General features: G+C 57.7%; 4 protein-coding genes and 4 pseudogenes across 4 annotated transcripts; 7 read left to right on the forward strand and 1 right to left on the reverse strand.

Annotated features, from left to right (window-relative positions):
- Positions 1–2,396: 2,396 nt before the first annotated feature.
- On the reverse strand, positions 2,397–3,373 carry LOC139000739 (UAP56-interacting factor pseudogene; annotated as a pseudogene).
- Positions 3,374–19,521: 16,148 nt separating this feature from the next.
- Positions 19,522–29,888, forward strand: LOC139000731 (uncharacterized). The gene is made up of 5 exons (XM_070402806.1): positions 19,522–19,742; positions 22,581–23,139; positions 25,465–26,001; positions 28,330–28,866; positions 29,856–29,888. Exons 1-5 carry the CDS (start codon positions 19,522–19,524, stop codon positions 29,886–29,888), a joined length of 1,887 nt encoding a protein of 628 aa, XP_070258907.1.
- A 969-nt stretch (positions 29,889–30,857) lies between these two features.
- On the forward strand, positions 30,858–33,304 carry LOC139000732 (aly/REF export factor 2-like). The gene is made up of 3 exons (XM_070402807.1): positions 30,858–30,921; positions 31,114–31,724; positions 33,224–33,304. The coding sequence occupies exons 1-3, from the start codon at positions 30,858–30,860 to the stop codon at positions 33,302–33,304; spliced, it is 756 nt and encodes a 251-aa protein (XP_070258908.1).
- Positions 33,305–34,061: 757 nt separating this feature from the next.
- Positions 34,062–35,620, forward strand: LOC139000734 (THO complex subunit 4 pseudogene; annotated as a pseudogene).
- Positions 35,621–35,995: 375 nt separating this feature from the next.
- On the forward strand, positions 35,996–37,251 carry LOC139000735 (THO complex subunit 4 pseudogene; annotated as a pseudogene).
- A 2,215-nt stretch (positions 37,252–39,466) lies between these two features.
- Positions 39,467–40,336, forward strand: LOC139000742 (THO complex subunit 4 pseudogene; annotated as a pseudogene).
- A 2,013-nt stretch (positions 40,337–42,349) lies between these two features.
- LOC139000736 (aly/REF export factor 2-like) lies at positions 42,350–46,009 on the forward strand (the record flags this gene model as incomplete). The annotated part of the gene is made up of 4 exons (XM_070402809.1): positions 42,350–42,413; positions 42,613–43,223; positions 43,881–43,890; positions 45,468–46,009. Coding segments are annotated over exons 1-4 (1,227 nt in total), but the record flags the coding sequence as incomplete, so codon positions are not given.
- Positions 46,010–48,021: 2,012 nt separating this feature from the next.
- Positions 48,022–60,168, forward strand: LOC139000737 (uncharacterized; the record flags this gene model as incomplete). The annotated part of the gene is made up of 6 exons (XM_070402810.1): positions 48,022–48,085; positions 48,284–48,894; positions 49,633–49,642; positions 51,239–51,780; positions 54,202–54,272; positions 59,979–60,168. Coding segments are annotated over exons 1-6 (1,488 nt in total), but the record flags the coding sequence as incomplete, so codon positions are not given.
- Between the last annotated feature and the right edge of the window lie 783 nt (positions 60,169–60,951).

Consider the following 60,951-nt stretch of genomic DNA (forward strand, 5'->3'; position numbering starts at 1 on the left):
CAAAAATTCATCTGGAATAAAAAATGACCCCGAATAGCTGCAGCGATCCTGAGAAAGAACAAAGTAGGTGGGATCTCAATACCAGATATCAAGCTGTATTACAAAGCCACTGTTCTCAAAACTGCCTGGTACTGGCACAAGAACAGACATATAGATCAGTGGAATAGAATAGAGAGCCCAGAAATCAGCCCCAACCAATACGCTCAATTAATATTTGACAAAGGAGGCAAGAACATACAATGGAGTCAAGATAGTCTCTTCAATAAATGGTATTGGGAAAATTGGACAGATACATGCAAGAAAATGAAACTAGACCACCAACTTACACCATACACAAGAATAAACTCAAAATGGATAAAGGACTTAAATATATGACGGGAAACCTTAAAAATACTAGAAGAATCCAAAGGCAACAAAATCTCAGACATATGCCGAAGCAAGTTCTTCATGGATACAGATCCTAGGGTATTGGAAACTAAAGCGAAATGAGACTACATCAAAATAAAAAGTTTCTGCACAGCAAAAGAAACCATCAACAAAACAACAAGAAAGCCCACTACATGGGAGAACATATTTGCCAACATTATATCTGATAAGGGCCTAATCGCCAACATTTATAGGGAACTCATACAACTTAACAAAAGGAAGATAAACAATCCAATCAAAAAATGGGCAAAGGACCTAAATAGACACCTTTTAATAGAGGACATTCAGAAAGACAAGAGACATATGAAAACATGCTCAAAGTCACTAATCATCCGAGAGATGCAAATCAAAACAACAATGAGGTACCATCTCACACCTGTCAGAATGGCTATCATCAACAAATCAACAAACGACAAGTGCTGGAGAGGATGTGGAGAAAAAGGAACACTTGTGCACTGCTCGTCGGAATGCAGACTGGTGCAGCCACTATGGAAGACAGTATGGAGTTTCCTCAAAAAACTGGAAATGGAACTCCCATTTGACCCTGTGATCCCACTTCTAGGAATATATCCCAAGAAACCAGAAACACCAATCAGAAAGGATATATGCACCCCGATGTTCATAGCAGCACAATTCACCATAGCTAAGATCTGGAAACAGCCTAAGTGCCCATCAGTAGATGAATGGATTAGAAAACTGTGGTACATCTACATGATGGAATACTATGCTGCTGTAAAGAAGAATGAACTCTTACTATTTGCAACAGCATGGATGGAACTGGAGAGCATTATGCTAAGTGACATAAGCCAGTCAATGAAGGAAAAAATACCACATGATCTCACTCATTCATGGATAATAGAGTCCATTATAAACTTTTGAACAATAATAGATACAGAGGCAGAGTTGCCTCGAATAGACTGTTAAACTACAGCCGGAAGGCCGAGGAGAGTGGGGGGGGCAGGAGGGGAGGGTAAGAGATCAACCAAAGGACTTGTATGCATGCATATAAGCAAAACCAATGGACATAAGACACTGGCGGGTAGGGGAGGCCAGGGGATTGTCAAGGGCAGGGGAAAAAATGAGACGTATGTAATACTCTTTGTAATAATTTAAGCAATAAAAAAAAATTTAAAAAAAGACTACACTAAATCCAAACAGTATACCTATGATCTGGGTTTTAAAGTTTTTCACCTCAGTAACCTGACTTCAACCTGCTACTTCCTCTCATGCTTTCTTCATTTACTTACAAAAATTGTCAGATTTTTACATTGGACCTTCTCCTCCAAGGCTCTATTAAGCATATTTTTAAACATGCATTTATTGCCTTCAAAGAGCAACATTTTAAACTGAGACTTATGCTAGAGTCACCTTTCTTGTTAAAATTTCAACTTTAAAGATTTATAACTCTGGAGCATTAGCCTAACACTATCTGAAAAATGAACCAATTTCCAGATCTTCCCATAAATCTTAAAACCCAAATTCTAAGTTTTTAAATATCTCTAATGAAAGAAGTCAACTGCACTTATTACATCAACACTATTAAAGGATAAGGGACAGCAACAAAAGGACCTACTTATATTTCTGAAGACCAAGATTTACCATGGCAAAGTACTAAAAGTGGGCAAAGGAGATGAGATCCTAAATACCACTATCATAAAAATAATTTTTGTCTTTCTGTCTTTCTGCTGTATGAGGAACCAAAAAGTCAACTAGAGAATTGTTCTATTTGGCTCAACCAAGAAATCTTTAACGACAGGTAGGCATATTCCCTGTTATTCTTTCAGGGCATTATTTATACATATTTAAAAAAACTTCAAAAATAAAAAGAGTATTTAGCCTTGTGAATATTTTGAAATAAAGTTTCTTAAATTTCTTCGATAAATATATCCCAAGAAACCAGAAACACCAATCAGAAACTCTTCAAGTAATTCAACTTTTTTAACAGAGTCATTACTCAAAAGTCCCTTTAACATGGGTTCTATCCCACAGTTACAAAGCAGCTTCCTCCTTTGTTGAATGTGAGAGTGGCTCTTTGTTCCTTCAGGATTCCAAATCGCTCATTCAAAGTCATCCCTGTCTGTTTTCCCACACTATTTATATCAAATTGCAGGGGAACACCTTTAGGGACTTTCTTTACATCAGATTGCTCCCATTTTGCCAAGAATGAAGGTACAGCAGTAGGAGTTAATCATGGTTTCTGAGTTACTGGGCACTGCACTGTTCCAGGGTTATCAATGGATACAGTTAAAATTCCTCCATTTGTGGTGGAAGTCTGCCATTGAGGAGTTCTCTTTGCTACTACATCATCTGGCAGTTGTTCTGTGTTCAACTGGGCCTGAACCTTCAGGTCTCTTCTGAAAAGAAAAGTTGCCTGACGAGTGTCTTTCTGATGACTTAATTTATTTTCACTCCTGGTATAATTGGTTGGGATGTTATTTTTTTCTCTTTAGCTGGTTAGGTCTCTTAAGAACTGCAACTGGTTTTCTCTGCACTTCATTTTGTCTCAGAAAGTTTGCCTTCCTTTTTAACGCTGGAAAATATCTCTCTATATTCTTGTCACTTAGAGGCGGTCGGTCGATTCATAGGACTAATTCCTTTTCGAATTTGTTGTTTTCCTAGCTGCAAGGCCAGTGACAACTCCATAAGGAGGTCTCTTCCCAGGCATCATTCTTCCTCTATGGCTCAAATTATTCTTACCAAAACCAGAACTCTGCTGGATTCCCCATCGTACTCTCATCCTGAATTGTCGGGCACCACTTTGCTGGAGTCTTCTAGTTAGTCATGGAAAATTCTGCTTCTTTCCTTCCTTTCAATTCAATTTGATGATATCGTCCAGAGACATATCAATTTTGTCGAGGTTTTCATTAGTGCGGTGTTTCGGCGGTGGTGGCGGCGGCGGCAGCGGGATCCTAGTGGCTCCCACTAGCCGGGTACCAAACCGGTTCATGGCTGGAGGCGTCCTGCAGATTCAGTCAGTCCACAAGGCCAGAGACCTAGGCCTACCACCTTCCACTTACGCTCACAGACCAGCTGCACCAAAGGAGCGCGCACACTTGCTAGCAGAACCCTCCCCTCCCACCCGTGGCTGCGCGCAGGGGGCCTGTATTAGTTTTGAAGGAAGTGTGGAGAGACAAGGACCAGAGGCAGCTGCTATTGCCTGCAGCCTTTCTTCCTCTTATTTCTGATAAAAACTAAATTTCCTAACACAAGTGTGAAGTAGAGTTGCAGCACCACTGCTCCTGCACTTTAGGGATATTATGAAGTAAAATAAGGGTGATTTGTTGGTCTAACAACCAAGACAGCTACTGAATGCCTAACAGGAAGGGGATTAACACAGCATGGGTATGCTGGACAAAGGGATGATTTCATCATGCTACTCAGAACAGCATGCAACCTGCACCCCAGTCCGAGGTTTCATGTTCCAGGGGCCCAGAAGGAAGCCCTTGTTAGGTGCACCTGGTGAGCAGGGTCACTATAGGGGCACATCACAGACTCCATGTCATGAAAATGCCATGAAATAAAACTCCCTGGAGCTAAAGTACTTGGTGTCAAGATGGATGGTCCTGGGTTGTCCTAACTCCCTCAGTGTCTCTGTGAGCTCAGCCCGGATCAGGGCAACTCTCTCCTGGTCCACAGTCTCTTGGGTCCTGTAACACTCCAGGGGGACAGGGTATAGCTGGAGCTCTAAACTGTGCAGCCAGGCTGTGTGGCACATCAGCTTCTTTATGGTGGCCACAGAGAGGTGGTTCTCAGAGATGGTGAAGCCCCTGAGCTGGTGACAGTGGCTCAGGACAGGCAGGATGGCCTTGACTTGGGAGTCCACCATCCCACAGTTATCCAGGCACAGGTCCTGGAGGGTGGGTGTCACTGCCTCTGCACTCACTGGTGCAGAGAAAAAGACTCGAAAGGCTATATCATGAGTCTAGGTGTACTGATTATTAGCATATTATGAATGCTAAAGTATCTTATCTTTTGTACAATGAATATATATAGCATTGGAAATAAGAAAACAAACAACAATGATCTCACTTACATGTAGAATTTATAAAGAGCTGAATTCATGGAAACATGGAGCAGAATGGTGGTTGCCAGAGATTGGGCCTGGAGGAAATGGGGTGATGCTGGTCAAGAGGTACAAACTTGCAGTTACAAGATAAGTAAGGTCTGAGGTTCTAACATACAGCATGGTGGCCGCAGTTAACAATATTAAATTGTATACCTGAAAGTTGCTAAGATAGTAAATCTTAAGTGCTCCCACTACAACAACAAAAAAGTAACTATACATGTATCGACACATCATGTGCACACCTTAGATTTACACAGCAGTTGCATGTCAATTACTAGCATATATCTCAATAAAGTTAGCAGGTGGAGAGAGAGAATAAAAACAAACAATTATGATTATTTGATTTTTAAAACATTTTTTTCATTCTGAAAAAGTGGGGGAAGAGGTTACCTCTACAGGGGATTGAGAGCTTGATCACTGTGAACCAAGTAAACAGAAAATGCAAACAATACTCTAAGCCTCAGACCAGAAACTTTGCTTTGCTTCTTCACCTAATTACTCTCAGCCCCCAAGGATTTAAAACAATATGCCAGGACATCAATGGTGTACAAATATTTTCTAGATTCAACATATAAAATCAAATGAAAAATTGCATAAATCCTTAAATCATTTTCAAGCTCATTGGTATCAATCTGATACCCTTACCTTCACCCCCATCCCCACCCCCTGGGGCAATTGTCAGTCTTCCTTGCTCTCAGAGACTCTTCTATGCAAAAGTTTGGGAAGCCCTAAGGCAAAGTGCACCATCTGATTCCCACCCAGGAGCCCCCTCGCCGCTTTGAAAGAGCAGCAACCTCATTAATAATATCACTTTTACTGTTAGTTTTTTTTTAAGTCAAATTTTTCTTCATCTACTCTATCTTCTAAAATTCTTTACAAAACAGGTGGCAGCAAACATCTTGCCAGGGAAACCCAAAAGCCACAGGAGCATCCTTGGCTCTGCTTTCCTTGCTGGTGGGGCAGGGGAAGGGACGGGGGCAGGGGGCCGGTGGAGAGAGAACTGTCTGGCCTGGCGCCCTGGGCTCTGAGGGCTATCTCTGGGCTGCCGCACATTTCTGCAGGACAGCAGATTGCTCTGCACAAGGTGCTAATTCAGCCATTCCATAGGTATTTACTGAGTGAAGCCTGAGAAAGGCCTCTTAGGGGACAGTGTGATCATTCACAAGCCAATGATCAGGGCTAACGGATCAGATGTGGACAATCCATCTTTCATTAGACCTCAAACCACCTCTAGGATACAGTAGCTGGGCCCTTGCCGCACCCACTCAGAGCAGCTGGGCCAGATCAGGCAGGGGCTGTGGAACAGGGGTGCTGTCTGGGAGAGGCTAAGGCAGTCCCGGATCCACACCAGAATCACTGAAACCCTTGCACCTGACTTTGAGCTAACACCTCTAAATGCTTCCAACGGTGTCCGGTGTTATGCCCAGAGTTCGGGGTCCCCAAGAATCAACCACCAGGGAGCCTCCTCTGATGCAAAAGCAGAGAGTCTTTATTCAAACTAGTTTGCCACCCCTCCCCGCACCCTGTCAGCCACATTTGCCGATGCAGCGGCAAGTGGCCGAGAGAGCCCCGATTCCCAGGAGAACAAAGGTTATATAGGGCTAGTCATTTGGGTGGGCTTAGGTAAGTGACGTGGGTTACAGAGACTGGTCACTTTGGTCAGGGTCTTTCAGCAGGGTCTTACAGCACAGTGGTCAGGAAGTGACCAACACATTCTAAGGTTTGAGTCATACCTCACTACGCCCTGATTGGTCAACAGCGACGCATAGAGAACAATTTATGGTATAGCTTTGTTAGGACCTTGGCTGCATTCCTTAGCTTCATTGGTCCACTCAGGCAGTGGTTGGGGGAGTTAGGACATTTCTGGCATTCCTCTGGTCACTCCTTGGGGGGGGCGGTCAGGCTGAAGACTCAGCTCTACAAGTATGGGGATAGTCAGTTCTGCTTTGTTCTTTCACTGGCACCTACTGAGAACTCAATCGTCAGTTTTGCTGGTACTATTCCAGCTTGCCCTTCCTCAAGGAGCATCAAAACAGTGGAAAGAACACAGGTGTTAGATTCAGAGAGACCGGATTTGAGTCCCAGCTATGCCACTTACTAGCCATGTGACTAAGGGACGTGATCATTCCGAGCCTTGGTTTCACATTTGTAAAATGGGGTCAAGGGCAGTATCCCGTCCTCACACGAGGCTTTGAGAGAATTAAGGACGCATTTTATGCAAAGAGAAGTGTCTGGCCCGTAAATGCTCCATAACAGATAGTCAGTACTGCTACTAGTTTGCTTCACCCCTTCCCCACCCCTCTTGAAGGGTCCTGGAATCTGAACTCACATGGAAGTCACAGTAGAGCAGAAAAACTACAGGGGTGAGGGAATGAGGGGAGTGTTGGCGAGGGGGAGGGGGAGATAGGTAAGGGAAGGCTGAAGAACTTCCAGCAAAGTCCCCAGTTCCTTTCAGGCACCTTCCTCTGGCTGCTCCATCCAACTGACAGCTGGGGACACTATTCCCTAGTTGGGGAGGCTGCCAAGACAGGGACAGGAAGCTGGACAGCGGTTTGAATCCATCCAATTTTCCCGTGTTTGTCTGTCTGTCTGAACCCCACTGGGCTTCCTCTGCATGTCCCTGCCAGGCTGAGGGGGTCAGGAGGCTGACAGTATGACTCACAGCTGTTCTTATCTGGGCTTCCATCCCCACCCAGAGCCCAAAGGCCTGGAGGGAGGCCGCTGGTCACCACCTAACATTCAATGAAAATGAAGACTTTTGACTAACCTAGGGGATTTATAAAGGGAAGAGGGAGAAAAGGGAAGAGGGGGTTGGCAGGTTGGGTGCAGAGAGAGGCCCACTTCCTACATGCTGGAGGAGCCGATGACTTAGCGCCGCAGCAGTTGGCTTTCCACTTTAGAGAATGACAGCTAGCACTCCTGTCATTTATAACTCACCGTGGGACAGGTCTGCGTGTAGGAAGAGAATTCCAAAAACAAATCTGCTTATTTTCCAAGTACAAATCATCAGCCGCAAATCCCCTTCCCAACATCCCACCAGTGTGGCCAGTGATCCTAGCACGCTGCCTAAGTCACCTGAGCAATCTGGGGCCTTCCCTCTGTAGCCAGGTCCCGCCAGCAGCCAGCCCTGACCCGGGCTCAGGCCTCAAAAGCCCCAGGAAACCCCAGCGCCCAGCGGAGCCCCCGCCGACCCAGGCATCTTGGCTTCCTGGAGCCTCCGCCCACTGGGCAGCAGAGCTGGCCCTTAAGTAGGTGGGGAATTGACCAAGGAAGCTTGCCGGTTGCCAAAATGCAGTTCACGTGTTAGAATTCATAAGACTAAAAAGCACCATTCAACCCCAACGCCTTCATTGAACCGAGAAGGAAACAGAGACTCCGAGAAGGAGCGAAAGTTGCCCGAGGTAACACAGTGAGTGGGCAAAAAAGTACAGACTAGCACCCGGAGCGCTCCGAGTGGCAGCCCGACAGGGAGCGCGTCCCGCAGCCTTCAGAATCCTCTAAGCCGTGGCCAAAGCCAGGTGTGCAACACTCAACCCCGGTTACCTTCCCCACCAACAGGGGAGCAGGAGCCTCCTCTTCCCTGCCGGGCACTGGCGGCTCTGGTCTGCTCTGCTGTGGCAGGGGCGGAGGGCAGTGCTGGGGCTCCTGGGAGCACCCGCCAATGGAGCAGATCCTGCTCCCTCCGCTCTCGCCTCCCAAGGGCCCCAGCACCCTTCCTGCCATTTGCCACCCTTTTCAGCCTCTTATCAGTTTGCTGCTCCTTCTGAGCCCTCAGGGTCCTCCTGGCCGGCCTTCTCCAGGGCACATGAACCCCGAAAAAGCTTTTTTTTTTTTCTGCGCAGAGTGCAGCGCTGTTATGTTGTGACAACTGTGCGTTAAGGGACTTGGAGCAGGAGAGTGGGGAACACTCCACTCATTTGGGGTCAGCCACCCAGCAGGGACAACGGCGCTGAGTGGTGTAGAGCCTGGTGACCCCAACAAGATGCTTCACCTGCTCTGGGCACCAGTTTGCTCACGAGTAAATAGATAACAAATAACTCCCAGGTTGTTGAGAGGATTCAATGAGGTGATGCTTTACATTTCTAATAAACACTGGGATCAATGGTGAGTGCAGTTGTAGGGCCTGATCCCCCCAAGGGGTGGGCAGTGAGGACTGGTAGGATGCTGGAAGGTGCTGGCTGGTGTGAGGCATACCTATAAACGCAATGTAATATTACAGCCAACTTGAAAAATTACTGATGATGTGGCAGACCAGGCAAACTTCTGAAATTGGTGAACCTTAAGGCCTTCTCCCATCTTCCCAGTTGGTGCTGTCCATCCAACTAAAGGTGGTCCAGGTCAGCATTGGATTCTTCCAAAGATCTTCCTTCTCCCAGACTTACAAATGCGACATCGCAAGGGCCTCTTTCAGTGCTGGGGGCAGGACTGCTAACCTGCTTAGGAATCCATGCACTGTGTTAACGTGGGTACTCTAGCTTTCACCCAAACTTGTGGAGTCTGCTGTGTCCCTGTGCAGGGTGAGCACTCAGCATGCAGAAGGGAATCAAGCCACTTGTCTTGCCTTTGGTGAGAAAATTTTCAAATAATTTATACTTATGTTAATGACTGCTTTGAAACTACAAAGTGTTTAATAGTCACACTGGACGAATAGGACAAGGAAAGCTTAATTAAGGTGTGGCCAAGGTAAGTCTGAGGGCGGGGGGGCTATAACTTAGGTGGGATGGAAGCAGGAGAGAGCAGTGGGTGCAGACAGGCAAGGAAGGCATGGAGAGGTGCCTGTCATATATAGTGGCTGTGTGACAGGCAGGCAGAGATGAAGCTACGGTGATCCATACAGACGGGGTGGCGTGCCTGCGGGAAGCAGCTGTATCCTGTTGGTGATGACTGCTGGTGAGAGCTTTTAAGCAGAGGAGTGACATGGCCTCATTTGCTTTGGTATCTCACTTCCAGTGTTGATAGCACCTTCCTTTGTTATCTCCTGTGCTATACCAGCACGGCCAAGGGTGATCCCGAGTGGGGGGGGGGGGGGCGGTAAAGGATTGAGAAAAGACAGATAAGAGAATGATAGCTGGGTGTCGGTGGGACGCTGCCTCCATGATGAGGAGACAACGACCATACCCACAAGCCCTGTCTTTATTTTATAGCAGATACCACGAGGTAAAGTAGGGGCATGATCAAGCTGTTTACAGCATTCTCCTGAGTTTCAACCCTACTCAACTATATGCACCTGAACTCTAGCACAAGGCACGTGGGGCCACGTGTTCACACCATAGGTTCAATCTTACAACCACAGCCGTTGGCTATGTGCTGGGAGGACCCTGCCCTCCAGCTAGGACTTGCACGTGGCAATGAGAGGACCCTGTCTTTTCATTAGTCTGAGGTTTGAACCTGGCCAAAACACTGTAGCCGCGCCCCACATATCCCCCTTTACTTTTGTCTTTAAACACGCCCATTTACACTATCCAAAAAACTCTGAACAAATTATTCAGCATCATCAAAACATCAAAACAAACCCCTGGCTGTTAACAAAACCATAAACAGCAATGTTAACAAGAGAACAAAATTCTGGCTACTAACAAAGCAATCACAATGCAAAATCAAACCACAAATATGTTAACATTTTCAGGATATCTTACTCAAAGTCCTTAGATTTAGCTCCACAAGATTTTATGGAAAACTGACAGTTCACCAATGCTAGCATAGCTTCCACTTGCTTTTCTAACATCTGGTTGGCCTCAGTTGCCATCTTGTTCAGCTGACTCCATGCTGATATCTCTGTCACGAGCGTAGTAAGATGTCGCCGATGCAAAGATGTCCTTGATGCAAAACCAGTCCCTTGGTCAGGCTGTTTGGACGGTTGACCCGGACACTGAGTCTGCACCAGTCCCAGTCAAATCATCCCCGTCCACGCAGGTGGAAGTCTGGTCAATTCTCAGCCTCTTTCTTTATCTGTGGCTGCATGGAAAGGAGCATCCCTCGGTCCTGCAGAGCTGGAGACTTCCCACTCTGAGTCTGGCGTCTCACACAGACCCAAAGTCCCAGTGAGCTATCAGTTCATACATGCAAAGATAACCAAAGCCTAGAAACAATGCAGCTGCTGCAAGAGCTTTCAATCTAAGTCTAAAACAAAATTACTTCCTTAAACAGCATCAACCACAGCCATCTTCTGCTTTACAGTAGCTTAAACAAAACCTAGGAGATTTCCACTTTATTTTGTATTTCCTAATTATTTTCTTACCGCTTATTTTCTACCACTTATTTCTCTATTTCTACTTTCTTTCTATTGTTACTTTATTTCTACCACTTTTTTTTTTATTTATTTCTCTATCTCTAACTATGAACTGCAGTGGGGCCTTGACTTACCAGTGTCCTGACTAACGAGTTTTTTGAGATACCAGAAGTCTCTCGGCAGGTTTTTTGCTTTGAGTTGACAGAGTAATTTGAGTTAATGAGCTCCTTAACGAGCTTGGTCTCCGAAAGAATTAAACTTATAAGTCAAGGCCCCACTGTATAGGTCTGCTTCGCTGCCCCTGCCTAAACCTTCCTGGGTTGCAACCATCCGCTGGTTTCTATATTCCTACAACTTATTTCCTACTCTCTATTTCTATGGCTTATTTTCAACTGCCTACTTTTCTATTGATCTCATCATTTCTACAGCTTATTTTTTAAACCAATAAATATAGCAAAACCAAACTTAGTCCTCGGTTTTGGCTGCACAAGATTTTATAGAAGACTGGCAGCTAACCAATGCTAACATAGCCATAAACATGGCTGAAGGAGTAGCTTCCACTCCTTGTTTTTCTGCTATTTGCTGTGCTTCAGTTTTAGCTTCTTCAACTGACCCCATGTTGGCACCTCAGCCCCTAATGTAGCCTTTGTTTTCTTTTTCTTCCTCTTTGCTGTCACCGGGGCAACTCTCAGTCTCTTGAATGGAAGGACAAGGAGCTTTTCTGAGTCCATTGTGGTGTCGCACATATCGTTCTGGCACCCAAATTGGCTGCACTGCTCCTTCTGGAAAAACACAAACACAACCTCTTCCCCACATCATTACTGGATCTGGTCCTAACCATCATCCAGTTTGTAAGTCTTTCCACCTGGCTAACCTGGAGGAGGCTATTGTGCTGGAGGCCTGATGCCTTTAAGCTGCTGGAAGACCCTCTGCATCACAATTCAGAAAGTTTAAGACATATAGAGCATGACTGAGTTTATTTTGAGGTGACACATAACATCCGTCTCCCCCCCCCCTTTATTTTTAGTAATTGCATTTTAAAAGTAGGATTGGCTCTTTCCCATACTGCTTGCCCTTGAGTGTCATAATTATTACCAGTTTTATGACAAATTTGATACTGTTGACAAAATTGCTGAAAAGTGGAACTAGTGTATGCGGGTCCATTGTCTGTTTTCAGCTCTAAGGGAGAACCTAGCACCTCAAAGGCGGCTAAGCAATGATTGATTACATGCTTGGCGCTTTCTCCTGTTTGGGGAGTCGCAAAAATAAAGCGAGATCAGGTACCTATGGTAACATGTGCCCATCTCTGCTTACCAAATTCTGGAGCATGGGTGACATCCATTTGCCAGATTTGATTAGGTTAAGACTCCTAGGATTAACCCCTAATGATTGTACAGGGCAATGAAATATACACTGATCACACTGCTTAACAATTTGATGAGCTTGCTCCCGAGAAATACAGAATTGTTTATACAGGGCAGCATTTTGATGATGCAAAGCATGGGAGGGCTGTGCAAGAGAAAATGGCGTCTTCTCCGGCACCACAGCAAGGAGGCGATCAATAGCCTCATTGCCATAGCTAATGGACCAGGGAGACCTGAATGAGGTCGAATATGGCCAATAAAGCAGGGAAATTGTCATTCTCTAGTGACTTTTTGAAGGCTGAAAAATAAATTAAAAAGTCCCTCTGAATTAGAATGCCCTATAGTAGCTGTCTCTATAATTTTGGCCATACTTACCACGTAGGCACTATCACTATACCAGTTGATAGGCTCTGTAGCAAAATCTATCAAAGCATAGACAAGGGCTTGTATTTCTACCCATTGTGCTGAGGTAGAAGGGGTTTGACAGACCTTGGCACCTCTGTTGCAGTAATATTCAGCTTTTCCAGAACTAGATCCATCTGTAAAAATGGTTAATGCTTGAGGTATAGGTTGTGATTTTATTATCATTGGAAAGATGAAGATAGTGACTGGAAGAAATTGTAAAATTTTATTTGCTGGATAATGGTTATCAATCTGTCCACAGTAATTAGAGAGTGAAATTTGCCAACTTGTTGACCATTGCCAGAGCCAGTCTTGCTGTATGGCTCAGGGTCTCGGCCCACTAACTGGCCCAATCCAAGACGGCCTCGGGCAATCAACTGCGACACTGAATCATGAAAGGGAGAATGAGCCAGGTGTAGCCATTCAATGACTCTAGCATCTTGCCAAATAACCCCAGTGGGTGTATGTATAGTGGGAAAAATTAAAACTTGTAAAGGAAGGGAGTAATCAATTCTAGTAAGCTGTGCCAAATTTAGGACATCCTAGACTTTATGTAGGGCTGTCCTGGCTTCCTCTGTCAAACAGCGTGGGGCTGTTGGAGATGGATTGCCCCTGAGTACATGAAATAAAGGGCTTATGTCGGCTGTACTTGGTTTTAAAACAGGTCGAACCCAATTAATGTCTCCTAATAATTTTTGTAAGTCATTTAAGTAAAGTGTCAGTCCGAATTTGAATTTTCTGAGGTCTTATTTTTTGTCCTTCGATAATGCTACCAAGGTAAGAAAAAGGAAATGTTCTTTGAACCTTTTCAGGTGCTATGCATAACCCATCACAGCACAAGGATTCCTGAAAATCTATATAAATGGTATTTAAGAGCATCTCATGTTTATGAGATAAGAGAATATCATCCATATAATGAATAATATAAGCCTCAGGATATTTTTCCCTTATAGGATGTATGGCAGCAGCCACAAAATCCTGATATAAGGTAGGTGTATTAGCATGCCTTGAGGCAATTTTTTTCCACTGATACCTTTTCATGGGCCCATTGAAATTTATTGTAGGGACACTAAATGCAAATCTTTTGCTATCCTCAGGGTGAAGAGGAATAGTAAAAAACAAAAAACAAAAACAAAACAAAAAAAACCCAAAAAACAGTCTTTTAGATCTAATACCAATAAATGATATTGCAATGGGATACCTGTGGGGGATATTAACCCCGACTGAAGGGATCCAATAATCTCCATGGTCTTATTAACTGCCCTCAGGTCTGTTAGATTTAATGTAAGGTTTAATCTGAGATGTAAGATTTAATCTGACCAAAGCCAATAAATGGACCAAGACAAGCAGGGTAAGAGCGAATTATCGCGTTTATTGGAAGCTCTTGGGTGAGGTCCCACGGTCTGGGGGTGCAGGCCGGGGGAGTCACACCCGCCTATGCCTGGCAGAGATTTTTTATGCTGCTGTTGGACCAATCAGGTTTATCTGAGGTAGCTTGTGGCGGGTGATTGATGAGTGGGAAGTTGGTGCAGCTGCACCCTGGCCGTCTTGAGAAGCCTCTGGTGGTTATTTATTGGCCATCAGCACAACAGGATGCTCTGGTGGGTCCCAGGATGGCAGCTATTGTCCAGCAGGATGTGGCTTGGCAGTTCTGGGTTGTTTTGTCCAACTCAGCTGGTGGGATCAGGAAAGACCCTATTTTCCCAGCCCCAGACCTTACAAGGTCTTGCAATAGTCTCCATTCACCAGACTTCTTCTTTATCACAAATATGGGTGTGTTCCATGGACTGTGAGTGGGTTCAATATGCCCTGCCTCAAGTTGTACTTGAACCAATTCTTGTGCAGCTTTTAATTTTTCTCCTAATAGGGGCCATTGATCAAACCAGATAGGGGTATCTGTAAGCCAGGTAATCTTACCTGCTGTACACTGGATCAGAGAAATGAGCAAGGCCCCTGTTGAAAATCCTGGTAACCCAATCCATGCCCTTTTAACAGACATTGGGATAGACAAATGCCTTTCTTGATGCTTCTTTCCCTGCCTCTTTTGGGGGTGAAATTCTTGACCAGAAGTAGCAATAGAACTAGGACTTGTTTTTAAAACTTCCATTTGTTCTAACATCTCTCGACCCCATAAATTGACACGTAAATATTGCAATACATAAGGTTTAAAATAACCTGTATTTCCATCTGGATGTTCCCATCGAAGGAGTTGAGCACTCTGTAGAGGTTGAGTAACATGCCCTACTTCATGCAATTGAGAAGCTGCGGGATTTAAGGGCCAAGCCTGCGGCCAGTGTCTAAAGGCAATGACTGATACATCAGCTCCGGTGTCTATAACCCCTTTAAAAGGCTTCCCATTAATTTTTAGTTCTAATTCAGGCCGATCTTGCTTAACTATTCTTGCCCAGTATACAGCGTCATTGGATCCAAACCTCACTGCACCACGGGGTCGACCCGGTTAAAGGCCGCCCTTCTACATAATACAGCAGAAGGAAAATTTGTGCCATTTTTGTTCCTGGTAATACCTGAATTACAGTATTGATTGTTTGTGCTATTACTTTAATTTCTTCAGTATAGTCCTGGTCTGTTACCCCAGGGAGAACTTGAAATCCTTTTAATGTTAAACTGCTTCTCCCTAAAGTTACTCCCATCTTGCCTGCGGGAAGGGGACCATACACTCCCGTAGTAATGGCTGAGGCCCCATTTCAGGTGTCAGTACACATCGGCAGGTAGGATACAAGGTCCATTCCTGCGCTTCCCGGCGTGGTAAGGTAAAGGTCTCCGATGGTTGGCTTTGGGACTGAGCCGCCTGTAAAGGCTGAAGTGGTGTCAAAGATATGACCCCTACTGTTGGGTGGGCCTGGGGCTGGCCCCTCTTGAAGTTTCCCTGCCTATGGGGTATTGAATTATCATTAACATCAGTCCATGAGTAACATTCATTTACCCAATGCTTTCCTCTCCTGCATCTTGGACATAGTCCAGGCTGCCTATTTCCACTCTCCATAGCCTTCCGACCTCCATTTCTGACATAGCATTCTTTTTTTGTTTTTTTTTACTGCATTTCTGTGAAATGTGTCCCCCACCCCCCTCCCATAGCCATATCCCTGGAGGCATCTCCCTACAGAAAGCAGATTAGTGACTGCCTAGGGCTAGGGCTGGAGGACAGGGAGGGGGTACTGGGAAAGGGAGGCAACTGTTAATGGGTATGAGTTTAAAGTCCTACAATTGACTCCTCTCTGAGGGGGCGTGGCTAGGCCGAGGAGGGCGTGGCTGGAATCTAGGGTGGACCTAGCCAGCTTAAAATCCTGCTGAGGTTTAGTGGCCCAGGCTATGGTGGCTGTTAAGCCTGGAGGCATGGAGGAATGCCCTTACCTGTGCGGCTTCGGCTCTTCCAAGGATGTCTCTGTCATCAGGAGTGCTAGGGCACAGCTGAGATGGCAGCGGCCAAAGGGAAGCAGTGTCTTCGGGAGGGCGAAGAACCAGCTGAGAAAGCACAGGACAATGGCAAGCCGGCCCCAGCAGAGAAGCACCTGGAGGCGGCCCCTGCCGCGCCCCTCTGTGCGGGGAGTGGAGCAATGGCGAGCCCCATGCTGCCCCCGCACTGCTCGCTGCAGGACCTGCCTGTGGAGATGCTGCTGGAGATCTTCGCCTCGCTCCCTGGCACCTACCTGGCCAGCCTGGCCCAGGCCTGCACCAAATTCCGCCACATCCTGCGCACCGACAGCATCTGGAGACAGCGCTGCTGGGAGGAGTATGGCGTTCGTGCAAACTCGCAGATCCCGGAGTTGATCGGTATGTCTTATCGAGAGGTCTACGCCAAGATCTTCCATACAGACACATTTTGGGATTGACGCAGCTAGATCATTGCTATAGAACGCTGCTGAGTGTAGTGGTGGATGGCTTATGCATTACTGCTTGGACGTGCAGGCCTTCCTTTAACACCCATGTGGATGACCCAGTGCAGTTAGAGCCCTGCTTTAGAATTCTTCTGATGGAGAGGAAATCAGCCTCGGTGGAGTCCTACATGGACAACCCCTACAGCTTTTTCCACAAATGCCACCTGCAGATTCAAAAGGACAGGTTCAGCATCCAGTATGTCAAGAGAGACCACCAAAAGTATTCATCATCGCGGCTTAGGGGAGAAGGGGGCGGGGGGCGATTGCTGTTGGTGAAGGACTTTCTGCTTTATAACCACGTGACCTACTGCCGAGTCTACCTCCCGCTGAGGCACGCGGAAGACCTCATTAGGCAGGCCTCTACCAATGTGTATACTATCACAACAGCCTAAAGATTGTCATGCTCAGCTTCCAGGGGAAGTATGCCAGGGTCACCAACATCACAGGACAGGCCATGAACATTAAGTTAGAGATCCACCTCATGCGCTCCATCCACCTGCCAGGTGGCGAGATCTTCTGTAATTTCAACCAGCTCTCCTGCGTGGTCCAGGAGATTGACCAGCAGGTGATCCGAGAGGAGCAGCAGCAGCAGCAGCAAGAAGACAGGACAGAGGAAAGCCAAGGCCATGGCTGGGAGAGCCCTGCCCAGCCCAGCGTCGGGGAGTCCAGGGCTGCAGCTTTGGAGGAGTAGCCTGTTCCGTTTCTTCTGGCTGTGGACATGGGCTCGAGAGATCAGAATTACACACCCTCCACCCCGAACCTTCAGGATGTGTTTCTATGGTCTTAGAAACCATTAGTGTTTGGTGTTAACTTACCTACCTTCGTCTTCGCCAGGCGCGGCCCTGGAGTCTTCGCCCTGTTTGACGAGAACCACGTCGGGTTCCTCTGGCTGTCGGCAAAATACTTCATCCTGTTTGGCAGAGTCCAGAACACCTTTCAGAATGCGGAAGCACCGGCCCCGCAGGCCTTCCTGGAGATACCCTCGAACATGCAGTCTGGACCTCCTGGGAGGAGCAGCTTGCATGCACTTTGAAGATTTGACCTTCTGACTTGGTTTTAAAAAAAAAAGAAAAAAAAACACACCCTCATTTAAAATTAAAAAAAAAAACATATTTAAAAAAAAAACCCTGCCAAAACGCAAACACACACACACACACACACACACACACACACACTAAAATAAAATAAAATATAAAATAAAATAAAATAAAATCACACACACACACACACACACACACACTAAAATAAAATAAAATAAAATAAAATAAAATAAAATAAATAAAATAAAATAAAATAAAATAAAATAAACCTTCCTTAGAAATGACATTGATCCAGCCTTTCAATGCTTTTAGACCCTTCGCCAAGCGCATGTGGCCCGGCCCGGACTTGGTCTGTGGACAGGGGCCTGACCATTCATCCACAGAGGGAGCTGGACCCCAGGGCCCAGCCCAAGCAAGGCGTAAGAGCCCGTCCCGCCCTCTGCTGGTCGAGTAGCGCTAATGCAGGTCACCCTCTTGCAGCCACCTCTGGGGAAGGCAGAAACAGGTGCCTGGACTTGACCTGAGGGGGGAAGGACAATCAGGGGGCGCGCCGTCTACGAGAAGGCAGGGGCTGAAGGGCGCTCATGGATGCCAACGGACCATTCAGATCCAGAAGTATCCGTGCGTGACTGCGGACGTAAACACACAGACAAGCACACGCCTCACTCAGACCCTGCTCCCAAGGGCCCCACAGACACAGGGACTAGTCATGCCCTCCCTCGGTAGGGCTAAGCTGTTTGACTGCAAGCAGATGGCATTCTCTCCCTAGGCCCCCACTCTTCACCCTGTTCAGAAGGAAACCCTCGCCCTGGCCCTCAACTTCTTTAACTGCAGCTTCCTGTCTTCCCGTTCATGCAAATCAATTTCACCTGCCTCAGCCTCAGTTTCCTCTTCCAGGTATGGAGTAATGTAACCTGCAAGGTGTCCCTGCTCCCACCACACTGGAGGCCCTCAGGTGCCATTGGCAACTGGGTGTCCCCCCACCCCCAAGGGAGGGGCCAAACCCTAAGCTGCTTTCTGTTGGGAGATGCCTCCAGGGATATGCCTATAGGGGTTTGGGGGTGTGGGGCGGGGAGTGGGGGGGGGGGGAACATTTCACAGAAATGCAGTAAACACAAACACGCACACACGCAACTGGGGTACATCTACACACAGTGGAATACTACGCTGCGGTGTAAAAAAAAAGTATTAAGAAAAAGGAAGGAATTCTTGCCAGCATGGATGGAACTGGAGAGCATTATGCTAAGTGAAATTAGCCAGTCAGAGAGAAATGAATAGCACATGATCTCACTCATTTGTGGAATATAGAGAATAACATAGACTGACGAACAGGGACAGATACATACACATCTATACCAGCACTCTCTGATGGGGCTGTTTCACTGCTGGTGGCCTCTGGCGTCCTGGGCACAGAGCTAAGATACAAAAGCATACACGTTTTATTCACATCCACCTCAGCCTCTGCCTCCCATGACCTCCAAGGCCCCGCTACGTTCGGTGTGTTTGCGTCTCCGGTCTCCCCCTCCCCCTCCCTTCGAATGCCAATGGGACCGACGTTTGCAACGGTTCGTTGCCGAGAGAGAGAGAATCAATTGCAATGCATGAAGAGAAATGAGCACAGAAATAAGAAAAAAGAACATAAAGTAAAATAACCCCCCCGCCCCCAACACTCTTCACGGGTCCCGGGTCGGAGGAGCCTGTCCAAGAGGCACCGGTCAAGCACCCCGGGCATGGCAGCCACGTGCAGGAGAACCTTTCCTTGAGATGCGCCACCTGCCCCACCCTAAAGTTGGTGTCACCCAAACGGTGACGCTTCATTCCTGGGAGCGGCTGATTGGTGGGTCTCTCTGGCTCCTCCCACCAGGCGCTGGGGCTATGATATAAAAGAAGGGCGGCAGCACCTCGCAGGGTCTATCATTCGCAGACCCTCTCAGCCCTGGGTGCGTCTGAACGCTCTCCGTCCACACCTCTGGGAATCCCTGGGCCTGGCTCCCAGCATCTGATGCCCTCTCAGGAACAGCTCCGGCGCCGCTCCGGAAGTGAAGGGCCGGCCTGCTTACTGCACGGGCTTGACCCGAGGCCGATGTCGGGCCCCGCCATGGCCGACAAAGTCAACATGTCTCTGGACGACATCATTAGGCTGCACCGGAGCCAGCAGGGCTGCGGCGGCCGCGGCGGAGGCAGGGACCTAGGCCGGGACCAAGGCCTGGCCGGCTCCCAGGGAGGTCGCTGTAGCGGAGCGCAAACCGCAGCACCAGTGAGCCAGGGCGGCGGGCCGTTCAGCAACCTGGCGGCCCTCGGCAGAGGCAGGAACCGGCCGTCGCCCTACAGCAGGCCGAGACAGCTTCCCGACGAGTGGCACCACGACCGCTTCCGCAGGGGCGCCGGCCTGGTGTCCGGGGGTAAGCTGCTTCTGTCCAACCTGGCCTTCGGAGTGTCCGACGCAGACTTGCAGCAGCTGTTTGCGGAGTTTGGGCCTCTAAAGCAGGCCGCTGTCCATTACGACCGCTCTGGCCGCAGCCTGGGAACAGCCCACGTGCACTTTGAGCGCAAGGCAGACGCCCTGGAAGCCAGGAAGCAGTACAACGGCGTCCCTTTGGATGGCCGCCCCCTCCACATCCAGATCCTCACCTCGAAGATAGTCACGCAGCCCAGGCCGGTACCGAGTGTCAACAGAGGCTGGGTGACTACAAACCTAGGATCTGGAGGCTTTGGCGGCGGCGGCAGCGGCGGCGGCACTCAGGGCCTCTCCCGCAGAGGCAACCTGCTTACAGGCAGGCGCACTGGCCGCCATTCAAAGCCACAGATCTCGGCGGAGGAGTTGGACGCCCAGCTGGACGCTTACATCTCCATGAGGGGCCCCAAGCAGTTGGACGCCAAGCAGGACGCTTACAGCGCGATGAGGGGCACCCAGCAGTTGGACGCCCAAAAGGGCGCTTACAACTCGATGAGGGACACCAAAAGGATGGACGCCCACCTGGGCGCTTACCATGCCAAGAGGGACACCAAAAAGTTGCACGCCCAGAAGGACGCTTACAGCTCCATGAGGGACACCGAGGAGTTGGACTCCCAGCTAGACGCTGACAGCGCGATGAAGGACGCCGAGGACTTGGACGCCCTGCTGGACGATGACGATGCGATGATGGACACCAGCTAAAGCTCCAGCAAGTCAGTGTGCTCGAGGATGGCCGCGGTACCGGGGCCAATGATGGAGTTGTTTCTTCTGTTTGGAAATAGGATTTAAAACTCCTGGAAAGATTTTTCGTTAACTTGTATTTTATTCAATAACTCTGAAAAAGACCTGTTTTGTGCCGAGTCATTTTCGGGATTCATTTTACCGGTTGCTGTTTTCACCTTGACCATAATCACCCGAAAAGCTGTGGGATAAACAATCAAACAAACAAACAAACAGACAAACAAAATAACTCGTTCCCTCCGATAAAACAACAACAACAAAATACCCTCCTCAGAAAAAAAAGGTTGATCCCGCCTTTCCAATTTCTGAGGCTTTGGCAAGCCCAGGTGGCCAGGCCTGGACTTGGTCTCTGGGATGGGGCCTGACCATCCATCCACAGAGTGAGCGTGGTGGGGGGAGGGTTTGGGGTGGGGGTTAGGGGTGTGGGCACGGTGTTGATCATATGGACAGCCCAGGACGTCATCTTTGGCTGTGGATTACAGAATTTGGGTGGACTGGGGCAGGGGCCGAAGAGCCCGCCCCGCCCTCTGCTGGTCCAGAAGCATCAATGCAGTCCCCCCCGCCCCCTGCAAACGCCTGTGGGGAAAGCACAGACAGGTGACTGGACTTCCCCATTTCTGGCTCGACCCCAGGCGGGAAGGACGAGCAGGGGGCGTTGTTTTTGAGAAGGCAGGGACTGAAGGGTGTTCATGGATGGCGACGGACCGTTCAAAGCAAGGAGTGTCCGTGCGTGACTGCGGATGTACACGCACAGACGCACACGCTCGTGCGCGGGCACAGACAAACTCCAACACCCACACCCACACCCACACACCTATCCCTCCTGCCTCCAACCCCCCCTCCCCCCGCGTCCCCCGACACACACACACACACACAAACACACACACACACACACACACACACACACACACACACGGGAGCACAAGGTCCCTCTAACAAGATATCTGCCGAGTGAGGCACGCCTAGGAGATTTTCCGTGGCTTTGTTTCCTTTTGGCCCGTCCTGGGCCCACGGGAGCCTGTCTAAGTATGTATTGTCCCCTCTTCCACCGAGAAAAAACGGCGATGCCGTCCCGCAAGGCGTGGAGACAGAGCCCTGCAGGCCTCCTTGGGCACCTGCCCTGTCTCCCAGGTCCTCCCCCAAGCCCCGGGAATCGCTTGGGCGGGCCAGTGGCGCCCTCTCCTGGTCCTGCAGCGCCAATGCAAGCCTCCTCCCGTCAACTTGAGGCCCAACCGGTGACGTCGGTCCTGGGGGCGGCTGATTGGTCGAGCAGGCAGCTGATTTGGCTCCTCCCACCAGCTCTGGGGCTATAAAAGAACGCAGGGCCTTCTTTGCAGAGCTTCTCAGCCCTAGGCTTGTGGTCGTGGTCGTCGCCCTCGTTCTCCAAGGGAGCTTTCAGGAGAGAGGTCTCGCCAAGACCCGGTCCCGGGACATAGAAGCCGCGAGAGCACCTGGCTAGAGCCTGGCTGGGCTGCTGATCCACTGAACGCTGTCGCGGTGTCATTACTTCTTCACCGACTCGTCCACACCCTTGGGAACCCCTGGGCCTGGACCACAACATCTGGGACCGCCCCGGCGCCGCGCGGGAAGTGAAGGACCGGCGTGCCTCCGCACGGGCTCGATCCGAGGCTGATTCGGGGCCCGCCATGGCCGACAAAATCCACATGGCACTGGACGACATCATTCAGCTGGACCGGAGCCAGCGGGAAGGCCATGGCCAGGGCCGCGGCCGCGGCGGGGGGCGGGGGCGGGGACGGGGGCGGGGGCGGGGACCGAGGCTGGGACCGAGGCCGGGCCGGCTCCCAGGGAGGACACGGCCACGGCCACGGCCACGGCCGGGGCGGGGGCAGGGACCTCGGCCGGGACCTAGGCAGGGCCGGCTCCCAGGGAGGCCTTCGCGGTGGCGGAGCGCAGGCCGCCGCCGCCCCCGAGAGCTGGGGCGGGGGTCCGTTCCGGAACAGGGCTGCCCTCGGCCCAGGCAGGAACCGGCCTGAGCCCTACAGCAGGCCGAGACAGCTTCCCGACGAGTGGCACCACGACCGCTTCCGCAGGGCCTTCGGCAGGGCCGCCGGCCTGATGACCGGGGCGAAGCTGCTGCTGTCCAACCTGGACTGCGGAGTGTCCGACGCGGACATCCAGCAGCTGTTTGCGGAGTTTGGACCTCTGAAGCAGGCCGCTGTCCATTACGACCGCTCTGGCCGCAGCCTGGGAACAGCCCACGTGCACTTTGAGCGCAAGGCAGACGCCCTGGAAGCCAGGAAGCAGTACAACGGCGTCCCTTTGGATGGCCGCCCCCTCCACATCCAGATCCTCACCTCGAAGATAGTCACGCAGCCCGGGCCGGTACCGAGTGTCAACAGAGGCTGGGTGACTACAAACCGAGGATCTGGAGGCTTTGGCGGCGGCGGCGGCGGCGGCACTCAGGGCCGCTCCAGCGGAGGCAAGCTGCGTACAGGCAGGCGCACTGGCCGCCATTCAAAGCCACAGATCTCGGCGGAGGAGTTGGACGCCCAGCTGGACGCTTACATCTCCATGAGGGGCCCCAAGCAGTTGGACGCCAAGCAGGACGCTTACAGCGCGATGAGGGGCACCCAGCAGTTGGACGCCCAAAAGGGCGCTTACAACTCGATGAGGGACACCAAAAGGATGGACGCCCACCTGGGCGCTTACCATGCCAAGAGGGACACCAAAAAGTTGCACGCCCAGAAGGACGCTTACAGCTCCATGAGGGACACCGAGGAGTTGGACTCCCAGCTGGACGCTGACAGCGCAATGAAGGACGCCGAGGACTTGGACGCCCTGCTGGACGATGACGATGCGATGATGGACACCAGCTAAAGCTCCAGCAAGTCAGTGTGCGCGAGGATGGCCGCGGACCCGGGGCCAATGATGGAGTTGTTTCTTCTGTTTGGAAATAGGATTTAAAACTCCTGGAAAGATTTTTCGTTAACTTGTATTTTATTCAATAACTCTGAAAAAGACCTGTTTTGTGCCGAGTCATTTTCGGGATTCATTTTACCGGTTGCTGTTTTCACCTTGACCATAATCACCCGAAAAGCTGTGGGATAAACAATCAAACAAACAAACAAACAGACAAACAAAATAACTCGTTCCCTCCGATAAAACAACAACAACAAAATACCCTCCTCAGAAAAAAAAGGTTGATCCCGCCTTTCCAATTTCAGAGGCTTTGGCAAGCCCAGGTGGCCAGGCCTGGACTTGGTCTCTGGGATGGGGCCTGACCATCCATCCACAGAGTGAGCGTGGTGGGGGGAGGGTTTGGGGTGGGGGTTAGGGGTGTGGGCACGGTGTTGATCATATGGACAGCCCAGGACGTCATCTTTGGCTGTGGATTACAGAATTTGGGTGGACTGGGGCAGGGGCCGAAGAGCCCGCCCCGCCCTCTGCTGGTCCAGAAGCATCAATGCAATCCCCCCCGCCCCCTGCAAACGCCTGTGGGGAAAGCACAGACAGGTGACTGGACTTCCCCATTTCTGGCTCGACCCCAGGCGGGAAGGACGAGCAGGGGGCGTTGTTTTTGAGAAGGCAGGGACTGAAGGGTGTTCATGGATGGCGACGGACCGTTCAAAGCAAGGAGTGTCCGTGCGTGACTGCGGATGTACACGCACGGACGCACGCGCGCGCGCCCACACAAACTCCCACATCCACACACCTATCCCTCCCATCTCCAACCCTCCCCGTCCCCCGCGTCCCCCTGTCACACACACACACTGAAACACACACACACACACACACACACACACACACACACACACACGGGAGCACAAGGTCCCTCTAACAAGATATCTGCCGAGTGAGGCACGCCTAGGAGATTTTCCGTGGCTTTGTTTCCTTTTGGCCCGTCCTGGGCCCACGGGAGCCTGTCTAGGTATGTATTATCCCCGCTTCCACCGAGAAAAAACGGCGATGCCGTCCCGCAAGGCGTGGAGACAGAGCCCTGCAGGCCTCCTTGGGCACCTGCCCTGTCTCCCAGGTCCTCCCCCAAGCCCCGGGAATCGCTTGGGCGGGCCAGTGGCGCCCTCTCCTGGTCCTGCAGCGCCAATGCAAGCCTCCTCCCGTCAACTTGAGGCCCAACCGGTGACGTCGGTCCTGGGGGCGGCTGATTGGTCGAGCGGGCAGCTGATTTGGCTCCTCCCACCAGCTCTGGGGCTATAAAAGAACGCAGGGCCTTCTTTGCAGAGCTTCTCAGCCCTAGGCTTGTGGTCGTGGTCGTCGCCCTCGTTCTCCAAGGGAGCTTTCAGGAGAGAGGTCTCGCCAAGACCCGGTCCCGGGACATAGAAGCCGCGAGAGCACCTGGCTAGAGCCTGGCTGGGCTGCTGATCCACTGAACGCTGTCGCGGTGTCATTACTTCTTCACCGACTCGTCCACACCCTTGGGAACCCCTGGGCCTGGACCACAACATCTGGGACCGCCCCGGCGCCGCGCGGGAAGTGAAGGACCGGCGTGCCTCCGCACGGGCTCGATCCGAGGCTGATTCGGGGCCCGCCATGGCCGACAAAATCCACATGGCACTGGACGACATCATTCAGCTGGACCGGAGCCAGCGGGAAGGCCATGGCCAGGGCCGCGGCCGCGGCGGGGGCGGGGGCGGGGACGGGGGCGGGGGCGGGGACCGAGGCTGGGACCGAGGCCGGGCCGGCTCCCAGGGAGGACACGGCCACGGCCACGGCCACGGCCGGGGCGGGGGCAGGGACCTCGGCCGGGACCTAGGCAGGGCCGGCTCCCAGGGAGGCCTTCGCGGTGGCGGAGCGCAGGCCGCCGCCGCCCCCGAGAGCTGGGGCGGGGGTCCGTTCCGGAACAGGGCTGCCCTCGGCCCAGGCAGGAACCGGCCTGAGCCCTACAGCAGGCCGAGACAGCTTCCCGACGAGTGGCACCACGACCGCTTCCGCAGGGCCTTCGGCAGGGCCGCCGGCCTGATGACCGGGGCGAAGCTGCTGCTGTCCAACCTGGACTGCGGAGTGTCCGACGCGGACATCCAGCAGCTGTTTGCGGAGTTTGGACCTCTGAAGCAGGCCGCTGTCCATTACGACCGCTCTGGCCGCAGCCTGGGAACAGCCCACGTGCACTTTGAGCGCAAGGCAGACGCCCTGGAAGCCAGGAAGCAGTACAACGGCGTCCCTTTGGATGGCCGCCCCCTCCACATCCAGATCCTCACCTCGAAGATAGTCACGCAGCCCGGGCCGGTACCGAGTGTCAACAGAGGCTGGGTGACTACAAACCGAGGATCTGGAGGCTTTGGCGGCGGCGGCGGCGGCGGCACTCAGGGCCGCTCCAGCGGAGGCAAGCTGCGTACAGGCAGGCGCACTGGCCGCCATTCAAAGCCACAGATCTCGGCGGAGGAGTTGGACGCCCAGCTGGACGCTTACATCTCCATGAGGGGCCCCAAGCAGTTGGACGCCAAGCAGGACGCTTACAGCGCGATGAGGGGCACCCAGCAGTTGGACGCCCAAAAGGGCGCTTACAACTCGATGAGGGACACCAAAAGGATGGACGCCCACCTGGGCGCTTACCATGCCAAGAGGGACACCAAAAAGTTGCACGCCCAGAAGGACGCTTACAGCTCCATGAGGGACACCGAGGAGTTGGACTCCCAGCTGGACGCTGACAGCGCAATGAAGGACGCCGAGGACTTGGACGCCCTGCTGGACGATGACGATGCGATGATGGACACCAGCTAAAGCTCCAGCAAGTCAGTGTGCGCGAGGATGGCCGCGGACCCGGGGCCAATGATGGAGTTGTTTCTTCTGTTTGGAAATAGGATTTAAAACTCCTGGAAAGATTTTTCGTTAACTTGTATTTTATTCAATAACTCTGAAAAAGACCTGTTTTGTGCCGAGTCATTTTCGGGATTCATTTTACCGGTTGCTGTTTTCACCTTGACCATAATCACCCGAAAAGCTGTGGGATAAACAATCAAACAAACAAACAAACAGACAAACAAAATAACTCGTTCCCTCCGATAAAACAACAACAACAAAATACCCTCCTCAGAAAAAAAAGGTTGATCCCGCCTTTCCAATTTCAGAGGCTTTGGCAAGCCCAGGTGGCCAGGCCTGGACTTGGTCTCTGGGATGGGGCCTGACCATCCATCCACAGAGTGAGCGTGGTGGGGGGAGGGTTTGGGGTGGGGGTTAGGGGTGTGGGCACGGTGTTGATCATATGGACAGCCCAGGACGTCATCTTTGGCTGTGGATTACAGAATTTGGGTGGACTGGGGCAGGGGCCGAAGAGCCCGCCCCGCCCTCTGCTGGTCCAGAAGCATCAATGCAATCCCCCCCGCCCCCTGCAAACGCCTGTGGGGAAAGCACAGACAGGTGACTGGACTTCCCCATTTCTGGCTCGACCCCAGGCGGGAAGGACGAGCAGGGGGCGTTGTTTTTGAGAAGGCAGGGACTGAAGGGTGTTCATGGATGGCGACGGACCGTTCAAAGCAAGGAGTGTCCGTGCGTGACTGCGGATGTACACGCACGGACGCACGCGCGCGCGCCCACACAAACTCCCACATCCACACACCTATCCCTCCCATCTCCAACCCTCCCCGTCCCCCGCGTCCCCCTGTCACACACACACACTGAACACACACACACACACACACACACACACACACACACACACACACACGGGAGCACAAGGTCCCTCTAACAAGATATCTGCCGAGTGAGGCACGCCTAGGAGATTTTCCGTGGCTTTGTTTCCTTTTGGCCCGTCCTGGGCCCACGGGAGCCTGTCTAGGTATGTATTATCCCCGCTTCCACCGAGAAAAAACGGCGATGCCGTCCCGCAAGGCGTGGAGACAGAGCCCTGCAGGCCTCCTTGGGCACCTGCCCTGTCTCCCAGGTCCTCCCCCAAGCCCCGGGAATCGCTTGGGCGGGCCAGTGGCGCCCTCTCCTGGTCCTGCAGCGCCAATGCAAGCCTCCTCCCGTCAACTTGAGGCCCAACCGGTGACGTCGGTCCTGGGGGCGGCTGATTGGTCGAGCGGGCAGCTGATTTGGCTCCTCCCACCAGCTCTGGGGCTATAAAAGAACGCAGGGCCTTCTTTGCAGAGCTTCTCAGCCCTAGGCTTGTGGTCGTGGTCGTCGCCCTCGTTCTCCAAGGGAGCTTTCAGGAGAGAGGTCTCGCCAAGACCCGGTCCCGGGACATAGAAGCCGCGAGAGCACCTGGCTAGAGCCTGGCTGGGCTGCTGATCCACTGAACGCTGTCGCGGTGTCATTACTTCTTCACCGACTCGTCCACACCCTTGGGAACCCCTGGGCCTGGACCACAACATCTGGGACCGCCCCGGCGCCGCGCGGGAAGTGAAGGACCGGCGTGCCTCCGCACGGGCTCGATCCGAGGCTGATTCGGGGCCCGCCATGGCCGACAAAATCCACATGGCACTGGACGACATCATTCAGCTGGACCGGAGCCAGCGGGAAGGCCATGGCCAGGGCCGCGGCCGCGGCGGGGGCGGGGGCGGGGACGGGGGCGGGGGCGGGGACCGAGGCTGGGACCGAGGCCGGGCCGGCTCCCAGGGAGGACACGGCCACGGCCACGGCCACGGCCGGGGCGGGGGCAGGGACCTCGGCCGGGACCTAGGCAGGGCCGGCTCCCAGGGAGGCCTTCGCGGTGGCGGAGCGCAGGCCGCCGCCGCCCCCGAGAGCTGGGGCGGGGGTCCGTTCCGGAACAGGGCTGCCCTCGGCCCAGGCAGGAACCGGCCTGAGCCCTACAGCAGGCCGAGACAGCTTCCCGACGAGTGGCACCACGACCGCTTCCGCAGGGCCTTCGGCAGGGCCGCCGGCCTGATGACCGGGGCGAAGCTGCTGCTGTCCAACCTGGACTGCGGAGTGTCCGACGCGGACATCCAGCAGCTGTTTGCGGAGTTTGGACCTCTGAAGCAGGCCGCTGTCCATTACGACCGCTCTGGCCGCAGCCTGGGAACAGCCCACGTGCACTTTGAGCGCAAGGCAGACGCCCTGGAAGCCAGGAAGCAGTACAACGGCGTCCCTTTGGATGGCCGCCCCCTCCACATCCAGATCCTCACCTCGAAGATAGTCACGCAGCCCGGGCCGGTACCGAGTGTCAACAGAGGCTGGGTGACTACAAACCGAGGATCTGGAGGCTTTGGCGGCGGCGGCGGCGGCGGCACTCAGGGCCGCTCCAGCGGAGGCAAGCTGCGTACAGGCAGGCGCACTGGCCGCCATTCAAAGCCACAGATCTCGGCGGAGGAGTTGGACGCCCAGCTGGACGCTTACATCTCCATGAGGGGCCCCAAGCAGTTGGACGCCAAGCAGGACGCTTACAGCGCGATGAGGGGCACCCAGCAGTTGGACGCCCAAAAGGGCGCTTACAACTCGATGAGGGACACCAAAAGGATGGACGCCCACCTGGGCGCTTACCATGCCAAGAGGGACACCAAAAAGTTGCACGCCCAGAAGGACGCTTACAGCTCCATGAGGGACACCGAGGAGTTGGACTCCCAGCTGGACGCTGACAGCGCAATGAAGGACGCCGAGGACTTGGACGCCCTGCTGGACGATGACGATGCGATGATGGACACCAGCTAAAGCTCCAGCAAGTCAGTGTGCGCGAGGATGGCCGCGGACCCGGGGCCAATGATGGAGTTGTTTCTTCTGTTTGGAAATAGGATTTAAAACTCCTGGAAAGATTTTTCGTTAACTTGTATTTTATTCAATAACTCTGAAAAAGACCTGTTTTGTGCCGAGTCATTTTCGGGATTCATTTTACCGGTTGCTGTTTTCACCTTGACCATAATCACCCGAAAAGCTGTGGGATAAACAATCAAACAAACAAACAAACAGACAAACAAAATAACTCGTTCCCTCCGATAAAACAACAACAACAAAATACCCTCCTCAGAAAAAAAAGGTTGATCCCGCCTTTCCAATTTCAGAGGCTTTGGCAAGCCCAGGTGGCCAGGCCTGGACTTGGTCTCTGGGATGGGGCCTGACCATCCATCCACAGAGTGAGCGTGGTGGGGGGAGGGTTTGGGGTGGGGGTTAGGGGTGTGGGCACGGTGTTGATCATATGGACAGCCCAGGACGTCATCTTTGGCTGTGGATTACAGAATTTGGGTGGACTGGGGCAGGGGCCGAAGAGCCCGCCCCGCCCTCTGCTGGTCCAGAAGCATCAATGCAATCCCCCCCGCCCCCTGCAAACGCCTGTGGGGAAAGCACAGACAGGTGACTGGACTTCCCCATTTCTGGCTCGACCCCAGGCGGGAAGGACGAGCAGGGGGCGTTGTTTTTGAGAAGGCAGGGACTGAAGGGTGTTCATGGATGGCGACGGACCGTTCAAAGCAAGGAGTGTCCGTGCGTGACTGCGGATGTACACGCACGGACGCACGCGCGCGCGCCCACACAAACTCCCACATCCACACACCTATCCCTCCCATCTCCAACCCTCCCCGTCCCCCGCGTCCCCCTGTCACACACACACACTGAAACACACACACACACACACACACACACACACACACACACACACACGGGAGCACAAGGTCCCTCTAACAAGATATCTGCCGAGTGAGGCACGCCTAGGAGATTTTCCGTGGCTTTGTTTCCTTTTGGCCCGTCCTGGGCCCACGGGAGCCTGTCTAGGTATGTTTTATCCCCGCTTCCACCGAGAAAAAACGGCGATGCCGTCCCGCAAGGCGTGGAGACAGAGCCCTGCAGGCCTCCTTGGGCACCTGCCCTGTCTCCCAGGTCCTCCCCCAAGCCCCGGGAATCGCTTGGGCGGGCCAGTGGCGCCCTCTCCTGGTCCTGCAGCGCCAATGCAAGCCTCCTCCCGTCAACTTGAGGCCCAACCGGTGACGTCGGTCCTGGGGGCGGCTGATTGGTCGAGCGGGCAGCTGATTTGGCTCCTCCCACCAGCTCTGGGGCTATAAAAGAACGCAGGGCCTTCTTTGCAGAGCTTCTCAGCCCTAGGCTTGTGGTCGTGGTCGTCGCCCTCGTTCTCCAAGGGAGCTTTCAGGAGAGAGGTCTCGCCAAGACCCGGTCCCGGGACATAGAAGCCGCGAGAGCACCTGGCTAGAGCCTGGCTGGGCTGCTGATCCACTGAACGCTGTCTCGGTGTCATTACTTCTTCACCGACTCGTCCACACCCTTGGGAACCCCTGGGCCTGGACCCCAACATCTGGGACCGCCGCAGCGCCGCGCGGGAAGTGAAGGACCGGCGTGCCTCCGCACGGGCTCGATCCGAGGCTGATTCGGGGCCCGCCATGGCCGACAAAATCCACATGGCACTGGACGACATCATTCGGCTGCACCGGAGCCAGCGGGAAGGCCATGGCCGGGGCCGCGGCGGGGGCGGGGGCGGGGGCGGGGGCGGGGGCGGGGACCGAGGCTGGGACCGAGGCCGGGCCGGCTCCCAGGGAGGACACGGCCACGGCCACGGCCACGGCCGCGGCGGGGGCAGGGACCTCGGCCGGGACCGAGGCAGGGCCGGCTCCCAGGGAGGCCTCCGCGGTGGCGGAGCGCAGGCCGCCGCCGCCCCCGAGAGCTGGGGCGGCGGGCCGTTCCGGAACAGGGCTGCCCTCGGCCCAGGCAGGAACCGGCCTGCGCCCTACAGCAGGCCGAGACAGCTTCCCGACGAGTGGCACCACGACCGCTTCCGCAGAGCCTTCGGCAGGGCCGCCGGCCTGATGACCGGGGCGAAGCTGCTGCTGTCCAACCTGGACTGCGGAGTGTCCGACGCGGACATCCAGCAGCTGTTTGCGGAGTTTGGGCCTCTGAAGCAGGCCGCTGTCCATTACGACCGCTCTGGCCGCAGCCTGGGAACAGCCCACGTGCACTTTGAGCGCAAGGCAGACGCCCTGGAAGCCAGGAAGCAGTACAACGGCGTCCCTTTGGATGGCCGCCCCCTCCACATCCAGATCCTCACCTCGAAGATAGTCACGCAGCCCGGGCCGGTACCGAGTGTCAACAGAGGCTGGGTGACTACAAACCGAGGATCTGGAGGCTTTGGCGGCGGCGGCGGCGGCGGCACTCAGGGCCGCTCCCGCGGAGGCAAGCTGCGTACAGGCAGGCGCACTGGCCGCCATTCAAAGCCACAGATCTCGGCGGAGGAGTTGGACGCCCAGCTGGACGCTTACATCTCCATGAGGGGCCCCAAGCAGTTGGACGCCAAGCAGGACGCTTACAGCGCGATGAGGGGCACCCAGCAGTTGGACGCCCAAAAGGGCGCTTACAACTCGATGAGGGACACCAAAAGGATGGACGCCCGCCTGGGCGCTTACCATGCCATGAGGGACACCAAAAAGTTGCACGCCCAGAAGGACGCTTACAACTCCATGAGGGACACCGAGGAGTTGGACTCCCAGCTGGACGCTGACAGCGCGATGAAGGACGCCGAGGACTTGGACGCCCTGCTGGACGATGACGATGCGATGATGGACACCAGCTAAAGCTCCAGCAAGTCAGTGTGCGCGAGGATGGCCGGGGACCCGGGGCCAATGATGGAGTTGTTTCTTCTGTTTGGAAATAGGATTTAAAACTCCTGGAAAGATTTTTCGTTAACTTGTATTTTATTCAATAACTCTGAAAAAGACCTGTTTTGTGCCGAGTCATTTTCGGGATTCATTTTACCGGTTGCTGTTTTCACCTTGACCATAATCACCCGAAAAGCTGTGGGATAAACAAACAAAAAAAAACAAACAAACAGACAAACAAAATAACTCGTTCCCTCCGATAAAACAACAACAACAAAATACCCTCCTCAGAAAAAAAAGGTTGATCCCGCCTTTCCAATTTCTGAGGCTTTGGCAAGCCCAGGTGGCCAGGCCTGGACTTGGTCTCTGGGATGGGGCCTGACCATCCATCCACAGAGTGAGCGTGGTGGGGGGAGGGTTTGGGGTGGGGGTTAGGGGTGTGGGCACGGTGTTGATCATATGGACAGCCCAGGACGTCATCTTTGGCTGTGGATTACAGAATTTGGGTGGACTGGGGCAGGGGCCGAAGAGCCCGCCCCGCCCTCTGCTGGTCCAGAAGCATCAATGCAGTCCCCCCGGCCCCCTGCAAACGCCTGTGGGGAAAGCACAGACAGGTGACTGGACTTCCCCATTTCTGGCTCGACCCCAGGCGGGAAGGACGAGCAGGGGGCGTTGTTTTTGAGAAGGCAGGGACTGAAGGGTGTTCATGGATGGCGACGGACCGTTCAAAGCAAGGAGTGTCCGTGCGTGACTGCGGATGTACACGCACAGACGCCCACGCTCGTGCGCGGGCACAGACAAACTCCAACACCCACACCCACACCCACACACCTATCCCTCCTGCCTCCAACCCCCCCTCCCCCCGCGTCCCCCGACACACACACACACACACAAACACACACACACACACACACACACACACACACACGGGAGCACAAGGTCCCTCTAACAAGATATCTGCCGAGTGAGGCACGCCTAGGAGATTTTCCGTGGCTTTGTTTCCTTTTGGCCCGTCCTGGGCCCACGGGAGCCTGTCTAAGTATGTATTGTCCCCTCTTCCACCGAGAAAAAACGGCGATGCCGTCCCGCAAGGCGTGGAGACAGAGCCCTGCAGGCCTCCTTGGGCACCTGCCCTGTCTCCCAGGTCCTCCCTCAAGCCCCGGGAATCACTTGGGCGGGCCAGTGGCGCCCTCTCCTGGTCCTGCAGCGCCAATGCAAGCCTCCTCCCGTCAACTTGAGGCCCAACCGGTGACGTCGGTCCTGGGGGCGGCTGATTGGTCGAGCAGGCAGCTGATTTGGCTCCTCCCACCAGCTCTGGGGCTATAAAAGAACGCAGGGCCTTCTTTGCAGAGCTTCTCAGCCCTAGGCTTGTGGTCGTGGTCGTCGCCCTCGTTCTCCAAGGGAGCTTTCAGGAGAGAGGTCTCGCCAAGACCCGGTCCCGGGACATAGAAGCCGCGAGAGCACCTGGCTAGAGCCTGGCTGGGCTGCTGATCCACTGAACGCTGTCGCGGTGTCATTACTTCTTCACCGACTCGTCCACACCCTTGGGAACCCCTGGGCCTGGACCACAACATCTGGGACCGCCCCGGCGCCGCGCGGGAAGTGAAGGACCGGCGTGCCTCCGCACGGGCTCGATCCGAGGCTGATTCGGGGCCCGCCATGGCCGACAAAATCCACATGGCACTGGACGACATCATTCGGCTGGACCGGAGCCAGCGGGAAGGCCATGGCCAGGGCCGCGGCCGCGGCGGGGGCGGGGGCGGGGACGGGGGCGGGGGCGGGGACCGAGGCTGGGACCGAGGCCGGGCCGGCTCCCAGGGAGGACACGGCCACGGCCACGGCCACGGCCGGGGCGGGGGCAGGGACCTCGGCCGGGACCTAGGCAGGGCCGGCTCCCAGGGAGGCCTTCGCGGTGGCGGAGCGCAGGCCGCCGCCGCCCTCGAGAGCTGGGGCGGGGGTCCGTTCCGGAACAGGGCTGCCCTCGGCCCAGGCAGGAACCGGCCTGAGCCCTACAGCAGGCCGAGACAGCTTCCCGACGAGTGGCACCACGACCGCTTCCGCAGGGCCTTCGGCAGGGCCGCCGGCCTGATGACCGGGGCGAAGCTGCTGCTGTCCAACCTGGACTGCGGAGTGTCCGACGCGGACATCCAGCAGCTGTTTGCGGAGTTTGGACCTCTGAAGCAGGCCGCTGTCCATTACGACCGCTCTGGCCGCAGCCTGGGAACAGCCCACGTGCACTTTGAGCGCAAGGCAGACGCCCTGGAAGCCAGGAAGCAGTACAACGGCGTCCCTTTGGATGGCCGCCCCCTCCACATCCAGATCCTCACCTCGAAGATAGTCACGCAGCCCGGGCCGGTACCGAGTGTCAACAGAGGCTGGGTGACTACAAACCGAGGATCTGGAGGCTTTGGCGGCGGCGGCGGCGGCGGCACTCAGGGCCGCTCCCGCGGAGGCAAGCTGCGTACAGGCAGGCGCACTGGCCGCCATTCAAAGCCACAGATCTCGGCGGAGGAGTTGGACGCCCAGCTGGACGCTTACATCTCCATGAGGGGCCCCAAGCAGTTGGACGCCAAGCAGGACGCTTACAGCGCGATGAGGGGCACCCAGCAGTTGGACGCCCAAAAGGGCGCTTACAACTCGATGAGGGACACCAAAAGGATGGACGCCCACCTGGGCGCTTACCATGCCAAGAGGGACACCAAAAAGTTGCACGCCCAGAAGGACGCTTACAGCTCCATGAGGGACACCGAGGAGTTGGACTCCCAGCTGGACGCTGACAGCGCAATGAAGGACGCCGAGGACTTGGACGCCCTGCTGGACGATGACGATGCGATGATGGACACCAGCTAAAGCTCCAGCAAGTCAGTGTGCGCGAGGATGGCCGCGGACCCGGGGCCAATGATGGAGTTGTTTCTTCTGTTTGGAAATAGGATTTAAAACTCCTGGAAAGATTTTTCGTTAACTTGTATTTTATTCAATAACTCTGAAAAAGACCTGTTTTGTGCCGAGTCATTTTCGGGATTCATTTTACCGGTTGCTGTTTTCACCTTGACCATAATCACCCGAAAAGCTGTGGGATAAACAATCAAACAAACAAACAAACAGACAAACAAAATAACTCGTTCCCTCCGATAAAACAACAACAACAAAATACCCTCCTCAGAAAAAAAAGGTTGATCCCGCCTTTCCAATTTCAGAGGCTTTGGCAAGCCCAGGTGGCCAGGCCTGGACTTGGTCTCTGGGATGGGGCCTGACCATCCATCCACAGAGTGAGTTTGGTGGGGGGAGGGTTTGGGGTGGGGGTTAGGGGTGTGGGCACGGTGTTGATCATATGGACAGCCCAGGACGTCATCTTTGGCTGTGGATTACAGAATTTGGGTGGACTGGGGCAGGGGCCGAAGAGCCCGCCCCGCCCTCTGCTGGTCCAGAAGCATCAATGCAATCCCCCCCGCCCCCTGCAAACGCCTGTGGGGAAAGCACAGACAGGTGACTGGACTTCCCCATTTCTGGCTCGACCCCAGGCGGGAAGGACGAGCAGGGGGCGTTGTCTCTGAGAAGGCAGGGACTGAAGGGTGTTCATGGATGGCGACGGACCGTTCAAAGCAAGGAGTGTCCGTGCGTGACTGCGGATGTACACGCACGGACGCACACAAACTCCCACATCCACACACCTATCCCTCCCATCTCCAACCCTCCCCGTCCCCCGCGTCCCCCTGTCACACACACACACTGAAACACACACACACACACACACACACACACACACACACACACACACACGGGAGCACAAGGTCCCTCTAACAAGATATCTGCCGAGTGAGGCACGCCTAGGAGATTTTCCGTGGCTTTGTTTCCTTTTGGCCCGTCCTGGGCCCACGGGAGCCTGTCTAGGTATGTATTATCCCCGCTTCCACCGAGAAAAAACGGCGATGCCGTCCCGCAAGGCGTGGAGACAGAGCCCTGCAGGCCTCCTTGGGCACCTGCCCTGTCTCCCAGGTCCTCCCCCAAGCCCCGGGAATCGCTTGGGCGGGCCAGTGGCGCCCTCTCCTGGTCCTGCAGCGCCAATGCAAGCCTCCTCCCGTCAACTTGAGGCCCAACCGGTGACGTCGGTCCTGGGGGCGGCTGATTGGTCGAGCGGGCAGCTGATTTGGCTCCTCCCACCAGCTCTGGGGCTGTAAAAGAACGCAGGGCCTTCTTTGCAGAGCTTCTCAGCCCTAGGCTTGTGGTCGTGGTCGTCGCCCTCGTTCTCCAAGGGAGCTTTCAGGAGAGAGGTCTCGCCAAGACCCGGTCCCGGGACATAGAAGCCGCGAGAGCACCTGGCTAGAGCCTGGCTGGGCTGCTGATCCACTGAACGCTGTCTCGGTGTCATTACTTCTTCACCGACTCGTCCACACCCTTGGGAACCCCTGGGCCTGGACCCCAACATCTGGGACCGCCCCGGCGCCGCGCGGGAAGTGAAGGACCGGCGTGCCTCCGCACGGGCTCGATCCGAGGCTGATTCGGGGCCCGCCATGGCCGACAAAATCCACATGGCACTGGACGACATCATTCGGCTGCACCGGAGCCAGCGGGAAGGCCATGGCCGGGGCCGCGGCGGGGGGCGGGGGCGGGGGGCGGGGGCGGGGGCGGGGGCGGGGACCGAGGCTGGGACCGAGGCCGGGCCGGCTCCCAGGGAGGACACGGCCACGGCCACGGCCACGGCCGCGGCGGGGGCAGGGACCTCGGCCGGGACCGAGGCAGGGCCGGCTCCCAGGGAGGCCTCCGCGGTGGCGGAGCGCAGGCCGCCGCCGCCCCCGAGAGCTGGGGCGGCGGGCCGTTCCGGAACAGGGCTGCCCTCGGCCCAGGCAGGAACCGGCCTGCGCCCTACAGCAGGCCGAGACAGCTTCCCGACGAGTGGCACCACGACCGCTTCCGCAGAGCCTTCGGCAGGGCCGCCGGCCTGATGACCGGGGCGAAGCTGCTGCTGTCCAACCTGGACTGCGGAGTGTCCGACGCGGACATCCAGCAGCTGTTTGCGGAGTTTGGACCTCTGAAGCAGGCCGCTGTCCATTACGACCGCTCTGGCCGCAGCCTGGGAACAGCCCACGTGCACTTTGAGCGCAAGGCAGACGCCCTGGAAGCCAGGAAGCAGTACAACGGCGTCCCTTTGGATGGCCGCCCCCTCCACATCCAGATCCTCACCTCGAAGATAGTCACGCAGCCCGGGCCGGTACCGAGTGTCAACAGAGGCTGGGTGACTACAAACCGAGGATCTGGAGGCTTTGGCGGCGGGCGGCGGCGGCGGCACTCAGGGCCGCTCCCGCGGAGGCAAGCTGCGTACAGGCAGGCGCACTGGCCGCCATTCAAAGCCACAGATCTCGGCGGAGGAGTTGGACGCCCAGCTGGACGCTTACATCTCCATGAGGGGCCCCAAGCAGTTGGACGCCAAGCAGGACGCTTACAGCGCGATGAGGGGCACCCAGCAGTTGGACGCCCAAAAGGGCGCTTACAACTCGATGAGGGACACCAAAAGGATGGACGCCCGCCTGGGCGCTTACCATGCCATGAGGGACACCAAAAAGTTGCACGCCCAGAAGGACGCTTACAACTCCATGAGGGACACCGAGGAGTTGGACTCCCAGCTGGACGCTGACAGCGCGATGAAGGACGCCGAGGACTTGGACGCCCTGCTGGACGATGACGATGCGATGATGGACACCAGCTAAAGCTCCAGCAAGTCAGTGTGCGCGAGGATGGCCGGGGACCCGGGGCCAATGATGGAGTTGTTTCTTCTGTTTGGAAATAGGATTTAAAACTCCTGGAAAGATTTTTCGTTAACTTGTACTTTATTCAATAACTCTGAAAAAGACCTGTTTTGTGCCGAGTCATTTTCGGGATTCATTTTACCGGTTGCTGTTTTCACCTTGACCATAATCACCCGAAAAGCTGTGGGATAAACAAACAAAAAAAACCAAACAAACAGACAAACAAAATAACTCGTTTGCTCCGATAAAACAACAACAACAAAATACCCTCCTCAGAAAAAAAAGGTTGATCCCGCCTTTCCAATTTCTGAGGCTTTGGCAAGCCCAGGTGGCCAGGCCTGGACTTGGTCTCTGGGAGGGGGCCTGACCATCCATCCACAGAGTGAGCGGGGTGGGGGGAGGGTTGCGGGTGGCGGTGCGGGGCGGGGCGGGGGGGGGGGGGGGTGGACGTGGGCGGGCTGTCGATCAGATGGACAGCCCAGGACGTCATCTTTGGCTGTGGATTACAGAATTTGGGTGGACTGGGGCAGGGGCCGAAGAGCCCGCCCCGCCCTCTGCTGGTCGAGAAGCGTCAATGCAAGCCCCCCTCCTGCAAACGCCTGTGGGGAAAGCACAGCCAGGTGACTGGACTTCCCCATTTCAGGCTAGACCCGAGGCGGGGAAGGACGTGCAGGGGGCGTTGTCTTTGAGAAGGCAGGGGCTGAAGGGTGTTCATGGATGGCGACGGACCGTTCAAAGCAAGGAGTGTCCGTGCGTGACTGCGGATGTACACGCACGGACGCACGCGCGCGCGCGCCCACACAAACTCCCACACCCACACACCTATCCCTCCCATCTCCAACCCTCCCCGCCCCCCGCGTCGCCCTGTCACACACACACACTGAAACACACACACACACACACACACACACACACACACACACACGGGAGCACAAGGTCCCTCTAACAAGATATCTGCCGAGTGAGGCACGCCTAGGAGATTTTCCGTGGCTTTGTTTCCTTTTGGCCCGTCCTGGGCCCACGGGAGCCTGTCTAAGTATGTATTGTCCCCTCTTCCACCGAGAAAAAACGGCGATGCCGTCCCGCAAGGCGTGGAGACAGAGCCCTGCAGGCCTCCTTGGGCACCTGCCCTGTCTCCCAGGTCCTCCCCCAAGCCCCGGGAATCGCTTGGGCGGGCCAGTGGCGCCCTCTCCTGGTCCTGCAGCGCCAATGCAAGCCTCCTCCCGTCAACTTGAGGCCCAACCGGTGACGTCGGTCCTGGGGGCGGCTGATTGGTCGAGCGGGCAGCTGATTTGGCTCCTCCCACCAGCTCTGGGGCTATAAAAGAACGCAGGGCCTTCTTTGCAGAGCTTCTCAGCCCTAGGCTTGTGGTCGTGGTCGTCGCCCTCGTTCTCCAAGGGAGCTTTCAGGAGAGAGGTCTCGCCAAGACCCGGTCCCGGGACATAGAAGCCGCGAGAGCACCTGGCTAGAGCCTGGCTGGGCTGCTGATCCACTGAACGCTGTCGCGGTGTCATTACTTCTTCACCGACTCGTCCACACCCTTGGGAACCCCTGGGCCTGGACCCCAACATCTGGGACCGCCCCGGCGCCGCGCGGGAAGTGAAGGACCGGCGTGCCTCCGCACGGGCTCGATCCGAGGCTGATTCGGGGCCCGCCATGGCCGACAAAATCCACATGGCACTGGACGACATCATTCGGCTGCACCGGAGCCAGCGGGAAGGCCATGGCCGGGGGCCGCGGCGGGGGCGGGGGCGGGGGCGGGGGCGGGGGCGGGGACCGAGGCTGGGACCGAGGCCGGGCCGGCTCCCAGGGAGGACACGGCCACGGCCACGGCCACGGCCGCGGCGGGGGGCAGGGACCTCGGCCGGGACCGAGGCAGGGCCGGCTCCCAGGGAGGCCTCCGCGGGTGGCGGAGCGCAGGCCGCCGCCGCCCCCGAGAGCTGGGGCGGCGGGCCGTTCCGGAACAGGGCTGCCCTCGGCCCAGGCAGGAACCGGCCTGCGCCCTACAGCAGGCCGAGACAGCTTCCCGACGAGTGGCACCACGACCGCTTCCGCAGAGCCTTCGGCAGGGCCGCCGGCCTGATGACCGGGGCGAAGCTGCTGCTGTCCAACCTGGACTTCGGAGTGTCCGACGCGGACATCCAGCAGCTGTTTGCGGAGTTTGGGCCTCTGAAGCAGGCCGCTGTCCATTACGACCGCTCTGGCCGCAGCCTGGGAACAGCCCACGTGCACTTTGAGCGCAAGGCAGACGCCCTGGAAGCCAGGAAGCAGTACAACGGCGTCCCTTTGGATGGCCGCCCCCTCCACATCCAGATCCTCACCTCGAAGATAGTCACGCAGCCCGGGCCGGTACCGAGTGTCAACAGAGGCTGGGTGACTACAAACCGAGGATCTGGAGGCTTTGGCGGCGGCGGCGGCGGCGGCACTCAGGGCCGCTCCCGCGGAGGCAAGCTGCGTACAGGCAGGCGCACTGGCCGCCATTCAAAGCCACAGATCTCGGCGGAGGAGTTGGACGCCCAGCTGGACGCTTACATCTCCATGAGGGGCCCCAAGCAGTTGGACGCCAAGCAGGACGCTTACAGCGCGATGAGGGGCACCCAGCAGTTGGACGCCCAAAAGGGCGCTTACAACTCGATGAGGGACACCAAAAGGATGGACGCCCGCCTGGGCGCTTACCATGCCATGAGGGACACCAAAAAGTTGCACGCCCAGAAGGACGCTTACAACTCCATGAGGGACACCGAGGAGTTGGACTCCCAGCTGGACGCTGACAGCGCGATGAAGGACGCCGAGGACTTGGACGCCCTGCTGGACGATGACGATGCGATGATGGACACCAGCTAAAGCTCCAGCAAGTCAGTGTGCGCGAGGATGGCCGGGGACCCGGGGCCAATGATGGAGTTGTTTCTTCTGTTTGGAAATAGGATTTAAAACTCCTGGAAAGATTTTTCGTTAACTTGTACTTTATTCAATAACTCTGAAAAAGACCTGTTTTGTGCCGAGTCATTTTCGGGATTCATTTTACCGGTTGCTGTTTTCACCTTGACCATAATCACCCGAAAAGCTGTGGGATAAACAAACAAAAAAAACCAAACAAACAGACAAACAAAATAACTCGTTCGCTCCGATAAAACAACAACAACAAAATACCCTCCTCAGAAAAAAAAGGTTGATCCCGCCTTTCCAATTTCTGAGGCTTTGGCAAGCCCAGGTGGCCAGGCCTGGACTTGGTCTCTGGGAGGGGGCCTGACCATCCATCCACAGAGTGAGCGGGGTGGGGGGAGGGTTGCGGGTGGCGGTGCGGGGCGGGGGCGGGGGGGGGGGGTGGACGTGGGCGGGCTGTCGATCAGATGGACAGCCCAGGACGTCATCTTTGGCTGTGGATTACAGAATTTGGGTGGACTGGGGCAGGGGCCGAAGAGCCCGCCCCGCCCTCTGCTGGTCGAGAAGCGTCAATGCAAGCCCCCCTCCTGCAAACGCCTGTGGGGAAAGCACAGCCAGGTGACTGGACTTCCCCATTTCAGGCTAGACCCGAGGCGGGAAGGACGTGCAGGGGGCGTTGTCTTTGAGAAGGCAGGGGCTGAAGGGTGTTCATGGATGGCGACGGACCGTTCAAAGCAAGGAGTGTCCGTGCGTGACTGCGGATGTACACGCACGGACGCACGCGCGCGCGCGCCCACACAAACTCCCACACCCACACACCTATCCCTCCCATCTCCAACCCTCCCCGCCCCCCGCGTCCCCCTGTCACACACACACACTGAAACACACACACACACACACACACACACACACACACACACACACAGGGAGCACAAGGTCCCTCTAACAAGATATCTGCCGAGTGAGGCACGCCTAGGAGATTTTCCGTGGCTTTGTTTCCTTTTGGCCCGTCCTGGGCCCACGGGAGCCTGTCTAAGTATGTATTGTCCCCTCTTCCACCGAGAAAAAACGGCGATGCCGTCCCGCAAGGCGTGGAGACAGAGCCCTGCAGGCCTCCTTGGGCACCTGCCCTGTCTCCCAGGTCCTCCCCCAAGCCCCGGGAATCGCTTGGGCGGGCCAGTGGCGCCCTCTCCTGGTCCTGCAGCGCCAATGCAAGCCTCCTCCCGTCAACTTGAGGCCCAACCGGTGACGTCGGTCCTGGGGGCGGCTGATTGGTCGAGCGGGCAGCTGATTTGGCTCCTCCCACCAGCTCTGGGGCTATAAAAGAACGCAGGGCCTTCTTTGCAGAGCTTCTCAGCCCTAGGCTTGTGGTCGTGGTCGTCGCCCTCGTTCTCCAAGGGAGCTTTCAGGAGAGAGGTCTCGCCAAGACCCGGTCCCGGGACATAGAAGCCGCGAGAGCACCTGGCTAGAGCCTGGCTGGGCTGCTGATCCACTGAACGCTGTCGCGGTGTCATTACTTCTTCACCGACTCGTCCACACCCTTGGGAACCCCTGGGCCTGGACCACAACATCTGGGACCGCCCCGGCGCCGCGCGGGAAGTGAAGGACCGGCGTGCCTCCGCACGGGCTCGATCCGAGGCTGATTCGGGGCCCGCCATGGCCGACAAAATCCACATGGCACTGGACGACATCATTCGGCTGCACCGGAGCCAGCGGGAAGGCCATGGCCGGGGCCGCGGCGGGGGGCGGGGGCGGGGGCGGGGGCGGGGGCGGGGGCGGGGACCGAGGCTGGGACCGAGGCCGGGCCGGCTCCCAGGGAGGACACGGCCACGGCCACGGCCACGGCCGCGGCGGGGGCAGGGACCTCGGCCGGGACCGAGGCAGGGCCGGCTCCCAGGGAGGCCTCCGCGGTGGCGGAGCGCAGGCCGCCGCCGCCCCCGAGAGCTGGGGCGGCGGGCCGTTCCGGAACAGGGCTGCCCTCGGCCCAGGCAGGAACCGGCCTGCGCCCTACAGCAGGCCGAGACAGCTTCCCGACGAGTGGCACCACGACCGCTTCCGCAGAGCCTTCGGCAGGGCCGCCGGCCTGATGACCGGGGCGAAGCTGCTGCTGTCCAACCTGGACTGCGGAGTGTCCGACGCGGACATCCAGCAGCTGTTTGCGGAGTTTGGGCCTCTGAAGCAGGCCGCTGTCCATTACGACCGCTCTGGCCGCAGCCTGGGAACAGCCCACGTGCACTTTGAGCGCAAGGCAGACGCCCTGGAAGCCAGGAAGCAGTACAACGGCGTCCCTTTGGATGGCCGCCCCCTCCACATCCAGATCCTCACCTCGAAGATAGTCACGCAGCCCGGGCCGGTACCGAGTGTCAACAGAGGCTGGGTGACTACAAACCGAGGATCTGGAGGCTTTGGCGGCGGCGGCGGCGGCGGCACTCAGGGCCGCTCCCGCGGAGGCAAGCTGCGTACAGGCAGGCGCACTGGCCGCCATTCAAAGCCACAGATCTCGGCGGAGGAGTTGGACGCCCAGCTGGACGCTTACATCTCCATGAGGGGCCCCAAGCAGTTGGACGCCAAGCAGGACGCTTACAGCGCGATGAGGGGCACCCAGCAGTTGGACGCCCAAAAGGGCGCTTACAACTCGATGAGGGACACCAAAAGGATGGACGCCCGCCTGGGCGCTTACCATGCCATGAGGGACACCAAAAAGTTGCACGCCGAGGACTTGGACGCCCTGCTGGACGATGACGATGCGATGATGGACACCAGCTAAAGCTCCAGCAAGTCAGTGTGCGCGAGGATGGCCGGGGACCCGGGGCCAATGATGGAGTTGTTTCTTCTGTTTGGAAATAGGATTTAAAACTCCTGGAAAGATTTTTCGTTAACTTGTACTTTATTCAATAACTCTGAAAAAGACCTGTTTTGTGCCGAGTCATTTTCGGGATTCATTTTACCGGTTGCTGTTTTCACCTTGACCATAATCACCCGAAAAGCTGTGGGATAAACAAACAAAAAAAACCAAACAAACAGACAAACAAAATAACTCGTTCGCTCCGATAAAACAACAACAACAAAATACCCTCCTCAGAAAAAAAAGGTTGATCCCGCCTTTCCAATTTCTGAGGCTTTGGCAAGCCCAGGTGGCCAGGCCTGGACTTGGTCTCTGGGAGGGGGCCTGACCATCCATCCACAGAGTGAGCGGGGTGGGGGGAGGGTTGCGGGTGGCGGTGCGGGGCGGGGCGGGGGGGGGGGTGGACGTGGGCGGGCTGTCGATCAGATGGACAGCCCAGGACGTCATCTTTGGCTGTGGATTACAGAATTTGGGTGGACTGGGGCAGGGGCCGAAGAGCCCGCCCCGCCCTCTGCTGGTCGAGAAGCGTCAATGCAAGCCCCCCTCCTGCAAACGCCTGTGGGGAAAGCACAGCCAGGTGACTGGACTTCCCCATTTCAGGCTAGACCCGAGGCGGGAAGGACGTGCAGGGGGCGTTGTCTTTGAGAAGGCAGGGGCTGAAGGGTGTTCATGGATGGCGACGGACCGTTCAAAGCAAGGAGTGTCCGTGCGTGACTGCGGATGTACACGCACGGACGCACGCGCGCGCGCGCCCACACAAACTCCCACACCCACACACCTATCCCTCCCATCTCCAACCCTCCCCGCCCCCCGCGTCCCCCTGTCACACACACACACTGAAACACACACACACACACACACACACACACACACACACACGGGAGCACAAGGTCCCTCTAACAAGATATCTGCCGAGTGAGGCACGCCTAGGAGATTTTCCGTGGCTTTGTTTCCTTTTGGCCCGTCCTGGGCCCACGGGAGCCTGTCTAAGTATGTATTGTCCCCTCTTCCACCGAGAAAAAACGGCGATGCCGTCCCGCAAGGCGTGGAGACAGAGCCCTGCAGGCCTCCTTGGGCACCTGCCCTGTCTCCCAGGTCCTCCCCCAAGCCCCGGGAATCGCTTGGGCGGGCCAGTGGCGCCCTCTCCTGGTCCTGCAGCGCCAATGCAAGCCTCCTCCCGTCAACTTGAGGCCCAACCGGTGACGTCGGTCCTGGGGGCGGCTGATTGGTCGAGCGGGCAGCTGATTTGGCTCCTCCCACCAGCTCTGGGGCTATAAAAGAACGCAGGGCCTTCTTTGCAGAGCTTCTCAGCCCTAGGCTTGTGGTCGTGGTCGTCGCCCTCGTTCTCCAAGGGAGCTTTCAGGAGAGAGGTCTCGCCAAGACCCGGTCCCGGGACATAGAAGCCGCGAGAGCACCTGGCTAGAGCCTGGCTGGGCTGCTGATCCACTGAACGCTGTCGCGGTGTCATTACTTCTTCACCGACTCGTCCACACCCTTGGGAACCCCTGGGCCTGGACCCCAACATCTGGGACCGCCCCGGCGCCGCGCGGGAAGTGAAGGACCGGCGTGCCTCCGCACGGGCTCGATCCGAGGCTGATTCGGGGCCCGCCATGGCCGACAAAATCCACATGGCACTGGACGACATCATTCGGCTGCACCGGAGCCAGCGGGAAGGCCATGGCCGGGGCCGCGGCGGGGGCGGGGGCGGGGGCGGGGGCGGGGACCGAGGCTGGGACCGAGGCCGGGCCGGCTCCCAGGGAGGACACGGCCACGGCCACGGCCACGGCCGCGGCGGGGGCAGGGACCTCGGCCGGGACCGAGGCAGGGCCGGCTCCCAGGGAGGCCTCCGCGGTGGCGGAGCGCAGGCCGCCGCCGCCCCCGAGAGCTGGGGCGGCGGGCCGTTCCGGAACAGGGCTGCCCTCGGCCCAGGCAGGAACCGGCCTGCGCCCTACAGCAGGCCGAGACAGCTTCCCGACGAGTGGCACCACGACCGCTTCCGCAGAGCCTTCGGCAGGGCCGCCGGCCTGATGACCGGGGCGAAGCTGCTGCTGTCCGACCTGGACTGCGGAGTGTCCGACGCGGACATCCAGCAGCTGTTTGCGGAGTTTGGGCCTCTGAAGCAGGCCGCTGTCCATTACGACCGCTCTGGCCGCAGCCTGGGAACAGCCCACGTGCACTTTGAGCGCAAGGCAGACGCCCTGGAAGCCAGGAAGCAGTACAACGGCGTCCCTTTGGATGGCCGCCCCCTCCACATCCAGATCCTCACCTCGAAGATAGTCACGCAGCCCGGGCCGGTACCGAGTGTCAACAGAGGCTGGGTGACTACAAACCGAGGATCTGGAGGCTTTGGCGGCGGCGGCGGCGGCGGCACTCAGGGCCGCTCCCGCGGAGGCAAGCTGCGTACAGGCAGGCGCACTGGCCGCCATTCAAAGCCACAGATCTCGGCGGAGGAGTTGGACGCCCAGCTGGACGCTTACATCTCCATGAGGGGCCCCAAGCAGTTGGACGCCAAGCAGGACGCTTACAGCGCGATGAGGGGCACCCAGCAGTTGGACGCCCAAAAGGGCGCTTACAACTCGATGAGGGACACCAAAAGGATGGACGCCCGCCTGGGCGCTTACCATGCCATGAGGGACACCAAAAAGTTGCACGCCCAGAAGGACGCTTACAACTCCATGAGGGACACCGAGGAGTTGGACTCCCAGCTGGACGCTGACAGCGCGATGAAGGACGCCGAGGACTTGGACGCCCTGCTGGACGATGACGATGCGATGATGGACACCAGCTAAAGCTCCAGCAAGTCAGTGTGCGCGAGGATGGCCGGGGACCCGGGGCCAATGATGGAGTTGTTTCTTCTGTTTGGAAATAGGATTTAAAACTCCTGGAAAGATTTTTCGTTAACTTGTACTTTATTCAATAACTCTGAAAAAGACCTGTTTTGTGCCGAGTCATTTTCGGGATTCATTTTACCGGTTGCTGTTTTCACCTTGACCATAATCACCCGAAAAGCTGTGGGATAAACAAACAAAAAAAACCAAACAAACAGACAAACAAAATAACTCGTTCGCTCCGATAAAACAACAACAACAAAATACCCTCCTCAGAAAAAAAAGGTTGATCCCGCCTTTCCAATTTCTGAGGCTTTGGCAAGCCCAGGTGGCCAGGCCTGGACTTGGTCTCTGGGAGGGGGCCTGACCATCCATCCACAGAGTGAGCGGGGTGGGGGGAGGGTTGCGGGTGGCGGTGCGGGGCGGGGCGGGGGGGGGGGGGTGGACGTGGGCGGGCTGTCGATCAGATGGACAGCCCAGGACGTCATCTTTGGCTGTGGATTACAGAATTTGGGTGGACTGGGGCAGGGGCCGAAGAGCCCGCCCCGCCCTCTGCTGGTCGAGAAGCGTCAATGCAAGCCCCCCTCCTGCAAACGCCTGTGGGGAAAGCACAGCCAGGTGACTGGACTTCCCCATTTCAGGCTAGACCCGAGGCGGGAAGGACGTGCAGGGGGCGTTGTCTTTGAGAAGGCAGGGGCTGAAGGGTGTTCATGGATGGCGACGGACCGTTCAAAGCAAGGAGTGTCCGTGCGTGACTGCGGATGTACACGCACGGACGCACGCGCGCGCGCGCGCCCACACAAACTCCCACACCCACACACCTATCCCTCCCATCTCCAACCCTCCCCGCCCCCCGCGTCCCCCTGTCACACACACACACTGAAACACACACACACACACACACACACACACACACACACACACGGGAGCACAAGGTCCCTCTAACAAGATATCTGCCGAGTGAGGCACGCCTAGGAGATTTTCCGTGGCTTTGTTTCCTTTTGGCCCGTCCTGGGCCCACGGGAGCCTGTCTAAGTATGTATTGTCCCCTCTTCCACCGAGAAAAAACGGCGATGCCGTCCCGCAAGGCGTGGAGACAGAGCCCTGCAGGCCTCCTTGGGCACCTGCCCTGTCTCCCAGGTCCTCCCCCAAGCCCCGGGAATCGCTTGGGCGGGCCAGTGGCGCCCTCTCCTGGTCCTGCAGCGCCAATGCAAGCCTCCTCCCGTCAACTTGAGGCCCAACCGGTGACGTCGGTCCTGGGGGCGGCTGATTGGTCGAGCGGGCAGCTGATTTGGCTCCTCCCACCAGCTCTGGGGCTATAAAAGAACGCAGGGCCTTCTTTGCAGAGCTTCTCAGCCCTAGGCTTGTGGTCGTGGTCGTCGCCCTCGTTCTCCAAGGGAGCTTTCAGGAGAGAGGTCTCGCCAAGACCCGGTCCCGGGACATAGAAGCCGCGAGAGCACCTGGCTAGAGCCTGGCTGGGCTGCTGATCCACTGAACGCTGTCGCGGTGTCATTACTTCTTCACCGACTCGTCCACACCCTTGGGAACCCCTGGGCCTGGACCCCAACATCTGGGACCGCCCCGGCGCCGCGCGGGAAGTGAAGGACCGGCGTGCCTCCGCACGGGCTCGATCCGAGGCTGATTCGGGGCCCGCCATGGCCGACAAAATCCACATGGCACTGGACGACATCATTCGGCTGCACCGGAGCCAGCGGGAAGGCCATGGCCGGGGCCGCGGCGGGGGCGGGGGCGGGGGCGGGGGCGGGGGCGGGGGCGGGGACCGAGGCTGGGACCGAGGCCGGGCCGGCTCCCAGGGAGGACACGGCCACGGCCACGGCCACGGCCGCGGCGGGGGCAGGGACCTCGGCCGGGACCGAGGCAGGGCCGGCTCCCAGGGAGGCCTCCGCGGTGGCGGAGCGCAGGCCGCCGCCGCCCCCGAGAGCTGGGGCGGCGGGCCGTTCCGGAACAGGGCTGCCCTCGGCCCAGGCAGGAACCGGCCTGCGCCCTACAGCAGGCCGAGACAGCTTCCCGACGAGTGGCACCACGACCGCTTCCGCAGAGCCTTCGGCAGGGCCGCCGGCCTGATGACCGGGGCGAAGCTGCTGCTGTCCAACCTGGACTGCGGAGTGTCCGACGCGGACATCCAGCAGCTGTTTGCGGAGTTTGGGCCTCTGAAGCAGGCCGCTGTCCATTACGACCGCTCTGGCCGCAGCCTGGGAACAGCCCACGTGCACTTTGAGCGCAAGGCAGACGCCCTGGAAGCCAGGAAGCAGTACAACGGCGTCCCTTTGGATGGCCGCCCCCTCCACATCCAGATCCTCACCTCGAAGATAGTCACGCAGCCCGGGCCGGTACCGAGTGTCAACAGAGGCTGGGTGACTACAAACCGAGGATCTGGAGGCTTTGGCGGCGGCGGCGGCGGCGGCACTCAGGGCCGCTCCCGCGGAGGCAAGCTGCGTACAGGCAGGCGCACTGGCCGCCATTCAAAGCCACAGATCTCGGCGGAGGAGTTGGACGCCCAGCTGGACGCTTACATCTCCATGAGGGGCCCCAAGCAGTTGGACGCCAAGCAGGACGCTTACAGCGCGATGAGGGGCACCCAGCAGTTGGACGCCCAAAAGGGCGCTTACAACTCGATGAGGGACACCAAAAGGATGGACGCCCGCCTGGGCGCTTACCATGCCATGAGGGACACCAAAAAGTTGCACGCCCAGAAGGACGCTTACAACTCCATGAGGGACACCGAGGAGTTGGACTCCCAGCTGGACGCTGACAGCGCGATGAAGGACGCCGAGGACTTGGACGCCCTGCTGGACGATGACGATGCGATGATGGACACCAGCTAAAGCTCCAGCAAGTCAGTGTGCGCGAGGATGGCCGGGGACCCGGGGCCAATGATGGAGTTGTTTCTTCTGTTTGGAAATAGGATTTAAAACTCCTGGAAAGATTTTTCGTTAACTTGTACTTTATTCAATAACTCTGAAAAAGACCTGTTTTGTGCCGAGTCATTTTCGGGATTCATTTTACCGGTTGCTGTTTTCACCTTGACCATAATCACCCGAAAAGCTGTGGGATAAACAAACAAAAAAAACCAAACAAACAGACAAACAAAATAACTCGTTCGCTCCGATAAAACAACAACAACAAAATACCCTCCTCAGAAAAAAAAGGTTGATCCCGCCTTTCCAATTTCTGAGGCTTTGGCAAGCCCAGGTGGCCAGGCCTGGACTTGGTCTCTGGGAGGGGGCCTGACCATCCATCCACAGAGTGAGCGGGGTGGGGGGAGGGTTGCGGGTGGCGGTGCGGGGCGGGGCGGGGGGGGGGGGTGGACGTGGGCGGGCTGTCGATCAGATGGACAGCCCAGGACGTCATCTTTGGCTGTGGATTACAGAATTTGGGTGGACTGGGGCAGGGGCCGAAGAGCCCGCCCCGCCCTCTGCTGGTCGAGAAGCGTCAATGCAAGCCCCCCTCCTGCAAACGCCTGTGGGGAAAGCACAGCCAGGTGACTGGACTTCCCCATTTCAGGCTAGACCCGAGGCGGGAAGGACGTGCAGGGGGCGTTGTCTTTGAGAAGGCAGGGGCTGAAGGGTGTTCATGGATGGCGACGGACCGTTCAAAGCAAGGAGTGTCCGTGCGTGACTGCGGATGTACACGCACGGACGCACGCGCGCGCGCGCCCACACAAACTCCCACACCCACACACCTATCCCTCCCATCTCCAACCCTCCCCGCCCCCCGCGTCCCCCTGTCACACACACACACTGAAACACACACACACACACACACACACACACACACACACACACACACGGGAGCACAAGGTCCCTCTAACAAGATATCTGCCGAGTGAGGCACGCCTAGGAGATTTTCCGTGGCTTTGTTTCCTTTTGGCCCGTCCTGGGCCCACGGGAGCCTGTCTAAGTATGTATTGTCCCCTCTTCCACCGAGAAAAAACGGCGATGCCGTCCCGCAAGGCGTGGAGACAGAGCCCTGCAGGCCTCCTTGGGCACCTGCCCTGTCTCCCAGGTCCTCCCCCAAGCCCCGGGAATCGCTTGGGCGGGCCAGTGGCGCCCTCTCCTGGTCCTGCAGCGCCAATGCAAGCCTCCTCCCGTCAACTTGAGGCCCAACCGGTGACGTCGGTCCTGGGGGCGGCTGATTGGTCGAGCGGGCAGCTGATTTGGCTCCTCCCACCAGCTCTGGGGCTATAAAAGAACGCAGGGCCTTCTTTGCAGAGCTTCTCAGCCCTAGGCTTGTGGTCGTGGTCGTCGCCCTCGTTCTCCAAGGGAGCTTTCAGAAGAGAGGTCTCGCCAAGACCCGGTCCCGGGACATAGAAGCCGCGAGAGCACCTGGCTAGAGCCTGGCTGGGCTGCTGATCCACTGAACGCTGTCGCGGTGTCATTACTTCTTCACCGACTCGTCCACACCCTTGGGAACCCCTGGGCCTGGACCCCAACATCTGGGACCGCCCCGGCGCCGCGCGGGAAGTGAAGGACCGGCGTGCCTCCGCACGGGCTCGATCCGAGGCTGATTCGGGGCCCGCCATGGCCGACAAAATCCACATGGCACTGGACGACATCATTCGGCTGCACCGGAGCCAGCGGGAAGGCCATGGCCGGGGCCGCGGCGGGGGCGGGGGCGGGGGCGGGGGCGGGGGCGGGGGCGGGGACCGAGGCTGGGACCGAGGCCGGGCCGGCTCCCAGGGAGGACACGGCCACGGCCACGGCCACGGCCGCGGCGGGGGCAGGGACCTCGGCCGGGACCGAGGCAGGGCCGGCTCCCAGGGAGGCCTCCGCGGTGGCGGAGCGCAGGCCGCCGCCGCCCCCGAGAGCTGGGGCGGCGGGCCGTTCCGGAACAGGGCTGCCCTCGGCCCAGGCAGGAACCGGCCTGCGCCCTACAGCAGGCCGAGACAGCTTCCCGACGAGTGGCACCACGACCGCTTCCGCAGAGCCTTCGGCAGGGCCGCCGGCCTGATGACCGGGGCGAAGCTGCTGCTGTCCAACCTGGACTGCGGAGTGTCCGACGCGGACATCCAGCAGCTGTTTGTGGAGTTTGGGCCTCTGAAGCAGGCCGCTGTCCATTACGACCGCTCTGGCCGCAGCCTGGGAACAGCCCACGTGCACTTTGAGCGCAAGGCAGACGCCCTGGAAGCCAGGAAGCAGTACAACGGCGTCCCTTTGGATGGCCGCCCCCTCCACATCCAGATCCTCACCTCGAAGATAGTCACGCAGCCCGGGCCGGTACCGAGTGTCAACAGAGGCTGGGTGACTACAAACCGAGGATCTGGAGGCTTTGGCGGCGGCGGCGGCGGCGGCACTCAGGGCCGCTCCCGCGGAGGCAAGCTGCGTACAGGCAGGCGCACTGGCCGCCATTCAAAGCCACAGATCTCGGCGGAGGAGTTGGACGCCCAGCTGGACGCTTACATCTCCATGAGGGGCCCCAAGCAGTTGGACGCCAAGCAGGACGCTTACAGCGCGATGAGGGGCACCCAGCAGTTGGACGCCCAAAAGGGCGCTTACAACTCGATGAGGGACACCAAAAGGATGGACGCCCGCCTGGGCGCTTACCATGCCATGAGGGACACCAAAAAGTTGCACGCCCAGAAGGACGCTTACAACTCCATGAGGGACACCGAGGAGTTGGACTCCCAGCTGGACGCTGACAGCGCGATGAAGGACGCCGAGGACTTGGACGCCCTGCTGGACGATGACGATGCGATGATGGACACCAGCTAAAGCTCCAGCAAGTCAGTGTGCGCGAGGATGGCCGGGGACCCGGGGCCAATGATGGAGTTGTTTCTTCTGTTTGGAAATAGGATTTAAAACTCCTGGAAAGATTTTTCGTTAACTTGTACTTTATTCAATAACTCTGAAAAAGACCTGTTTTGTGCCGAGTCATTTTCGGGATTCATTTTACCGGTTGCTGTTTTCACCTTGACCATAATCACCCGAAAAGCTGTGGGATAAACAAACAAAAAAAACCAAACAAACAGACAAACAAAATAACTCGTTCGCTCCGATAAAACAACAACAACAAAATACCCTCCTCAGAAAAAAAAGGTTGATCCCGCCTTTCCAATTTCTGAGGCTTTGGCAAGCCCAGGTGGCCAGGCCTGGACTTGGTCTCTGGGAGGGGGCCTGACCATCCATCCACAGAGTGAGCGGGGTGGGGGGAGGGTTGCGGGTGGCGGTGCGGGGCGGGGCGGGGGGGGGGGGTGGACGTGGGCGGGCTGTCGATCAGATGGACAGCCCAGGACGTCATCTTTGGCTGTGGATTACAGAATTTGGGTGGACTGGGGCAGGGGCCGAAGAGCCCGCCCCGCCCTCTGCTGGTCGAGAAGCGTCAATGCAAGCCCCCCTCCTGCAAACGCCTGTGGGGAAAGCACAGCCAGGTGACTGGACTTCCCCATTTCAGGCTAGACCCGAGGCGGGAAGGACGTGCAGGGGGCGTTGTCTTTGAGAAGGCAGGGGCTGAAGGGTGTTCATGGATGGCGACGGACCGTTCAAAGCAAGGAGTGTCCGTGCGTGACTGCGGATGTACACGCACGGACGCACGCGCGCGCGCGCCCACACAAACTCCCACACCCACACACCTATCCCTCCCATCTCCAACCCTCCCCGCCCCCCGCGTCCCCCTGTCACACACACACACTGAAACACACACACACACACACACACACACACACACACACACACACGGAGCACAAGGTCCCTCTAACAAGATATCTGCCGAGTGAGGCACGCCTAGGAGATTTTCCGTGGCTTTGTTTCCTTTTGGCCCGTCCTGGGCCCACGGGAGCCTGTCTAAGTATGTATTGTCCCCTCTTCCACCGAGAAAAAACGGCGATGCCGTCCCGCAAGGCGTGGAGACAGAGCCCTGCAGGCCTCCTTGGGCACCTGCCCTGTCTCCCAGGTCCTCCCCCAAGCCCCGGGAATCGCTTGGGCGGGCCAGTGGCGCCCTCTCTCCTGGTCCTGCAGCGCCCAATGCAAGCCTCCTCCCGTCAACTTGAGGGCCCAAACCGGTGACGTCGGTCCTGGGGGGCGGCTGATTGGTCGAGCGGGCAGCTGATTTGGCTCCTCCCACCAGCTCTGGGGGCTATAAAAGAACGCAGGGCCTTCTTTGCAGAGCTTCTCAGCCCTAGGCTTGTGGTCGTGGTCGTCGCCCCTCGTTCTCCAAGGGAGCTTTCAGGAGAGAGGTCTCGCCAAGACCCGGTCCCGGGACATAGAAGCCCGCGAGAGCACCTGGCTAGAGCCTGGCTGGGCTGCTGATCCACTGAACGCTGTCGCGGTGTCATTACTTCTTCAACCGACCTCGTCCACACCCTTGGGAACCCCTGGGCCTGGACCCCAACATCTGGGACCGCCCCCGGCGCCGCGCGGGAAGTGAAGGACCGGCGTGCCTCCGCACGGGCTCGATCCGAGGCTGATTCGGGGCCCGCCATGGCCGACAAAATCCACATGGCACTGGACGACATCATTCGGCTGCACCGGAGCCAGCGGGGAAGGCCATGGCCGGGGCCGCGGCGGGGGCGGGGGCGGGGGCGGGGGCGGGGACCGAGGCTGGGACCGAGGCCGGGGCCGGCTCCCAGGGAGGACACGGCCACGGCCACGGCCAACGGCCGCAGGCGGGGGGCAGGGACCTCGGCCGGGACCGAGGCAGGGCCGGCTCCCAGGGAGGCCTCCGCGGTGGCGGAGCGCAGGCCGCCGCCGCCCCCGAGAGCTGGGGGCGGCGGGCCGTTCCGGAACAGGGCTGCCCTCGGCCCAGGCAGGAACCGGCCTGCGCCCTACAGCAGGCCGAGACAGCTTCCCGACGAGTGGCACCACGACCCGCTTCCGCAGAGCCTTCGGCAGGGCCAGCCGGCCCTGATGACCGGGGCGAAGCTGCTGCTGTCCGACCTGGACTGCGGAGTGTCCGACCGCGGACATCCAGCAGCTGTTTGCGGAGTTTGGGGCCTCTGAAGCAGGCCGCTGTCCATTACGACCGCTTCTGGGCCGCAGCCTGGGAACAGCCCACGTGCACTTTGAGCGCAAGGCAGACGCCCTGGAAGCCAGGAAGCAGTACAAACGGCGTCCCTTTGGATGGCCGCCCCCCTCCACATCCAGATCCTCACCTCGAAGATAGTCACGCAGCCCGGGCCGGGTACCGAGTGTCAACAGAGGCTGGGTGACTACAAACCGAGGATCTGGAGCTTTGGCGGCGGGCCGGCGGCGGCGGCACTCAGGGCCGCTCCCGCGGAGGCAAGCTGCGTACAGGCAGGCGCACTGGCCGCCATTCAAAGCCACAGATCTCGGCGGAGGAGTTGGACGCCCAGCTGGACGCTTACATCTCCATGAGGGGCCCCAAGCAGTTGGACGCCAAGCAGGACGCTTACAGCGCGATGAGGGGCACCCAGCAGTTGGACGCCCAAAAGGGCGCTTACAACTCGATGAGGGACACCAAAAGGATGGACGCCCCGCCTGGGCGCTTACCATGCCATGAGGGGACACCAAAAAGTTGCACGCCCAGAAGGACGCTTACAACTCCATGAGGGACACCGAGGAGTTGGACTCCCAGCTGGACGCTGACAGCGCGATGAAGGACGCCGAGGACTTGGACGCCCTGCTGGACGATGACGATGCGATGATGGACACCAGCTAAAGGCTCCAGCAAGTCAGTGTGCGCGAGGATGGCCGGGGACCCGGGGCCAATGATGGAGTTGTTTCTTCTGTTTGGAAATAGGATTTAAAACTCCTGGAAAGATTTTTTCGTTAACTTGTACTTTATTCAATAACTCTGAAAAAGACCTGTTTTGTGCCGAGTCATTTTCGGGATTCATTTTACCGGTTGCTGTTTTCACCTTGACCCATAATCACCCCGAAAAGCTGTGGGATAAACAAACAAAAAAAAAACCAAACAAACAGACAAACAAAATAACTCGTTCGCTCCGATAAAACAACAACAACAAAATACCCTCCTCAGAAAAAAAAGGTTGATCCCCCGCCTTTCCAATTTCTGAGGCTTTGGCAAGCCCAGGTGGCCAGGCCTGGACTTGGTCTCTGGGAGGGGGGCCTGACCATCCATCCACAGAGTGAGCGGGGTGGGGGGAGGGTTGCGGGTGGCGGTGCGGGGCGGGGCGGGGGGGGGGGGGGGGTGGACGTGGGCGGCTGTCGATCAGATGGACAGCCCAGGACGTCATCTTTGCGCTGTGGATTACAGAATTTGGGTGGACTGGGGCAGGGGCGAAGAGCCCGCCCCGCCCTCTGCTGGTCGAGAAGGCGTCAATGCAAGCCCCCCTCCTGCAAACGCCTGTGGGGAAAGCACAGCCAGGTGACTGGACTTCCCCCATTTCAGGCTAGACCCGAGGCGGGAAGGACGTGCAGGGGGCGTTGTCTTTGAGAAGGCAGGGGCTGAAGGGTGTTCATGGATGGCGACGGACCGTTCAAAGCAAGGAGTGTCCGTGCGTGACTGCGGATGTACACGCACGGACGCACGCCTGAGCGCGCGCCCACACAAACTCCCACACCCACACACCTATCCCTCCCATCTCCAACCCTCCCCGCCCCCCCGCGTCCCCCCTGTCACACACACACACTGAAACACACACACACACACACACACACACCACACACACACACACGGGAGCACAAGGTCCCTCTAACAAGATATCTGCCGAGTGAGGCACGCCTAGGAGATTTTCCGTGGCTTTGTTTCCTTTTGGCCCGTCCTGGGCCCACGGGAGCCTGTCTAAGTATGTATTGTCCCTCTTCCACCGAGAAAAAACGGCGATGCCGTCCCGCAAGGCGTGGAGACAGAGCCCTGCAGGCCTCCTTGGGCACCTGCCCTGTCTCCCAGGTCCTCCCCCAAGCCCCGGGAATCGCTTGGGCGGGCCAGTGGCGCCCCTCTCCTGGTCCTGCAGCGCCAATGCAAGCCTCCTCCGGTCAACTTGAGGCCCAACCGGTGACGTCGGTCCCTGGGGGCGGCTGATTGGTCGAGCGGAGCAGCTGATTTGGCTCCTCCCACCAGCTCTGGGGCTATAAAAGAACGCAGGGCCTTCTTTGCAGAGCTTCTCAGCCCTAGGCTTGTGGTCGTGGTCGTCGCCCTCGTTTCTCCAAGGGAGCTTTCAGGAGAGAGGTCTCGCCAAGACCCGGTCCCGGGACATAGAAGCCGCGAGAGCACCTGGCTAGAGCCTGGCTGGGCTGCTGATCCACTGAACGCTGTCGCGGTGTCATTACTTCTTCACCGACTCGTCCACACCCTTGGGAACCCCTGGGCCTGGACCCCAACATCTGGGACCCCCGCCCCCGCGCGCCGCGCGGGAAGTGAAGGACCGGCGTGCCTCCGCACGGGCTCGATCCGAGGCTGATTCGGGGCCCGCCATGGCCGACAAAATCCACATGGCACTGGACGACATCATTCGGCTGCACCGGAGCCAGCGGGGAAGGCCATGGCCGGGGCCCGCGGCGGGGGCGGGGGCGGGGGCGGGGGCGGGGGCGGGGGCGGGGACCGAGGCTGGGACCGAGGCCGGGCCGGCTCCCAGGGAGGACACGGCCACGGCCACGGCCACGGCCGCGGCGGGGGGCAGGGACCTCGGCCGGGACCGAGGCAGGGCCGGCTCCCAGGGAGGCCTCCGCGGGTGGCGGAGCGCAGGCCGCGCCGCCACCCCCCGAGAGCTGGGGCGGCGGGCCGTTCCGGAACAGGGCTGCCCTCGGCCCAGGCAGGAACCGGCCTGCGCCCTACAGCAGGCCGAGACAGCTTCCCGACGAGTGGCACCACGACCGCTTCCGCAGAGCCTTCGGCAGGGCCGCCGGCCTGATGACCGGGGGCGAAGCTGCTGCTGTCCGACCTGGACTGCGGAGTGTCCGACGCGGACATCCAGCAGCTGTTTGCGGAGTTTGGGCCTCTGAAGCAGGCCGCTGTCCATTACGACCGCCTCTGGCCGCAGCCTGGGAACAGCCCCACGTGCACTTTGAGCGCAAGGCAGACCGCCCTGGAAGCCAGGAAGCAGTACAACGGCGTCCCTTTGGATGGCCGCCCCCCTCCACATCCAGATCCCTCACCTCGAAGATAGTCACGCAGCCCGGGCCGGTACCGAGTGTCAACAGAGGCTGGGTGACTACAAACCGAGGATCTGGAGGCTTTGGCGGCGGCGGCGGCGGCGGCACTCAGGGCCGCTCCCGCGGAGGCAAGCTGCGTACAGGCAGGCGCACTGGCCCGCCATTCAAAGCCACAGATCTCGGCGGAGGAGTTGGACGCCCAGCTGGACGCTTACATCTCCATGAGGGGCCCCAAGCAGTTGGACGCCAAGCAGGACGCTTACAGCGCGATGAGGGGCACCCAGCAGTTGGACGCCCAAAAGGGCGCTTACAACTCGATGAGGGGACACCAAAAGGATGGACGCCCGCCTGGCGCTTACCATGCCATGAGGGACACCAAAAAAGTTGCACGCCCAGAAGGGACGCTTACAACTCCATGAGGGACACCGAGGAGTTGGACTCCCAGCTGGACGCTGACAGCGCGATGAAGGACGCCGAGGACTTGGACGCCCTGCTGGACGATGACGATGCGATGATGGACACCAGCTAAAGCTCCAGCAAGTCAGTGTGCGCGAGGATGGCCGGGGACCCGGGGCCAATGATGGAGTTGTTTCCTTCTGTTTGGAAATAGGATTTAAAACTCCTGGAAAGATTTTTCGTTAACTTGTACTTTATTCAATAACTCTGAAAAAGACCTGTTTTGTGCCGAGTCATTTTCGGGATTCATTTTTACCGGTTGCTGTTTTCACCTTGACCATAATCACCCCCCGAAAAGCTGTGGGATAAACAAACAAAAAAAACCAAACAAACAGACAAACAAAATAACTCGTTCGCTCCCGATAAAACAACAACAACAAAATACCCTCCTCAGAAAAAAAAGGTTGATCCCGCCTTTCCAATTTCTGAGGCTTTGGCAAGCCCAGGTGGCCAGGCCTGGACTTGGTCTCTGGGAGGGGGGCCTGACCATCCATCCACAGAGTGAGCGGGGTGGGGGGAGGGTTGCGGGGTGGCGGTGCGGGGCGGGGCGGGGGGGGGGGGTGGACGTGGGCGGGCTGTCGATCAGATGGACAGCCCAGGACGTCATCTTTGCTGTGGATTACAGAATTTGGGTGGACTGGGGCAGGGGCCCGAAGAGCCCGCCCCGCCCTCCTGCTGGTCGAGCAAGCGTCAATGCAAGCCCCCCCCCCTCCTGCAAACGCCTGTGGGGAAAGCAACAGCCAGGTGACTGGACTTCCCCATTTCAGGCTAGACCCCCGAGGCGGGAAGGACGTGCAGGGGGCGTTGTCTTTGAGAAGGCAGGGGCTGAAGGGTGTTCATGGATGGCGACGGACCGTTCAAAGCAAGGAGTGTCCGTGCGTGACTGCGGATGTACACGCACGGACGCACGCGCGCGCGCGCCCCACACAAACTCCCACACCCACACACCTATCCCTCCCATCTCACAACCCTCCCCGCCCCCCGCGTCCCCCTGTCACACACACACACTGAAACACACACACACACACACACACACACACACCACACACACACACGGGAGCACAAGGTCCCTCTAACAAGATATCTGCCGAGTGAGGCACGCCTAGGAGATTTTCCGTGGCTTTGTTTCCTTTTGGCCCGTCCTGGGCCCACGGGAGCCTGTCTAAGTATGTATTGTCCCCCTCTTCCACGAGAAAAAACGGCGATGCCGTCCCGCAAGGCGTGGAGACAGAGCCCTGCAGCCTCCTTGGGCACCTGCCCTGTCTCCCAGGTCCTCCCCCAAGCCCCGGGAATCGCTTGGGCGGGCCAGTGGCGCCCTCTCCTGGTCCTGCAGCGCCAATGCAAGCCTCCTCCCGTCAACTTGAGGCCCAAACCGGTGACGTCGGTCCTGGGGGGCGGCTGATTGGTCGAGCGGCGCAGCTGATTTGGCTCCTCCCACCAGCTCTGGGGCTATAAAAGAACGCAGGGCCTTCTTTGCAGAGCTTCTCAGCCCTAGGCTTGTGGTCGTGGTCGTCGCCCTCGTTCTCCAAGGGAGCTTTCAGGAGAGAGGTCTCGCCAAGACCCGGTCCCGGGACATAGAAGCCGCGAGAGCACCTGGCTAGAGCCTGGCTGGGCTGCTGATCCACTGAACGCTGTCGCGGTGTCATTACTTCTTCACCGACTCGTCCACACCCTTGGGAACCCCTGGGCCTGGACCCCAACATCTGGGACCGCCCCGGCGCCGCGCGGAAGTGAAGGACCGGCGTGCCTCCGCACGGGCTCGATCCGAGGCTGATTCGGGGCCCGCCATGGCCGACAAAATCCACATGGCAACTGGACGACATCATTCGGCTGCACCGGAGCCAGCGGGAAGGCCATGGCCGGGGCCCGCGGCGGGGGCGGGGGGCGGGGGCGGGGGCGGGGGGCGGGGGCGGGGACCGAGGCTGGGACCGAGGCCGGGCCGGCTCCCAGGGAGGACACGGCCACGGCCACGGCCACGGCCTCGGCGGGGGCAGGGACCTCGGCCGGGACCGAGGCAGGGCCGGCTCCCAGGGAGGCCTCCGCGGTGGCGGAGCGCAGGCCGCCGCCGCCCCCGAGAGCTGGGGCGGCGGGCCGTTCCGGAACAGGGCTGCCCTCGGCCCAGGCAGGAACCGGCCTGCGCCCTACAGCAGGCCGAGACAGCTTCCCGACGAGTGGCACCACGACCGCTTCCGCAGAGCCTTCGGCAGGGCCGCCGGCCTGATGACCGGGGCGAAGCTGCTGCTGTCCGACCTGGACTGCGGAGTGTCCGACGCGGACATCCAGCAGCTGTTTGCGGAGTTTGGGCCTCTGAAGCAGGCCGCTGTCCATTACGACCGCTCTGGCCGCAGCCTGGGAACAGCCCACGTGCACTTTGAGCGCAAGGCAGACGCCCTGGAAGCCAGGAAGCAGTACAACGGCGTCCCTTTGGATGGCCGCCCCCCTCCACATCCAGATCCTCACCTCGAAGATAGTCACGCAGCCCCGGGCCGGTACCGAGTGTCAACAGAGGCTGGGTGACTACAAACCGAGGATCTGGAGGCTTTGGCGGCGGCGGCGGCGGGCGGCACTCAGGGCCGCTCCCGCGGAGGCAAGCTGCGTACAGGCAGGCGCACTGGCCGCCATTCAAAGCCACAGATCTCGGCGGAGGAGTTGGACGCCCAGCTGGACGCTTACATCTCCATGAGGGGCCCCAAGCAGTTGGACGCCAAGCAGGACGCTTACAGCGCGATGAGGGGCACCCAGCAGTTGGACGCCCAAAAGGGCGCTTACAACTCGATGAGGGACACCAAAAGGATGGACGCCCGCCTGGGCGCTTACCATGCCATGAGGGACACCAAAAAGTTGCACGCCCAGAAGGACGCTTACAACTCCATGAGGGACACCGAGGAGTTGGACTCCCAGCTGGACGCTGACAGCGCGATGAAGGACGCCGAGGACTTGGACGCCCTGCTGGACGATGACGATGCGATGATGGACACCAGCTAAAGCTCCAGCAAGTCAGTGTGCGCGAGGATGGCCGGGGACCCGGGGCCAATGATGGAGTTTGTTTCTTCTGTTTGGAAATAGGATTTAAAAACTCCTGGAAAGATTTTTCGTTAA

Source organism: Myotis yumanensis, unplaced genomic scaffold, assembly GCF_028538775.1.
Source record: "Myotis yumanensis isolate MYYU_CA2020_CCGP unplaced genomic scaffold, mMyoYum1.0.hap1 SCAF_27, whole genome shotgun sequence".
NCBI lineage: Eukaryota > Metazoa > Chordata > Mammalia > Chiroptera > Vespertilionidae > Myotis > Myotis yumanensis.

Bases quoted from the DNA above. Each gene is read 5' to 3' on its own strand.
- LOC139000731 (XM_070402806.1), top strand. From the start codon at position 19,522: ATGGCCGACAAAGTCAACATGTCTCTGGACGACATCATTAGGCTGCAC. The intron at 23,140-25,464 runs GCTTACATCTCC...GGCCCAGGCAGG, and splicing joins AGTTGGACGCCCAGCTGGAC to AACCGGCCTGAGCCCTACAG. The intron at 28,867-29,855 runs GCTTACATCTCC...GCTCGACCCCAG, and splicing joins AGTTGGACGCCCAGCTGGAC to GCGGGAAGGACGAGCAGGGG.
- LOC139000732 (XM_070402807.1), top strand. From the start codon at position 30,858: ATGGCCGACAAAATCCACATGGCACTGGACGACATCATTCGGCTGCAC. The intron at 30,922-31,113 runs GCCATGGCCGGG...GCGGTGGCGGAG, and splicing joins GCACCGGAGCCAGCGGGAAG to CGCAGGCCGCCGCCGCCCCC. The intron at 31,725-33,223 runs GCTTACATCTCC...TCCTCCCTCAAG, and splicing joins AGTTGGACGCCCAGCTGGAC to CCCCGGGAATCACTTGGGCG.